General features: G+C 53.0%; 1 protein-coding gene across 1 annotated transcript; it reads left to right on the top strand.

Moving 5' to 3' along the window:
- Nucleotides 1–13327: 13327 nt before the first annotated feature.
- Nucleotides 13328–42043, top strand: THBS2 (thrombospondin 2). The gene is made up of 22 exons (XM_069599390.1): nucleotides 13328–13568; nucleotides 16103–16177; nucleotides 17924–18480; nucleotides 19891–19975; nucleotides 22679–22875; nucleotides 24453–24593; nucleotides 25161–25257; nucleotides 26219–26383; nucleotides 26548–26724; nucleotides 26895–27068; nucleotides 27365–27492; nucleotides 27571–27723; nucleotides 28029–28247; nucleotides 28830–28937; nucleotides 30172–30331; nucleotides 32856–32974; nucleotides 33606–33840; nucleotides 35305–35532; nucleotides 35942–36213; nucleotides 36908–37005; nucleotides 38131–38270; nucleotides 40019–42043. The coding sequence occupies exons 2-22, from the start codon at nucleotides 16126–16128 to the stop codon at nucleotides 40024–40026; spliced, it is 3513 nt and encodes a 1170-aa protein (XP_069455491.1). The 5' UTR covers nucleotides 13328–13568; nucleotides 16103–16125; the 3' UTR covers nucleotides 40027–42043.
- The last annotated feature ends 28579 nt before the right edge of the window (nucleotides 42044–70622 follow it).

Raw genomic sequence — 70622 nt, 5'->3', positions numbered from 1 at the left:
GATACTGACTGAGCTTGCTGTGGTAATCATTTCCCAAAACATGTAAGCCAAGTCATTATGCTGGATGCTTGGGACTTATTCAGAGATGTATATCAACTATATCTCAACAAAACGGAAAATAAGAAGCAACTTGAAGCTTGAAGTATGCATGAGTATCTAATGAGGGTTGATTGTAATAAAGAGAAATAATAACAAAAACTATAACATTTAAAACACACCTACAGAGGAGGAACTGCATTAAAAATGTGCAGAAACACTGGGGCACCTCATCTGACAAAATTTTAATATTGCACGTTTGTGTATACTTTCCCCTGTTGTTTCATAGAAAAGAATTCCTTTAAAACTGTGGAAAATGTGGTTCCTTTTACAAATGTTACTTGGCACTTTCAATCATTAACCTGCCATCAACTCAAAAAATCACTTATACTCAATGAATGTGCCACCAATGGTAACAAAACTAAATTTAAATACCAAAGTTAAAAGTACTCTATCAGAAATCCTGCACATAGAAGTAGTTTTTTTAAAAATGGATCTTCTTACTTATTTTGGTTATGTAAGACAATAACAGAAGCTGTGTTGTTATTGAGAATATTAACTTCTTATCATCACTTTCATAAGAAAGTAGTTTAGGTAGACAAATACTGAGATCCTTTTGAGGTCTTTCTATATAGAAAAATACATTTATATACTTAACATATTAGCAATTTCTATTATTTCTAAAAAAAATTAAAAAGAATTCTATTTCTTCCTAAAGAGCTTGATGGGCTTCCGTTGGTGGCTTAGATGGTAAAGAGTCCCAGAGCCTTTGCCTTATCTTGGATGAATATTTTTTAAAAATTTAGTTTATTGAAATATACTTGACGTACAACACTTTGTTATTTTCTGCAATACAGCACAGCGATTCACTAACATGTGTGTGCATCCTTCCTCACGCTCTTCTCTATTCTGTTTATCACAGGACGTTGAGCGTAGCTCCCTGTGCCATACGGTAAGGCCGTGTTGCTCGTCCATCGTATCCCTCACAGTTTCCAGCGCCAACCCCAGACTCCCAGCCCCGCCCTCCCCTCGCCCCGCCCTCCCCTCGCCCCGCCCTCCCCTCGCCCCGCCCTCCCCTCGCCCCGCCCTCCCCTCGCCCCGCCCTCCCCTCGCCCCGCCCTCCCCTCGCCCCGCCCTCCCCTCGCCCCGCCCTCCCCTCGCCCCGCCCTCCCCTCGCCCCGCCCTCCCCTCGCCCCGCCCTCCCCTCGCCCCGCCCTCCCCTCGCCCCGCCCTCCCCTCGCCCCGCCCTCCCCTCGCCCCGCCCTCGCCCCGCCCCCCCCTCGCCCCGCCCCCCCTCGCCCCGCCCTCCCCTCGCCCCGCCCTCCCCTCGCCCCGCCCTCCCCTCGCCCCGCCCTCCCCTCGCCCCGCCCTCCCCTCGCCCCGCCCTCCCCTCGCCCCGCCCTCCCCTCGCCCCGCCCTCCCCTCGCCCCGCCCTCCCCTCGCCCCGCCCCCCTGGGCGACCGCAGTCTAATCTCTAGCTCTGAGAGTCCGTTTCTGTTTCTGAAACAGAAAAGATCACTTACGTCATGGTTTACATTTCACATACAAGTGATATCATATGGTCTCTTCCATTAATATTTTACCAAATTCAATTTGGTAGAAGATGAGAAATTTAGTGAATTCAGTTCAGTCACTCAGTCGTGTCCGACTCTTTGCAACCCTATGGACTGCAGCACCCCAGGCCACCCTGTCCATCACCAACTCCTGGAGTTTATTCAAACTCATGTTCATCAGGTCGGTGATGCCATCCAACCATCTCATCCTCTGTCGTCCCATTCTCCTCCTGCCCTCAGTCTTTCCCAGCATCAGGGCCTTTTCCAGTGAGTCAGTTCTTCGCATCAGGTGACCAAAGTATTGGAGTTTCAGCTTCAACATCAGTCCAACATCAGAACACCCAGGACTGATCTCCTTAAGGATGGACTGGTTGGATCTCCTTGCAGTCCAAGGAACACTCAACAGTCTCCTCCAACACCACAGTTCAAATGCATTAATTCTTCAGTGCTCAGCTTTCTTTATAGTCCGACTCTCACATCCATACATGACCACTGGAAAAACCATAGCTTTGACTAGATGGACCTTTGTTGGCAAAGTAATGTCTCTGCTTTTGAATATGCTATCTAGGTTGGTCATAACTTTCCTTCCAAGGAGTAAGCGTCTTTTAATTTCATGGCTGCAGTCACCATCTGCAGTGATTTTGGAGCCCCCCGAAATAAAGTCTGACACTGTTTCCACTGTTTCCCCATCTATTTCCCCTGAAGTGATGGGACCAGATGCCATGATCTTCGTTTTCTGAATGTTGAGCGTTAAGCCAACTTTTTCGCTCTCCTCTTTCACTTTCATCAAGAGGCTTTTTAGTTCCTCTTCACTTTCTGCCATAAGGGTGGTGTCATCTGCATATCTGAGGTTATTGATATTTCTCCCAGCAATTTTGATTCCAGCTTGTGTTTCTTCCAGTCCAGCATTTCTCATGATGTACACTGCATAGAAGTTAAATAAGCAGGGTGACAATATACAGCCTTGACATACTCCTTTCCCTATTTGGAACCAGGCTGTTGTTCCATGTCCAGTTCTAACTGTTGCTTCCTGACCTGCATATAGGATTCTCAAGAGGCAGGTCAGGTGGTCTGGTATCCCCATCTCTTTCAGAATTTTCCACAGTTTATTGTGATGCACACAGTCAAAAGCTTTGGCATAGTCAATAAAGCAGAAATAGATGTTTTTCTGGAACTCTCTTGCTTTTTCCATGATCCAGCGGATGTTGGCAATTTGATCTCTGGTTCCTCTGGCTTTTCTAAAACCAGCTTGAACATCTGGAAGCTCACGGTTCATGTATCGCTGAAGCCTGGCTTGGAAAATTTTGAGCATTACTTTTCTAGCATGTGAGATGAGTGCAATTGTGCGGTAGTTTGAGCATTCTTTGGCATTGCCTTTCTTTGGGATTGGAATGAAAACTGACCTTTTCCAGTCCTGTGGCCACTGCTGAGTTTTCCAAATTTGCTGGCATATTGAGTGCAGCACTTTCACAGCATCATCTTTCAGGATTTGAAATAGTTCAACTGGAATTCCATCACCTCCACTAGCCTTGTTCGTAGTGATGCTTTCTAAGGCCCACTTGACTTCACATTCCAGGATGTCTGGCTCTAGTTGAGTGATCACACCATCATGATTACCTGGGTGGTGAAGATCTTTTTTGTATAGTTCTTCTGTGTATTCTTGTCACCTCTTCTTAATATCTTCTGCTTCTGTTAGGTCCATGCCATTTCTGTCCTTTATCAAGCCCATCTTTGCATGAAATGTTCCCTTGGTATCTCTAATTTTCTTGAAGAGTCTCTAGTCTTTCCCATTCTGTTGTTTTCCTCTATTTCTTTGCACTGATCGCCGAGGAAGGCTTTCTTCTCTCTCCCTGCTCTTCTCTGGACTCTGCATTCGGATGCTTATACCAGGCTTCCCTGTCCTTCACCATCTCCTGGAACTTGCTCAGACTCACGTCCATCGAGTCGGTGATGCCATCCAGCCATCTCATCCTCCGGCGTCCCCTTCTCCTCCTGCCTCCAACCTCTCCTAGCATCAGGGTCTTTTCTAATCAGTCGGCTCTTCACATCAGTGGCCAAAGTGTTGGTGAGGATGTGGATGCGCAACCCTTGTGCACTGTTGGTGGAAACGTACAACGGTACAGCTACTACACAACCAGAGTGACGGTCCCTGGAAGTTAAGAACATGAGTACCGTATGATCCAGGAATATGGCTCAGTGGTAAAGAACTTGCCTGCCAATGCAGGAGATAGAGGTTCAGTCCCTGGGTCAGGGAGACCCCCTGGAGAAGGAAATGGCAACCCACTCCAGTCTTCTTGCCGGGGAAATCCCATGGACAGAGAAGCTGGTGGGCTGCAGTCCATGGGGCTGAAGAGAGCTGGACACATGACTCAGTGACTGAGTGGGCATGCCGGTGTCCCACTCAGCATGGCTCCGTCCTAGACAGAGCGATTTAGGCAAAAAAGAGAAACACAAGTCATCCAAATCAGAGAGGGAGGAGCCAAAGTATCTCTGGAGATGGCACGATCCTCTACGTGAAGAACCCTAAAGACTCCACATGTACACACAAAACTGTCGGAATTAATATACAAATTTGGCATATTTCAGGATGTAAAATCAACACACGTCAATCAACACACAAGTTAGTTGTGCTTTTATACACTAAATAAATTATTTGAAAAAGAAATTAAGAAAACAGTCTTAGTTGTAATAGACTCAAAAATAAAAAGAATGAAAGTGAAACTGTATAGACAGGATTATGAGCGTGTTTTGAAGATTCTGAGAGCTATCTTTAGATAAAAGCAGTAAATATCAGGAGGAATGCAAAGAAAACACTGAACTCTGAGTTAAATTGTGTCATCTTCATATGATGCTCTTATGCCACAGAGCTGCTTTCCGTGTTGGAGAGCCCAAAATGTTGTTTTGTTTTCCTCATTTTTCCTTAGACTTCAGATCACCAACTTCACTTCGAGTCAACAATTCCGTTTAAAAGACGTGCATTTCTGACCTCAGGATCCTTCTCCCTATGCTAAGTGTTTTCTCAGATTTATAGAACCGTAAATTAATTAAGAACCTCTGCTGTGGACTTTGTTACTGCTCTTCTGAATGGAGAAAATGAGATACTTTATACAGATTTACAAGCAAAGAAAATTTCTATGTCTTTTTCTGTTTTCAATAGCTTCAAAAGTTGAACGTATGAAATTTACAAGATAAGACACAGTTTCAGGATGAAACATTTGAATGAAAAGGATTCCTTTTTATACTCCCTTAATAATATCAGGTCACTTGCTTCATTCTGCTCACTGAAGGGTCAAGATGGTCCCTGAAGAGTCCATTCCAGATGTGTGCGTTTGTACCCGGCTCGTTACTAACCTGGACCTGTTGTGAAATTCCAAGGACTCCTTTGGCTTTCTCTCCTTTTGGTTTTTAATTTTTGTTCGTATTAGTTGTGACAGCTATTTTTTTGTGCCATCTGTCCATGGGGGAGCCCAGTCATTTGGCCCAACGTTGTTCTGTGAAGATGCTTTTGGCTGAGAGTAACATTCGAATCTGGAGGCTGAGTAGAGCAGGTTGCCCTCTCTAATGTGGTGGGCCCCACCCAATCAGCTGAAGGCCTGAATAGACCAAAAATGCTGACCCTCCCCTGGATATGAGGGAACTGTTCTTGCCTGACTGTCTTTGAACTGGGACACTGGTGTCCTGACCCCCCTTTGGACTTGAGTGAAGCGTCAGTTCTTCCAGGGCCCCCAGATGGGAAACACACCCTCCCTTCTCCTGGCACCAGGCCTTTGGACAAGGACTGGACCTGAACGATCAGCTTTGTGGGGCCTCCAGTTGATGGCTGCAGAGCTTGCCAGCCTCCCTGATTGTGTGAGCCGGCTCCTTATAACCAATCTTTATACGTGTACAGCCTATTGGTTCTGTTTCTCCAGAGAGCTCTGACTAATACATGAGGTTTGCCAAAGACTTTTTGAAGTGACTCAAAGCTGAGTTGGAGATGAAGGCCCTGAGCCCTTCGTTCGAGGTCACACAGCTTAGGACGTCTTGTAAAATTTGTCCCTGTCATTCACTTGCAAGGGCATTGAAAAGAAAGAAGACGCTGCTGAACTCTTTTCTGTGACTGCGCTTTGCAAAAGGTTGCCCTTGCTCAATTCTGGGTGTCATGTTCACATCTGTCACGCCAGCTGGGATCTTTTAAAACCACTGGATTCTTCTGCCCTTCCTGTCTGAATTCCACAGCGACAATGCACACACACCGAGCGAGCGGCAGGCACAAGGCTGCGGGCCTGAAAATCTTCCTTTTTTGTCTCTTTGCTCCGATTCCTGCTCCTTAATTACAAAAACATTGTGCAGACGTCAGTCAGATGAATCTGTTTGCGAAAACCCACGGCCACGTGTACGCTCTCCCAGGACACCGCACAGAGTGACTCAGCACGAAGTCTTTTCACCCAGAAAACATCTTGAGCAAAACGCCCCAGAGGTGAAGCAAATTCAGGGAAAACCCCGCAGAAACACCATGCCGACAGAATGCTCTCCGCTCACCGTGGGTGTGGATGGCCCAGGGCGACTGCCGTGGTGGCGTCCATCTGGGGCCCTGCGGGCCGTGAGACCCTGGTTTCCTGTGTATCGTGGATCAGAGCTCCGATGTGTTTAGGGCTTAAGAGAAACAAAAGCCCTAGCTGTCTGTGTGGAGTTGCTCGACTTCAGTGCGCGTGTGAGATCCTTATTGGAAGAATCGAGGTGGATGCTTCCTCCTCGAGGCTCTACTGCGGGTGGAGGCTGGTCTTCGGCATTGAGAACCGGGGACCTGATGGGTGGGTTGGGCCCAGCTGGTGTTGGAGGTTCTGCGTGGAAAAGAGCCAGCTGCAGCCACCTTCCAGGGGCCCCTCAGTAGACACCTGGTGTCCCGTGTGGAACCGGAGATGATGCTCCCACGGGGCCCTGGAGTGGACCAGCTCCCACTGCCCTGGGGAAGAGGAGCCCCCTTACTGACGCCCAGTGTGCTTCCTGGCCCCGTTGTAGAGATGCCCCCAGAGTGCCTTCTGTTCCTTACCCCTCCCTCTCTGCCTTCTGTTCCTTACCCCTCCTTCCCTGCTTTATCACAGCCCAAATATGCACCCGCCTGTCAGGGCGGCCGGACATCCCCGGGATCTTGCTGGAACTTTGGTTCCTCATTGAACACCTTCTGGTCCTGACCACAGACTGATCTGGAGCCTGGGCTGGGAACATGTTGCTGATGGAGGGTTTCTGAGGCAAAAGCAGCCTTCACATCACTTTAGATTCTTCCCAATGCCCAGCAGCACAGGCTGAGACTTGGTTTTCAGGCTGCGGTGGAGTCTCCGCAGGGCTGAGCAAGGAATTCTGTGGGAAGAGGTCCTTTAAAGGCCGCTGTCCCTTCAGGTCTCAGCTTCACACCTAGAATACTCCCAGAGACTGGTCTGGTCCAGGCACATGGCATTTATTGACGTTAACTGTCGACTTGGCAAACGAGCAAGACGCTCATCAGTGAACTTCTGCGGGGTAATCGGAAGTCCCCTGAGGGATAAGGGGAGGGGCAGCGGAGTGTGGATGGAGCCCCCAGGGGAGCCCCCGGCCCTCCTGCAGCCACGGCCCCCTCGGCCAACCCCCTGGGGCCCTTCCCCCAGGCTGGGGTCACAGCCCTGCCGGCCGGAGGCCAACCCCCTGCTAACTCCCGGAGATCACAGGCCAGGGGGAGAGACACATGCTCCAGGAATCCGAAGATAAGCTTGAGTGAATGGGGTCCTGAGAGACATGGGACTTGGGTCAGGCCAGGCAGCCGGCGGAGGTCTCGGTCAGCCGGGCAGGAGGAGAACTGGGAGCTGAGGTCCGAGCTCCTCCAGTGGAAAGAACCAGCCATCGGGCAGCCAACAGGAAGGGGTTTTGCAGAAGGGGTAGCAAGTTCAAGGTCCCTAAAAAGAGCACTTGGGGCACAGGGGGAGGGGGGCCCAGAGGGTGTGGGAGGGGGAGGGGCAGCAAGGACGTGGCGGGGGGGGGGGGGGTGTCTGCCGTGCCCCTGTGGTCACTCTAGCGGCTGGCAACGGCGGGTGCGGCATGGAGGTCAGGGTGCAGCTGACCCTGCGGGCCGCTAACTAGGGCTTCCCGGGGGACGCTCGTGGCAAAGAACCTGCCTGCCAGTGCAAGAGATGGAAGAGATGTGGGTTCAATTCCTGGGTCAGGAAGATCCCCTGGAGGAGGGCATGGCAACCCACTCCAGGATTCTTGCCTGGAGAATGCCCTGGACAGAGGAGTCTGGTGGGCTGCAGTCCCTGGGGTCACAAAGAGTCAGACACGACTGAAGCGACTCAGCACACAGGCAGCTGACAGCTATCTCGCATTTGGGGGCGCCCAGCACTCCCTGAGCCGTCCTGGGCTCACAGGCTCCCTGGAGAAGGGGCTCCCGGTCTCTCTTCACTGTTAGGCAGGCCATGCGGAAGGCTGGCTCCCGGGGGCCAGCGAGGCCTCGGGGGCTAGAAGTCCGCATCCCAGGCTCCAGCAGAGGCCCGAGGAGGGGGCGGGACAGACCAGGAGAGCTGGGCCTCGGTGGGAGCAGAGGCTGGGCAGGAGTTCACACGGTCAGGGTGACTCACGGCCTCGGCCTGAAAGGCCGGGCTGTCCTGCACGGCGTGGGTGAGAAAGGTGGAGAGCCGGTGCCTCTGCCGTGGACGTGGGTTTACCTCCGATGTGAGCTTGACTGGAAGTCAGAGGGCGGGAGGCTGAAGCCAGATGGGGCGGGGCCTGGCTGGGGAGAGGCGGAACCCCGACGGGATGAGTGAGGCCAGGAGGCCAGCCTGGAGGAGGCCCCACACCAGGAGCTGATGTCAGCTGTGGGGGTGCAGGACACAGCGGAGGGGAGCGGCCGGCGCCCCCAGCCGAGGCGCTCCCACTGCTGGCGCCAGGTCCCTGCGACCCCGTGGTCTCCATGGGAACAGGAGTCTGCAGCCCGGGGGGCCTCGGCCGTTCCCAAGAGCAGGGAAAGCGCAGAGACGCGAGCTCCTAGGCACACCCCCGCCCAGCTGAGCGGGGCCTCTGGGGTCACTGGGGTCGCTGGGCCCTCCGGCCTGGACCCGCAGAGCCGTGTCCCGCTCCCAAGCACCCCCTGAGTGTGGGGGATCTAGAGAGGGCCCTCGTTTCACCCGCTGATGTCGGCAGGGCACAGGGCCCCTGGGCGTTCTGACCCAGCGGGCTCTGTGACTGCGTCTGTTTCACACGGGAGGGAGCTGGGGCCTGGGAGGGTCCCGGCTGGAGCCGGACTTTCCCTTCCGGACGCCCCCATCACTCCCCCTAGCATCTGCAGGCCTCGCTCCGGGCGCACGCCGCCCCCAGCCCGGCCCTCAGCGTTGCTGTGCGGCTACTCCGTCCCCGCCAGAACTGGAAATAACCCGCGACCTCATCCTGCCTGGCCTCCGTCCACAGGAGCTGTTTAAAGGAGTCTTCTCCTCCCGCGACCAGCCCGGGCGCCCTCGAGTCGGAATCGCATCTGCAGTTTCCCCTCTGCTGTCGGTCAGGGCGGAGCGAGTTCCCGGAACCCTCCGCCCACAGCGGCTGAGAAAGCCCGGCGGGCGGCGGGCAGAGGCTGAGAGCAAACAGATGTGGCCGCTTCCCATCCAGCGCTCCCAGCGCCTGCCCGGACGGCCCTGCGCCCCGACGGCGCAGCCGCCCTCACCTCCACTCCCCAAGGACACAGCGCTGGCGGGGCGGTGCTGAGCAGATGGGTGCGGTCCCGGGCGCCCTCACCTCCCTCTTGGGAGGTGGGGTGGGGGCTCTGTGAAGACAGGGAGGGTCCGTGGGCTGCCCTCACCTCCCCTTGGGATGGGGGGTGGCGCTGTGAAGACGGGGCGGGTCCCTGGACGCCCTCACTTCCCTCTGGAGGGGGGTGCTCTGTGAACACGGGGAGGGTCCCGGCGCCCTCACCTCCACCCCCCAGGGACACAGAGCGTGGTTGGGCGGGGAGGTGCTCTGTGAAGATGGGGCGGGTTCCCGGGCGCCCTCACTTCCTCCTGGGATGGGGGGGGGGGTGGGTTCTGTGAACAGGGGAGGGTCCCGGGCGTCCTCACCTCGCCCCACCAGGGACACAGAGCCCGGTGGAGGGGAGTGCGGGGTTGTGGGGTGGCGAGACTCCCCAGGGCCCGCACGGGGCTGACCCTCCTCAATCCCACCCAAACCTCGCTGGCTCAGGGTTTTCGTGTTGGCTCCTCGGAAGCCGTGGGTCCACCCTTTAGCTCAGAAGGTTCTCATGAGCGTCCAGAGCCCGGGCTCAGAGCAGACCCTGTTTCCAGGCCGCGGGCCGTGGGTGCCGGAAACTCCTCGCCTTTCTGGTGAATCCCCTGCCGTGTCTCCCTGCCTGCGTGCCCGGTCAACGCTCAGGTGTTTACTATGAATGGAAGTGACTGCGGAACAGGCAGCTGCCAGGAGTGATCTGGAATCTCAACCCCCGTTTCCCTGGCGCGGAAACCCCAAGTTAGCTCCAGAGACAGGAAGACACCCTTTCCCCAGGCTTCTCAGCACCTGGAGCCACTGGCCTTGGCCCCTCGACTGTTTGCTCCTTCCATTCTGCCTGCCCTTCCCCTCCTGCTCAGGGGCCAGATCTATCTACAGTCGCCGTCTGGAACTGGACACCTGCCTGAGGGGCGGGCTGGAGCCTGCACTGCCCCGGGCACTTCTGGGAGCCCAGCCCAGCCCAGCTGCGAGGATGCTCTAAACCAGCTGACTTTGACTCTGCTAAGGAACCTGCCTGGACCCCTCTGTCCTCTGTCCCAGAGCCCCCTGATTCCCAGCCAGGCACAGCCGCCTCCGGGCTGATGCTGTCCCCAGCCAGGCATGGTCACTGGCCAGTCACTGGCAGGTCCTGCCGCCGCCGCCACAGCTGGCCTCACTGTGCTCTCCCTGGGCTCCCGAACGGCTGTGAACACGGAAGTTTCTGGAGCCTGGTGGGCCATGCATTGGTCTCCTGGGGTTGCTGTAAGGAAGGGCCACACACAGGGCCTGAGACAGCCCAGGTGAATTCTCTTCTGGCACCGTCTTGCCCCTCTGGAGGCTCTAGGGGCGGCTCCTCCTGCGGCTGTGTGACCTTGGGGGCCCCTAGGCTGCTGGCTGCACCCCTCCCCTTGCCACCTCTAACCTCCCAGGGTGTCCTGTGCCCTGGTGGTCCTCTTACTAGGAGGACACGGGTCCCTGGACTTAGGTCGCCCTCCCCCAGTACAGCCTCACCTGCAGAAACCGGTCTCCGAACAGGGCCGAGCTCACCAGTTCCAGGTGGCCGGGCGCTGGGGATGTGACGCCCCCCCCCCCCCCCACCGCGGGCAGGCTCCGTGCTACGCTGGCCTTTGCTTCTTCCTTCCAGCAGGCTCACCCTATTCCTCATCCCTGAAGCTGACACCTGCTCCAGGCTCTGCCCTGTGTGACCTGGCCTTGCTTTGCAGTTCCGGGTCACATGTCCCTCTGTCCTGGGCTGGGTGGCCCCCTGGACATCCTGTGCCCACCCCTGCCTCTGGTCCCCTTTTCCCTGCAGGAGAGCTGCCCAGCCCAGCCCCAGCAGGGCCTCAAGCATTCCTGCCATCCGTCACCTCCCGTCACCTCCCTGCCCCAGAAGGTTGACCTCTTCTTCAATTCTGCTCACCTGGGCCTTTCCTGGGACACCGCCGACCTCAGATGCCCTCCCCAGAGGCCAAGATCCAGTCACGCATGTCCTGTCTCCTCAAGAAGCCTCCCCCGTGGAAGGAACATCTCCCTGGGGCCCCAGCAGGGCGGCCCTCTGACCTGCCCTGGGTGTGGTCTGTTCTCACCGGCCCGGTGCTCCTGAGACGCTCAGCACAGCAGCACTTTCTGTCCTAACGCTGGTGGGGTGGGTGGCTGCCAGTGGCTGAGCAGCAGAGTTGTTGTTAAGTTGCTCAGTTGTGTCCAACTCTGTGTGACCGCAGGGACTGGAGCCCACCCGGCTCCACTGTCCGTGGGATTCCCCAGGCAAGAATGCTGGCGTGGGCTGCCATTTCCTCCTCCAGGGCACCTTTCTCACCCAAGGATGGAAGCTGCGTCTCCTGAGTCTCCTGCATGGTGGGTGGATTCTTTACGGCTGAGCCACCAGGGAAGCCTGACTAGATGGTACCTTCTGCCGGCAAGTGGGGTGTGAGGGCCAGAGGCCAACTTCTGGCCAAGGAAAAGCCAAACTGTAAGCAAAGTCAGGTCAACTGGCAAATCAACTGCTAGTCACTAAGAAGTCTTTAAGGAAACTGGGTTAGACGTTCTTCTCTGGAGTCTGCAACAACGTCAGCTTAGTCACATCATGCTCGGAATTTTAAACCTAAAGCACGTGACCGTGCCACCTGTCAGCTGGCCCCGAGTAAGACATTGTGCCTTGAGCAGGATGGTCAAAACCTGCCTGCAGTGCAGGAGACCCGGGTTCGATCCCTGGGTTGGGAAGATCCTCTGGAGAATCCCATGGACAGAGGAGCCTGGTGGGCTACAGTCCACTCCCAAAGAGTCCACTTGCAAAGAGTCGGACATGCCTCTCACACACACACACACACACATACACACACACATGTTCTTTGAGTCAAGTTTCTTCTTTCTCTGCACATCAGAAATTGACATTGTCTACCTGGTAATAAGTGAACAGTTGCGGTAGACAAATGCTTTCAGAAACTACCAGCAGTGAGCAAGGTAACAAATGCTGCCTGCTCAGTCACAAGCTCCCCCGCCCCTCTCCACCCTCCATGCCCTGTGGATGCCTGAGCTGGACCTCGGCAGGGCTAGACTGCGTGTGCCTGTGGCCCCTCTGTGACCCCCACCCAGCAAGGATCCAAGTGGAGAAGCAGGTTCCTCGGCAACGTTACTGCTCAGATTCCAAGGTGGCTCACAGCAAACCCCTTCTAACGCCTTTCAGTTGAGACTTCACTTGTCCACGGCTCTGCCCACCATGGCCCGGCGCCTTGGGTGCCATCTGCCAGCCTGTGCAGGGGACCATTCCTCTGTGCAAGGCACAGCCTGGCATTTGGGGATGCCTCATCCTCCCCCACCGTCCACTCTCTCCTCTGCCTATGGTCCAGCCTGCCTGGGGGACGTGTGCACTCTGGTGAGGGGCAGGGGGCCCACTGCCGCCTGCTATTCTTACTTCCAGAGGCTTCCCCCTGTGTAATCCACCCCCGGGGCTGTCGCTAAGTGAGGCTGTGGAAGCTAATTACAGGTTGTTCCCGCTACCGGGAAAGTCTGCGGGAGGTTCTCGGTCCCACGCGGAGTGTCCCCAGGGAGCGGCCACCCTTTGGGGTCCAGGCTGGGCATGAAGCAAGATTTGGATGAAAATAAATTCACCGGATCCTGTTTCTCAGTCATCCAACTGATACACTGACGCCCCTTTAGATTAAATATCACACTTTCTGCACATGATACATGAATTCATCCGTACAGCTTCGTCAATGCATATACTGACCCTTTCCACCCACCGGTTCTTTTGCTTTCTGATGATGGCCTTTTCCTCGGTTGAGAGAGACCGTGCTCACTTTGGGTAATGCGAACCAGATTGGAAGCCTGGAACTTGCATTTTGTCTCTTCAGCAAGAAGGAGCGCTCCAGCCAATCTTGCTGGTTTTATTTATAGCATTGTATTTCCTGAGAGAAGGCAGGAAAAGTCCGTCTTCCCCGGCTCCTGCGGCCCCTCCCCCGTGATCCCCCAGCTGCGGCCAGAGCAGGGGCGGGCCGCACGGGTGGGGGCGGAGGGGGCCGGACCGGACCGGCGCCAGGTGCCCCAGCAAATGCGGGATCAGAGGAGGCATTATGTCATCCCGCCGCGGAACGAGTCCAGCGCTTCCGCGTGCATCTGACTGCCGGCCGCGCGGACTCCGCGCATATAAGGCGCGGCCGCGGGCCGCCGCGGATCCAAGCCCAGCTCCTCTGCAGAGCGGGGTTGGGTCTCCTCCTGCAGCCCTTCATCCCTCGCCGACCCCCTCCCGGCTCTGAGCCAGTCATTCCTGCAGGGTTTCCACGCCAGGTAAGAGCGGCTTCTCCATTGACCAAATCATTGCGCTGTAGTTTAACTTTTCAGAAAAGTCTTTTTTTTTTTTTTAATTTATTATCAGAGGGGAGAAGGAGAAAGTGCAAACTAGTTTTGAAGTAGGGAGGGAGCTTGCCTGTTGGTACCTAAGCAGAAACAGGTCTTCACCTCGGCCTCCTGCTGCTCAGTGGCAGAACGGGGGCAGGTGAGCTCCCTTTGGCATCTTTTCTGCACGAAGGATGCTGTGATCCTGCCCGGATTGCCCATCGCCTGAGGACCCCTGGGGCTTTCGTGAAGGTACCTGCCTGGAATCCTGGGCAGAGGCTTCCGTTTCAGCCACTGAATAGGATGCTTCCATAAAGTCTGTTACTGGGGGGCGGTCTTGAGGAAGAAACTAGAAGTTGTTCCTGAGGATGTGAAAAAATGAAGATGAGTTATAAAGACGCATGCTAAACAGTTTCCATAGCTGAAAAGTGTTTCTGAAAGTTTTTAATGAATGGTGTTTAATAAGTCAGTGAAGACTGCCCTGACTGCCCAGGGACTCCAGCTGCTCTGACAAGTTTGGGGGATAATTTGCAGATGAAAAGGCAGCGGGAATTGGCAAATTAGCCTAACTTCTGTGAAGGGGAGTGGGGGGGGGGGCGGTCAGGCTTCTTCGCAGGGGGAGGCTGAGGACAGTGAGGGGCTCTGTTGAATCACCTCGTTCTTGACCATTGGAAGGTCGTATTTCTCAGTAGTTTGCGCTGATTGCTGATATAAGAATTGTAAAGGTCTTTGCAGATCTTCGTGAAAGTTCTAATGTAATTAGGTGTAACGACATTCCGACTATAACCATAGCCCTGTGTGAAGCGAGGTGTGCAGCGTGGGCGCGTGTGTCCCTGCAGCGTGTCGTACGATAGCGTATGTGTAGCCTTTTAACAACACCGGGCGAGAGAGGCTGGAGCCCCCGCTGCGCCCCTGGTGGTTTCTTTTCTGCCGGGCGACCCCCGAGGCGGGATGGGCCCCCGGCCCGTGGGGCAGACGTCTGTCTCAGCGCCAGAGGGTTTGCTTTTGTTCCTGACAGAGCTCCGTGTGCGTCCTCGGGGCTGACGGAGAGCTGAGCCCTCGGGACGTGGGACGCTGTAGTTCCGACGGAGCTTGCTGCCGGAGCGGTGGTCCCGCGGTCTGCCTGTGCGGGACGGAGGGCCGCCCGCCCCCGCTTGCGCTGAGATCGCGTGCGCGGGACTCACGGAGTGGCAGTGCTGAGTCCCCGAGGAGGGCTCACCGCGGGACGCAGTCCTCGGAAGAGTCCTGCTAACGGCAGCCTTTCCGTCTCTCCTACTGGGCTGCTTCAGAAGTCTTTACAAACACTGACTTGCTCGGCGGCTCATTTCCCACACTCACCCTGTGAGTGGCTGGTTTAAACGCCCGGTCCTCATTCCACAGGAGGGGCGCCTGAGACCGGAGGACTCAGGGACGCTTCCCCAGCCAGCGCGGTGATGCCGGCCCCGCAGCTCTGCGGGAGCCTTGCCCGCGGGGCCCGCCCAACGCCTGAGGGGTGCAGGCGGAGCACAGCCAAGCCCTGCGCTTGCTGTGAAGGCAGGTGTCTGCAGCCTGCGGGACGGGAGAGTCCTGCTTGGAGCCCGCTCCGCAGGCGACGGTCCCCCTCTCGGGGAAAGCCGCTCCTTCTGGAGAGGCTCCTCCAGGGATTTCTTTCTCACTAAGAAGCTCAGGACCCTTGAAGCCCTAAACAAGGAGGGTAGGGGTCTCAGATGGGCTGCACCTCTGCGGAACGCAGAGTGTTGCTGGAAGGGCCCTGAAGCCCGTGCTCAGGGGAGGCGAGGAGGCTGAGGCCCAGACGAGGGGATGCTGAGCAGGGGTTAACCCTGGAGCGGGCTCCCGGCCAGGTTCTGACTTCTGGGCCAGTGTCTGCTGAGCCTGCCAACTGAGAATCCTGAAGAATGGAAAAACAGGCCTCAAGAAAATAGAAAAGCAAAGCAAAAATGATTACTAAGTAGAAGGCTATTTTCTTAGCAGTTATGATCCAGCAAACTAGGTTTACTTCTAACTCATACATAGTTACCATTTATTCTCTTTAATTAAATCAGGTGCAACTTTTTTTTGGCTATTTATGCAAAATATCTTTGTAGGCTATTTTCCCCAGGCTGATATTTTTCTAAATTCGAACTTCCTGGGTTTATGTTCTGGCCCTGGGCAAGCGCTTCACATGTTTGAGCCTCTACTTACCCATCTGCAAAATGGCCATGATAATGATCATATCTGTCTCCTAGGTCATTATGAGGATTAAATACTATGAATGCTTAGGACATCATTAGTACAGTGCTTGTCGACAAATGCTAGTCCAATGAACACCAACTTTAGTTAGAAAAACTCATTTGAAAAGCATATTTTCTATCTAGCTTTGCCCACAAATCCATTTTTTTATTTTTATACACAAACTGTTTTTAAATGATCATATGAGTAAAACTTCCAATCCAAATTAGAAGCTGTGGTTATGTTTTCTTAAGTAACAGGGTCTGATTTATCTGCAGGGGTTTGGCTGGGAAGACACAGAATGCTGCGGCCACTGCTGCTGCTGGCCCTGTGGGCCTGGTCCAGCGCTCAAGGTGAGTGTGGACCCCCGGGTGTTCTGGTCCAGCGCTCAGGGTGAGTGTGGACCCCCGGGTGTTCTGGTCCAGTGCTCAGGGTGAGTGTGGACGCCCCTAGGTGACCTGGTCCAGCGCTCAGGGTGAGTGAGGACGCCCCTAGGTGACCTGGTCCAGTGCTCAGGGTGAGTGTGGACGCCCCTGGGTGACCTGGTCCAGCGCTCAGGATGAGTGTGGACGCCCCTGGGTGACCTGGTCCAGCGCTCAGGGTGAGTGTGGACGCCCCTGGGTGACCTGGTCCAGTACTCAGGGTGAGTGTGGATGCCCCTGGGTGATCTGGGCCCCCAGGACGAGGTTCACCTGCTGCATAAGGGTGGATAAAGCGGAGGCCTGGCTGGAGCACCTCACCCCTTGGGACCTTAACTTAGTTTAAAATAAACCTTCACTCACTTTGAGTCCATACAATAGGAAATTTGTTTTTGGAAAACTGAGGTATTAGAGAGAAATACCCTCCCACCTACAGATGCAGCCTTTTGCTGGGCACGCTTTGTCTTCTTTCTTCTTAAAATTGGATTAAAAAACCAAACAGAACTGTTTATTTGGTTGTGCCACAAGGCATGTGGGATGTCAGTTCCCCAACCAGGGATCAAACCTGTGGCTCGTTTTAGAAGTGCAGACCCTGAAACACCGGCCCTCCAGGGAGTTGCTGCCGTTTTTCTGTGACATTTACAACATCCTGAAGTATTTGGTGTTTTACAGCTTCTATCCTTCCCACATTTTTGCACTTAAAAACATGTCTAAATATTTTTTCATGTGTTTATTTTCTTACAACACGATTTTTAATGACTGTAATATTCCATTAGAAGGTAGCCCTCTGTATTTTTAGGCCATTCCCGTCTACATTACACATTTTCATGACTATAAATGACACCACAGGGAATACTGTTGTGAATACATATATCCTTGCATTTGTGATTACATATTTAGGATAACTTACCAGAGTAAAATTGCAGAGTCAAAGTCTTTAATGATTTTAAGCATTTTTGACATATGGCCAAATAGCTGTATTGCAGGTAGTAAGATGAACACTTCTGTCAACAGCACCGTGTACTCTAATGGTTCAATTTGCCAAGTATTAGATAAAAGTTATGCTTTGTTTAGACTTTCTGTTCAGAAAATTATTTTGAATGATTTAAAGTGTTACGATGTTGGTGAAGGCAGACGACCTCTTTCCAGTATTTGGACGGTGCATTAAAACCACGCGTTTGTGGTCTTGAGGCTCATGTCTCTCAGACGCTCTCCTGCAGTGTGAGCCCTGAGAGGCAGGATGTATTTCTGAGAAATACAGGGTCCCCACTGGAGGAGTTCAGCTCATATTATGTCTCGAGGAAAGCGACATCGAAGGCAGCCGCTCTGCAGTGGCGCACCTGCCGGCGGCTTTCCTGGGCACTCGAGTGGGAGACGGAGGGTCTCCCCTGAGCCCAGCTCAGGTGGGGAGCAGAGACGGCAGCACGGACCTTGTCAGGGAGGTGGAGAGTGGGAACCGGCCCCCACTTCCTTTCTCCGTGAAGGCTCGTCCGCTGGTCTGCACAGAGAGCCGGGGCTGTGGCCGGCTGCGGCCGGGGGGCGGGTCAGGCAGCGACCAGGACAGGAAGGAGGGACGGGCTCTCCGGCCTCGCAGGGGCCGCGTGCCAGCCCGCGTGGCGCCCGAGAGGAGGGCCCTGTGCCCCCGCGCCCCTGACCTCCGTGCCCTGCTCCCCCGAGCAGCGGGAGACCAGGACGAGGACACGGCCTTCGACCTCTTCAGCCTCAGCAACATCAACCGCAAGACCATCGGGGCCAAGCAGTTCCGGGGCCCAGACCCCCACACGCCCGCCTACCGCTTCGTCCGCTTTGACTACATCCCGCCGGTGAGCGCGGAGCACCTGGGCCGGATCGCCGAGGCCATGCGGCGCAAGGAGGGCTTCTTCCTGACGGCCAGCCTGAAGCAGGACCGCCGGTCCCGGGGCACCCTGCTGGCGCTGGAGGGCCCGGGCGCCGCGCACAGGCAGTTCGAGATCGTGTCCAACGGCCCCGCAGACACCCTGGACCTCACCTACTGGGTGGACGGCACGCAGCATGTCATCTCCCTGGAGGACGTGGGCCTGGCTGACTCCCAGTGGAAGAATGTCACCGTGCAGGTGACGGGAGAGACCTACAGCCTGTACGTGGGCTGCGACCTGATGGACAGCTTCGCGCTGGACGAGCCCTTCTACGAGCATCTGCAGACCGAGAGGAGCCGGATGTACGTGGCCAAGGGCGCGGCGCGCGAGAGCCACTTCCGGGTAGGTCCGGCGAACACTCCCGCCCGACCTGGCCGGGGAGGGGCGGGATCCTGAGGGGTGCACACGGGCAGGCGTGCGCGCAAGGAGCACCCACGCACACCGGCTGGCACGTGCACACACTGTACACATGTGCACACACCACACACTGCACACTGCACACGCACGCACATGCTATACACACGCGCACGGGCACACTGCACACATGGACACACTGCACACATGGACACACTGCACACGTACGCACACACTGCACACGCACGCACATGCTATACACACGCGCACGGGCACACTGCACACATGGACACACTGCACAGACACGCACACACTGCACACACGCACACAGGCACTCTCCCGGGCACACACACACATGCACATACTATACACATGCGCACACACTGCACACACACGCACATGCTATACACATGCGCACATGCTATACACATGCGCACGTGCACACTGCACACATGGACACACTGCACACGTGCACACACACTGCACACACGCACACAGGCACTCTCCCGGGCACACACACACTCTGACCCAGGAACCAACAGAGCAGCGGACACAGGCACCTTTCTCAGCTGCACAAATAGTCACTGATCTCCTGACTGAACACTGATTTGATCATCAAGACATTGAATCCGTTCAGCTATCTCCCAGGGTCCCCAGATTCCAGTTCAGTCCTGACATGACAGGCTGGCAGGAGAGAAAATTAACCATGTTTCCTAAGGAAAGGGCTGTTGGTTTATGAGGGAGTGGTTTCATGTTCATCTCAGGTAAAATATGTTTGCAAGAGGGTTTTTTCTAAATGTGAGTGTTTAGAAACTGCAGCAGGGGGTTAGCGACTGTTCTCCTCCAGGTGTGTGTGCGTTTTGGAAATAAATGTATGTTCAGACTCAGCTATTTCAGTAAGAGGGCTAGACATGCCCCGTGTGGTCTCTGGCGGTCGTCAGGAAGCCCTCAGCCCAGTGGGATGAGACCCTCACTGTCTTGGGGTGGACCGCCTGCTCTCATAGATGAGGTCTGTTTCATGGACAGTCAGAGCAGTGCATGTTGCTGCGACCCACGGCCACGTGTGGGAGTGCTGGTCACCCTCAAGGTCCCCAGCCGAGAGTGTGGCCTCCATGGTCTGTTCCCTAAGCCTGTCTCCACCATCCCTCTCAAGCCCCTTCTCTCAAATGCTCTCCCTTCTTGAGTCAAACCCACATCTGCGTCCGGCCTCAGACGAAGCTTTGAAGTAACATACACAGATAATCCATTAACGAGATTTCAGACCTGCTGAGAATAAGAGCACAGAAGGAAACATTCTCGCTGCTTTAAATTGCATCTTGCATCTCTGAGATACCGCCTAGTGTGCCCTCAGATGTCTGCTGCTCACCCACTTGGGTTTCTCTCCTTGTCACACCTCAGGGTCTGCTGCAGAACGTCTACCTAGTCTTTGAAAACTCTGTGGAGGATCTTCTGAGCAAGAAAGGCTGTCAGCAGAGCCAGGGAGGTAGGTGCCTGGGTCCTGCTGTGGTGGGTCCTCCTCCTGTGGGGAGGGCCGTGGAAGGTAAGGGAATGTGTTGGAATATGGTGCCATCCTGGCCTTGCCCAGGTGGCTGGTCAACTCGGATGTGTCGACATCTGAAAACAGTACCTTGCTTGAAGGATTAACTGTGCATGCATTTCAATAATTCAGTATAATCCATTTTACATGCCAAAACGTCCCTGGCATTTTACCATACTGATGTATGAAGATCTTCTTCATAAGATGACTCCACAACTCTTTGTCAAGCTTGGTTTCTGGGAAGTGTTATACTAGTCACAGCTGGTGATACCACCTTATTATGAAAATGGGCCACTTGAACCTTTGACGCAATCCCACATTGTCTGTTAATTACGTTTTGAATTTATATCCAACCATAATTTGTCAACCTGTCTTGAGTATTTGATATTTGAGGGTCACTATGCTGGGCTTTTTGAATGCAATGTATCAATTCATCTTCAAAACCCCCTGAGTTGGGCTCATCCGCTTTCCTCATTTTACGAATAAAGAGGGTGGAGACCGACAGGGCCTGTTAACTGCCCCCCACCTGGGCTGAGCCCCACAGAGGAGGCTCTCATCTGCCCAAGACCCCATCTTCTGATTCACTTTGTTAAAAGGCTTCTTTACATTAACTGTACACAAATATAAATTGTCACTTTATGGATCCACGTGGAAGGATATGGCTTTGATGTCTGTAACATAGCTTTGCGACCCAGCCCTTGACCCCAGAGTGGGAACTCAGGGCTGAGGATTCAGAGCCCAAGACCTGATCACTGGCATCTCGGTGTGTGTGCAGCTCTGACGTATGAGTCTTTCTGTCCACGGCCGTCTGCCTTTCAATCGGGGCATCTTTCAGCTGCTGGTCAGTTGAGCGCAAGGACGGAAAGGGTTTCAGTCGTGATGCTTGGCAGCTTGTGCACCCGGTAGGGGTTCTTGCTCTCAGCCCCCAAACTCCCCGAGCGCTGTGGCTGCGACCTCCCACTGGTACTGCCCGCTCCGGCTGAAACGCGGATCGAGGTCCCTCTGGATTAGGTCACAGTCTTTCTGAGGGGTGGTCATAAAAAAGCAAAAGTTCTGAAAAAGCTAAGACAGAGTGAACTGACATCCTAGAGGACACGGGAAGAGATGGTGGTCCCAGGACGCAGACGGAGGGAGCCTTGCCTCTGATCTGAGCCGGGCATCCTTGGGGGCAGTCGCCTGGTGTGCCGGCCATGTCTGGGTGACGGAGGGAAGGAAAGGGAGCATTGACTTTCAGCAAGGGGGCAGGGGGTGGGGGTAGGCACGGCCCTCACCCCAGTCCCAGCCCCTCGTGCTGTCGGCCGCGGCGTCCTCTCCTGAGCAAGGACTCTGCTCGTCTTCCGTGAGCTAGTCCTGGGGCCTTTGGGCACGTTTGTTGGCCTATTTTTATTCTTCTATGTACAACTAGTGATTAATATGCTTATGGTTCTATGCGGCTTTCTGGAGAAGGAAATGGCACCCCACTCTGGTACTCTTGCCTGGAAAATCCCATGGATGGAGGAGCCTGGTAAGCTGGAGTCCATGGGGTCACAAAGATTCGGACACGACTGAGTGACTTCACTGTCACTTTTCACTCTCATGCATTGGACAAGGAAATGGCAACCCACTGCAGTGTTCTTGCCTGGAGAATCCCAGGGGCGGGGGAGCCTGGTGGGCTGCCGTCTATGGGGTCACACAGAGTTGGACACGACTGACGCAACTCAGCAGCAGCAGCAGCAGCAGGGCGACAGCACACACGCATGTGGCTTTAGGTCCGGTGAGTCTGAGAGAGGCTCTCAAGATCCGTGTGAGTGGCAATGAGGATTTACAGCCACGTAATAAACACCCAATCATAGAATGTCTGACAGAATTGTAACACTGACAAGTCGTGACTCAGTCATGGGATGTCTCAGACAAGACATGAGCACCACTGTGGAGACACGGCCTGGCCTTGGCAGCTATGTCCCAGGCGGCTGGCTCCACGGGGAGGCTGCGCCTGGTTCAGGACTTCCCCAAATCACTTTTGTCGTTAGCGGTGTAGCTGTGTGTCCCGTGTTTGGGGACTTCCGAGGCCTGTACCATCTCTGAGCAGTGGGTTCCGAGTCCCTAGTCCGGGTTCTGCGCTTCAGGGGGCTTCCGAGGCAAGCAGAGAATTGACAAAATCATTCATTTAGCAAGAAAAAAAAATTACCTTAATGCAGAACAAGTAGCCAAAAGAAGTGGTTCAGGATGAAAACAATGGATTAATTGAGGAGTTGAGAGGGGTTGTCAGAATGTATAGAAATTATAGGATCAGAAACAGATTTGGGGTTTGCGACAAAAATAAGGAATTTATTTTAGATAATAAGTTATATAAATATTTATATAAAAAGAAGAAAAACAGGAGGCTGGTGCCTCTAACCAGTCTGGACATGAGGCAGATGTGTTTCTCTGATGCTTTTGCATTTTCACCTGAGCTGAACTTCTGCTCTGTGGATGGCAGCATCTGAGGCCTGGTCCCCATGGTGCTGTGAGCGGCGGAGTCCTGTGGTGGGAGCAGGGCTGCGGTGGGAGCAGGGCTGAGGTGGGAGCAGCTGCCAGTTCTCTGGCTCCTGGGAGCCACATAGCACGAGCGCTCTGAGCAGCACCCCGTCGTGCCAGCCAGGCTGTGACTGTCCCACATCCTTCCTGCAGCTGAAGCCAACGCCATCAGTGAGAACACGGAGACGCTGCACCTGAGCCCCATGGTCACCATGGAGCACGTGGGCCCGAGTGCAGAGAAGGGCCCCGAGGTGTGCGAGCACTCCTGTGAGGAGCTGGGCAGCATGATCCGAGAGCTCTCGGGGCTGCATGTCATCGTGAACCAGCTCCACGAGAGCCTGCGCAAAGTGGTGGGTGCCTAGCCAGCGACGCCCCCTCTGACCAGGCCTAACCACCAGCAATCACGGGTAACTTCCACTAACCACAGCTAACCTCCACTAACCACAACTAGCCATGACTGATCTCTGGTAACCATGAGTGACCACCACTAACCATGTGTAACCATCGCTAACGTTTACTAACCACCACCAACCAAGACTAACCATGACTAATCTCTGCTAACCATGAGTGACCACCACTAATCATTAGTAACCACCACAAACCACAACTAACCACCACTAACCACGAGTAACTGCCACTATAACTAACCACCACTAACCAAGACTAACCATGAGTAACCACCATTAACCACAAATAACCTCCACTAACCATGACTAACCACACTAACCACTAGTAACCACCACAAACCACAACTAACCACCACTAACCATGAGTAACTGCCCCATGACCAACCACCACTAACCAAGACTAACGATGACAAATCTCTGCTAACCATGAGTAACCACCACTAATCACAAATAATCTCCACTAACCATGACAACCTCCACTAACAACTAACCACTACTGACCTAACCACAACTAGCCACCACTCACCATGAGTAACCACTAACCACAACTAACTCTGAGTAACCTCTGCTAACCACCACTAATCCAATAAACCTTTACAAACTTCCACTAACTACAACAAATCACTAACCATGAGTAACTACCACTAACCACAGCTAACCTTCACAAACCATGACTAACCACCTCTAACCATGTGTAACCATCACTAACGTTTACTAACCACCACCAACCAAGACTAACCATGACTAACCACAACTAGCCACCACTCACCATGAGTAACCACTAACCACAACTATGACTCAATGGGGGAGACCCGGGTTCAACCCCTGGGTCAGAAAGATCTGGAGAAGGAAATGGCAACCCACTCCAGTATTCTGCCTGGAAAATCTCATGGAAGAGCCTGGTAGGCTACAGTTGACGGGATCGCAAAGAGTTGGACATGACTGAGCAATTTCACAACCATGACAACCTCCCCTAACCACGAGTAACCACCACTAACCACAACTAGCCACCATTCACCATGAGTAACCACTAACCACAACTATGACTAGCCTCTACTAACCTTCACTGATCCAACTAACCTTTACTAACTTCCACTAACTATACTAACTTCCATTAACTACAACTAATCTCCACTAACAATGAGTAACCAGCACTAACCACAGCTAACCTCCACAAACCATGACTAACCACCACTAACCATGTGTAACCATGAGTAACCATCACTAACGTTTACTAACCACCACTAGCCTTGGCTAACCAGAAGTAACCAGCCAGCTCCCTGGACAGAGCCCCAGGTATCTGGTTAGTGAGTAGAGGACTCTGGTAGAAAACGTGCTCTCGGGCTGCACGGCCTCCTCTGCGAAGCCTTGAACTCAAGGAGGTTCATTTCCCAGGAAACAGGAAGCCCAGATTCAGAGGGCAATCTATTTGAAGATGGAGTTTGGTGTGGGCGGTGGCTGAGGGTGAAGGCTGCACAGCCCCGCCGGTCCGCACTGACGTCCTTTCCTCCACCTTCCAGTCAAACGACAACCAGTTTCTCTGGGAGCTCATCGGCGGGCCCCCCAAGACCAGGAACATGTCCGCCTGCTGGCAGGATGGCCGGTTCTTTGCCGAGAACGAGACCTGGGTGGTGGACAGCTGCACCAAGTGTACCTGCAAGGTGAGCCGGCCGCGCGGCCCCCTGGGGCAGCCCCGGCCTGGACGCTCTGAGCCCCGACTCCATGGGGCCCCTGCTAGCCCCGCTGCCTGCGGGGGCTGTGCGGATGGAGGCCCCCCTGGAGGAGGAGTCAGCCCGCGGTTCTGCACCAAGAGCCAGGGTCGCCCAGTGGTGGGGGCAGGGGGCGGGGCCGGCAGGTGCCCCTCCCGTGTCCGATGCCGCTCGGTCCTGCGAGGGCCTCGGGTTCGGCACAGACCCCCGGGGGGGAGTCAGTGCCCACAGCACGGCAGGCCGATGGGTTTCCTTGTCCACCCACTCGGTCTCCCCGGGCAGCCTGGACACTGGACGTCGCCCGTCCCACCTGTCCCGCTGCTGGCCGTGGAGGGCCCTGGGCTTGGTGCTCCGTGGGGGGAGCCCAGGGGGGCACGGTCCAGGGAGCTGCTTCTGCTGAGGGGCGAAATGTCCCCGCGTTTGTGTAACAAGCGGACCCTCCAGATCCTTCCGCTGCGGCCCTTGCTCAGCGTTTCTGTTTCTGAACTCATGTGACGCAAACACCGCTTTTCCTCGTAGAAATTTAAGACTGTTTGCCACCAAATCAGCTGCCCACCCGCGACGTGTGCAGACCCTTGGTTCGTGGAGGGCGAGTGCTGCCCGTCCTGCGTCCACGGTGAGTGCCCGGCGGGCGGGCGGGCGGCAGCCTCGGGGCTCCAGGCTCAGCCGTGTCCATGAGCGTCCTGTGCCTGCTGGTCCCGCGGGAAGCCTGGGGCTTGGGCTGCGGTCCTCGGGGCCAGGGCTCCCGGAGCCTCACGTCAGCGGGGCCTCCAGGTCCTCTGGAAGCCCCCAGATGCTCGCGGCTCCCCGACAGCCCGGGGCCCCACCATCAGCTGGCCCCCCTGCCTTTGGCCCCCAGCCCCGCCCCCAGCTCCTTCACAGCGGTTCCCTGCGCCCTCCCCTATCAACAGCGGTGCTGACCCGACTGGTTGCTTTCTCTGAGAGTGCTCTGCATGTCCTGGTCTGGGGGTCTGCGGGTTGCTGGCCTGGGCGGGGGCTGGGAGCCCGTGGTGACGGGCTGGGCTCTGCATCTCCATGAAAATGTAGTGTTTCTGGGCTTCAGGGTGATGATGCCCGTGGCCCAGGGTGAGTTTCACGATGAAAGTGCAGCCCAACGTGTACGAAGCACATGGCAGGCCCTGGGTGCTTCTTGGCAGGAAATTTCCTTTTTATCCGACTTGTTCCTTTTTAGAGTATTTGGAACTAATTTTAGCGTCCTGTCATTTCAACCCCAAATTGAACTTTCATTACTGTATGTAAGCCAGCAAACAGCGGTTAGAGTGGAAATAGCTCACGTCCTGGGGGCCCCAGTGACAGCTCTGCGGCAGGGTAGGTGTCTTCTTGGAGTAGCCGTCAGGGTCTCCCACGGACCCCTTCCTGCCAGGGGTCACTGGGCGTCCGGGCAAGCTCCTTGTGCACACCCTTCCTTTTCTTGGGGTCCGCTCCCACGCTCTGACCCCGGGGCAGACGTGTCTGCTCACCTCCTTCGTCCACCCAGGGAGTCTGCTCAGACTCCAGGGCTGGCCTCCCGTGAGGCGGGCCCCTGGGGTTTGACGGGCAGCGGTGTCCCCGTGCAGACGGCGAGGAAGGCTGGTCCCCGTGGGCGGAGTGGACGGAGTGCTCGGCCACCTGCGGGTCGGGCACCCAGCAGCGGGGACGCTCCTGTGACGTCACCAGCAACACCTGCCTGGGGCCGTCCATCCAGACGCGGGCCTGCAGCCTGGGCAAGTGCGACCACCGCAGTGAGTGTCAGGCCCGCCCGGGGGTCCCGGGGGCCCTCCCCCCGGTCCGGGCCTCCTGCCGCTGGGGCTCTTCCCTGCCTGGTCGGTGGGAAACTCCTGGGAGGGCTTGGCCTGCTCTCTGCTGAGCCCTCTGAGCCCCAATGTGCTTGCCCCCTCTGTGCTAGTCCGGCAGGACGGCGGCTGGAGCCACTGGTCACCGTGGTCCTCCTGCTCGGTGACCTGCGGCGTCGGCAACGTCACCCGCATCCGCCTCTGCAACTCGCCGGTGCCGCAGATGGGGGGCCGGAGCTGCAAGGGGAGCGGCCGTGAGACCAAGGCCTGCCAGGGCCCGCCCTGCCCGGGTGAGTGGACACGGCGTAGCCCGGCCCTGGGCCAGGTTTCCACAGGACGCGGGCCTGAGCTGGCCGGAAGCCGGGAGCCCCTTGTCTGGCTGGTGTCTCCCTTCAGAGACCCAGCTGCGTCCCAGCGCAGATCCCGTCCCCGCGTGACCTCGCTGTCCTCCCGCCCCCAGTGGACGGCCGGTGGAGCCCCTGGTCCCCGTGGTCGGCCTGCACCGTCACCTGTGCCGGAGGGATTCGTGAGCGGACGCGCGTCTGCAACAGCCCCGAGCCCCAGCACGGGGGCAAGGACTGCGTAGGGGACGTCAAGGAGCAGCAGATGTGCAACAGGAAGAGCTGCCCCGTAGGTGGGTGTGCGGGGTGGGGAGCCCCCTGGCACGTGGGTGTGCCCGGCAGGTGGGTGTGCAGGCACTCCACCCCAGCCAGGACGCCCAGCAGATGGGTGTGCCTGTCAGGTGGGCGTGCCCATCAAGTGGGTGTGTGGCGTGGCTCCTTGGCCCTCTGCCTCTTGGCCATCAGGCACCTGCTGTGGGCCTGGACGCTTCTGCCGCAGGCATCTCTGAGGCCGCCGCTGGGTGCTGCTCCTGGGCGAGGTGTCGCCTGTGGGCAGCCGCGAGCTTCGCTGTCTCCTCCCTCCCTGCAGACGGCTGCCTGTCCAACCCCTGCTTCCCTGGAGCCGAGTGCAGCAGCTTTCCCGATGGCTCCTGGTCCTGCGGCTCCTGCCCGGTGGGCTTCCTGGGCAACGGCACCCACTGCGAGGACCTGGACGAGGTGGGTGCCCCTCCCCAGGCTGCGGGGCAGCCTGCGGAGGCCGGGCCCGGGCTCACGTCCACCCTGTTGGTCCCGCAGTGTGCCGTGGTCACGGACGTGTGCTTCGCAACCAGCAGGGTGCACCGCTGTGTCAACACCAACCCCGGCTACCACTGCCTGCCCTGCCCGCCACGCTACAAGGGGAACCAACCCTTTGGCGTCGGCCTGGAGGCGGCCAGGACCGAGAAGCAGGTGAGCCGTTGTCTTATAGGCGCGAGGACCGCCGGGGCGTGCGGTGTGTGGAGGGACCGCTTGCTCTTCGGGGAGCAGGGCCCCGAGGGGCTGAGTGTCCGCACAGCGTCCGGAGGCCCGGGTGAAGAGCTGCGGCCTTGCCGTGGCCCCTGGCGTCGCCGAGGCTGGGCCGGGCTGTGCCCCTGCTCTGGCCCCACCGAGAGCTCAGGCCCTTCCGGGGAGCGCAGCCCTGGGGGTCTGGACGGACCTGGGCTCCCAGCTCCCCCCGTCAGGGTCGGGGTCAGCCTGTGCCCTCGCCTCCCCAGGTGTGTGAACCTGAGAACCCCTGCAAGGACAAGACGCACAGCTGCCACCGGCACGCGGAGTGCATCTACCTGGGCCACTTCAGCGACCCCATGTACAAGTGTGAGTGCCAGACGGGCTATGCGGGCGACGGGCTCATCTGCGGGGAGGACTCAGACCTGGACGGCTGGCCCAACAAGAACCTGGTGTGCGCCACCAACGCCACCTACCACTGCATCAAGGTGCGGGCGCCCCACAGCCGCGTGCCTGCCCGGGACGCCGGCGGGGATGGGGGAGGGAAACACCAGGCCACCCACCGCATCTGCCCCCGGGCTTTCTGCAAATTCCAGGGGTCGTTCTGGAGAAGTAGCTCATTGTTGGAATTGGTAGAGGACACGTTTATTGACCGAAATCAGAGAGGGCTGAAGTTAGTGAATAGGGGCGATGGGTGGTGCTGGCGCTCGGCTCCTGGCACAGCCCTGTAGCGGAATGACCCTGGGCAGCCCCTTGGCCGGTCAGAGGTCGTCACTGGTGCACGGAGCTTTGGGGGAGGAGCCGGGTGGGGCCCGGTCCCCTGTTTTCTTTCTTTCCGGTTCCCACGGTCGTGGGCTCTTCACGGGGATCCCGGGCTCCAGACACAGCGTTCCTTTCTCCCCTCACGGGCGGTGCCTCAGGCAGTCCCCGGGGGCACGCAGAGCCTGGCCTGGCCGTGAGGTCTCCGCGGTGGGGCTTCCTCGAGCTCCACCAGCTGCGCCCTCCCCGCTTCCTCCTGAGGACAGGGGGCTCGGGGACGTTTCCATAACGTCTGCTCCCTCCTCTCGCAGGACAACTGCCCCCTCCTGCCCAACTCGGGGCAGGAAGACTTCGACAAGGACGGCATCGGGGACGCCTGTGACGACGATGACGACAACGACGGCGTCACGGACGAGAAGGTGGGCGGCTCCCGTGCCCAGGGCCGTTCCTCGCACTCCGGAGCGGCCTGGGGCCGTTCCCCTCCCTGGAGCGCCCAGGGCCTTCCTCGCACCGGGAGTGCCCATGGCGGGGGGCGCAGCGCTCAGGAGCGCCCGGGCCCGTTCCCACCCCCTCCCCCCACCCCACCGCCCCCAAGGGCCCAAGGCCTTCCTTGCACCAGGAGCACCGGGGCGGGGCGCAGCACTCAGGAGCGCCCGGGGCTGTTCGCGCTCCGGAGCGCCTGGGGTGGGAGGCAGCGCTTCGCTCGGAAAGGTCACTGTGCAGCGCAGGGACTCCTCTCCCCAGCGAGGCTGAGAGTCACCGGGAGAACGCTGTGGCTTCCCCTGCACATTAGCCAGCCCGGCGTGCAGCCACGTGGGCTGCTCTACGTAGAATGTTTTCAATAGTTCGTCCTTCTTGGGGGGCGGGGTGCCAGTGATGCAGGGCTGTCTCTTCAAGGAGAGATGCTGCCACTCACTGCCTTGATAGCAGAATCTTGTTCAGTTGCTCAGCCATGTCCAACTCTGCGACCCCATGGACTGCAGCACACAGGCCTCCCTGTCCATCACCAACCCCTGGAGCTTGCTCAAACTCATGTCCCTTGAGTCGGTGATGCCATCTAACCATCTCATCCTCTGCCGTCCCCTTCTCCTCCTGCCTTCAATCTTTCCCAGCATCAGGGTCTTTTCCAGTGAGTCAGCTCTTCACATCAGGTGGCCAAAGGACTGGAGCTTCAGCTTTAACATCAGTCCTAGTGACTATTCAGGGCTGACTTCCTTTAGCATGGACTGGTTGGATCTCCGTGCAGACATGTGTGATCTAACGTATCCATACATGACTCAGCAGACACCGAGCAGCTAAGTTTTGTTTGCAGGCTCACTTCCACTGATGCATTAACTCTTTGGATCCTTCGTTCCCTCAGCATTGACGTGTCTATCGTCACCATCTGTGTGTCTGTCCTCACCGTGGTGTGTATACTATATCATCACCTTTACCACAGACAGTCTCAAAATTTTTCATAGGGATAGACTGTGTAAATAATTATGAAATGACTTGATGTCAAGAAATTGTAGGTAGAGCTTCCTGGCTGTATTTCTACCCTGGTTATCTTGATCTGCTTTAAATACACGACTTGTAAGTGCCGAGTCCTGTTATGAGTAACCCAGCAAGCGTCTCTACGCTGTTTCTGGAATTCTTCCCTCGATTTTTTTCTAGGACAACTGCCAGCTTCTCTTCAACCCCCGTCAGTTCGACTACGACAAAGACGAGGTCGGGGACCGATGTGACAACTGCCCCTACGTGCACAACCCGGCGCAGATCGACACGGACAACAACGGGGAGGGCGACGCCTGCTCCGTGGACATCGATGGGGATGGTGAGTGGGGCCCGCCCGCGGCTGCGGAAGCCGAGGGCTCTGTGCCGGCTGGGTGAGCTCCGCCCGTGTTTACTAACGCGGGAGACCATCCCCATCCAGCCCCTCTTCCCGGCCTCGGACCCGCTGTGGGAAAGAGCACGCCTGCTGCTTCCTTTCCCCACCGTGTCCTGCCAGCCCTGGTGTCTCCTCTCACGCCCGCCATTCGCAGCCCCAGGAGCCCAGCGCCCTGCCCTGAACAAGCCGAGCTTCTGAGAAGGGTCTCCCGGCCTCCCGCTTCCCCAGCGGCCTGCTTCTAGGCGCCACTGAGTTGTCCACTGCAAAGACCCTGCCAGGGCTTCACCCCAGACGCTGGAAACTTCTGATGGCAGCAGGCCTTTCAAGCGGTGCCCGCGGGCCTGACCCTGCGCCCGCCCCCAGCACAGCCTCGCCCTGGGCGTCTGCAGCCGGGCCAGCAGCCCGCCAGACTCACACCCACTTCCCCGCCTGCCCGCCCCCCGCCGTGCTGTCTCCAGGCTGCTTTCGTGGTGCCACTTGGCATCTCACTGACCAGCTTCTACCAGCGCAGGATGGCGTCTGCCCACACTGCTCTCAAGGGCTTTTCCTGGAGATGAGGCATCTCCTCCTGTCCTCCGTCTGTGACATCCGAACCCTGTATGGGTCGGCGTCCTTCTCCTCACTCTCCCCAACTCCTGGGAACCCCCAACCCCTAGGACCCCCACCTGCCAATACCCCTGGCTGCCAGGACCTCCTACCTCCCAGGACCCCTCATCTGCCAAGATCCTCTACCTCCTAGGGCACCCCCACCTGCCTGAACCCTCCACCTCCCAGAACCCCTCACCTGCCAGGACCCCCCACCTGCCAGGACCCCCACCTGCCAGGACCCCCCACCTCCCAGGAACCCCCACCTCCCAGGACCCTCCCCACTGACCAGGACCCTTCCCACCCCCTAGGACCACCACCTCCTAGGACCCCCACCTCCCAGGACCCCCACTTCACAGGACCCCTACCACCTCTCAGGACCCCCCCCCACCCACTGCATCCCTCCACCTGCCAGGACCCTCCACCTCCCAGGACCCCCCACCTCTCAGGACCTTCTAGGAACCCCCACTTCCCAGGACCCCTCATCACCTCTCAGGACCCCCCACCCACTGCATCCCCCAACCTGCCAGGACCCCCTCACCTCCTGGGATCCCCCACCTGTCAGGTTAACTCATAGTTTTCATAACTTTGATGCCATTCATGATCTATTTTCAGATTTCTGGGTATAAGGTACTGCACCTAAGCCCCCATCAGTGTCTGTCATGGTTGGTTTCCTAGTAACGTAGGAAATGGATGAGTTTGTGGAGCCCAGGTGGCTGGCCAGTCCCCAGCAGCTCGATGTAGATTTTCTGAGAAGGTGTTAGGGCCAACGGTCAGCATGAAGATGAAGATATTTACTCTGCAGTGACTTGCGTGCTGACCCTCAGTGTGCCTCACCATCCAGAGACCTCCAAGCATCAGTTCTGCTTTAAACTAAGGGTTCAGTTCAGTTCAGTTCTGTCGCTCAGTCATGTCCGACTCTTTGCGACCCCATAAATCGCAGCACGCCAGGCCTCCCTGTTCATCACCATCTCCCGGAGTTCACTCAGACTCACGTCCATTGAGTCCGTGATGCCATCCAGCCATCTCATCCTCTGTCGTCCCCTTCTCCTCCTGCCCCCAATCCCTCCCAGCATCAAAGTCTTTTCCAATGAGTCAACTCTTCGCATGAGGTGGCCAAAGTACTGGAGCTTCAGCTTTAGCATCATTCCTTCCAAAGAAATCCCAGGGCTGAGCTCCTTCAGAGTGGACTGGTTGGATCTCCTTGCAGTCCAAGGAACTCTCAAGAGTCTCCTCCAACACCACAGTTCAAAAGCATCAATTCTTCGGCGCTCAGCTTTCTTCACAGTCCAACTCTCACGTCCATACATGACCACAGGAAAAACCATAGCCTTGACTAGACGGGCCTTAGTCGGCAAAGTAATGTCTCTGCTTTTGAATATACTATCTAGGTTGGTCATAACTTTTCTTCCAAGGAGTAAGCGTCTTTTAATTTCATGGCTGCAATCACCATCTGCAGTGATTTTGCAGCCCCAAAAATAAAGTCTGACATTGTTTCCACTGTTTCCTCATCTATTTCCGATGAACTGTTGGGACCAGATGCCATGATCTTCGTTTTCTGAATGTTGAGCTTTAATCCAACTTCTTCACTCTCCTCTTTCACTTTCATCAAGAGGCTTTTTAGCTCCTCTTCACTTTCTGCCACAAGGGTGGTGTCATCTGCATATCTGAGGTTATTGATATTTCTCCCGGCAATCTTGATTCCAGCTTGTGTTTCTTTCCTTTTAATGGGGAATCTGCCGTGAATCTAATAATCTTCACATTTTCTGACTTCTTAGATTTCTCTTTTATTAAACGGAAGTTTGGCTGTGCGCTGTCTAATGCAGTAAGCAAAGCAGTGACCTTCTCTAAACCCCGTGTGCTCTGTTCTCCCTGCATCCCACAGATGTCTTCAACGAGCGAGACAACTGTCCCTACGTCTACAACACCGACCAGCGGGACACGGACGGGGACGGTGTGGGTGATCACTGTGACAACTGCCCCCTGGGGCACAACCCCGACCAGGTAAGGGGTGGGGGACCGGCCAGGCGTCGCGAGGAGCGGAGGCCGAGGGCTCATCACAGACTGTGTGGCCTGGCGGCGTTCCGCGCGCTCTGCCAGGACGCGACAGCGCAGGCTGCTCAGTCGTTTTAACTGAAAACGCTGACTGAACTCGAGCCTGGGCATGACCGTATCGCGGTGGCCCCCAGCCAGACAGTAGGTGCCTCTGCCCTGCTCTGTGTGGGAGCAAGTCTCCCGATCAGCTCGATGTTTCCCTGATGCAGACAGTGGAGTTGGCTGCTTTTCCAGGTTGGCCTCTGGAAGCCACAGTGGGAATAGGACGTGCTGATGTAGTTCACAGAACGTGCTGGAGAAAAGACGTTGTCAGAAAGGACTCGATTGCATGGCAGCTAATGCTTTCCAGTCCCCCTTAAGGAAAGCAAGCCCCTGTAGGGGGTGGGTTAGGTGCAGAGACGCCTGGACCCCAGTCCCCGTTCTGATGTTGGCGGGTCGTCTCAGGAGGCCATCTCCTCTCTGTGGTCACGGCTTGCATGGGGTGAGGTGGGCCAGGCTGCATGCGCTCGGCAACTTCAGCCCGGCATCTGTTTCGCTGGGCGGAGGCTCAGTGCCACTGTCCCCGAACTCTGCCTCCCAGACCGACGTGGACAATGACCTCGTGGGAGACCAGTGTGACGACAATGAGGACATCGATGAAGATGGCCACCAGAACAACCAGGACAACTGCCCCTACATCCCCAACGCCAACCAGGCCGACCATGACCGCGACGGCCGGGGTGACGCCTGTGACTCAGACGATGACAACGATGGGGTCCCTGATGACAGGGACAACTGCCGGCTGGTCGCCAACCCCGACCAGGAGGACTCGGACGGTAGGTGCCCTGCAGGAGCAGTGGGGCCGCAGGGAACTGAGGTGTTGGATAGAAAGAGCTCTTCGGCCCTAGTGGTCCCTGGGGAGAGGATCTGGAGGGCGTGGAGCCCAGGGTGGCTCAGGTGACGCAGCAGGGGCGCAGCAGAGGACCCTCTGGCGTCTGCTGGAGGCTGACCCGAGCGCTGGTGGAGGACGCGCAGCTGCCCTGGGCGAGACGGGAGGTGGGGGCAGGGGGTGGAGCCCACTGACCCAGAGGCGCACGGAGACTCGCTGGCTGAAGGGCAGCTCCAAGGACACCCAGCCGCCAGCAGCTCAGAGCTCGCTCTTGACAGGAGGACTGATGGCTTCTGTCCCCACAGCTGGGCCTGAGGGAGGGCTTGGCTGGTGCCGGGGGTGGCTGAGGTGGAGGCGAGACTGGTGCTCAGGGACATCTTCGGGGCTGTGGACACTCCTGCCAGCTAGAGCACGGGCCTGTCACCCAGAGAGCAGACTGTGTGCCTCTCGGGGGAGCTGAGGGACCCTCTGCCTCTGAGGGAGCTGAGGGACCCCGTGCCTCTGGGGGAGCTGAGGGGCTGTTTCCTCTGAGGGGAGCTGAGGGACCCTGTGCCTCTGAGGGAGCTGAGGGACCCCATGCCTCTGGGGGAGCTGAGGGGCTGTTTCCTCTGAGGGGAGCTGAGGGACCCTGTGCCTCTGCGGGGAGCTCAGGGATCCCATGCCTCTGGGGGGAGCTGAGGGGCTGTTTCCTCTGAGGGGAGCTGAGGGGCCGTGCGCCTCTGAGCAGAACTGAGGGGCCGTGTGAGGGACGTGCCGGAAACGCGGCTGAGCTCGGTGTCTTTTCTCCCTCTAAAGCGGCAGGCGCTCCGACAGGGTGATGTAGGGAGTGGTCGCCTGGCTTGTCACCGTTAGCATGGATGCATACCCATGAGGTCTCAGCGGGCATCTCTCCATTAGCCAGGCTGGTCCGCGGCCCCCAGCCCTACCCCCGGGAAAACTGACAGGATGCCCTCCAAAAGCGGAAGTCCATTTCTCCCCAGGGAGACCATTTTTCATCAGAGAGTTCTGCCCTCAATGCCAAGTAGATTGCAGGCAGGGGCAGCTGAGGTAGTAGCAAAGGTTCTGAAGACAATCAGAAGGAAAAGTTGAAAATTCAGCTTGATTTCCCCTGGCAAGGTTCAGGTTTTGTACCCCAATTTCAAGTTCAGGATGAGAAGAAATGGCTGTCACGGGAGCTCACATATGGCAAGCTTCACTGCAGTGTTATCAGAGTGACGTTTTGAGAAGAGAGTCCAGACCCCTCCTCAGAGTGTTGGGGCAAAATGTCAGCAATTACAGGCGCTGGTCCAGAACATGCTGCCGAGCCCTTGGCCTCAGAGTTTCAGAGACTCATGTACTAAGTCTTCTCAGACACAGAGAGGCAGACGGCGAGCCCTTACTTTCTTTTCTCTCTGCTTTTCCTTGGCGACAGGCGATGGGCGTGGGGACGCTTGTAAAGATGACTTCGACAACGACAGTGTCCCTGACATTGACGACGTGTGTCCTGAGAACAACGCCATCAGCGAGACAGACTTCCGGAACTTCCAGATGGTTCACCTGGACCCCAAGGGCACCACTCAGATTGACCCCAACTGGGTCATTCGCCATCAAGGCAAAGAGCTGGTGCAGACAGCCAACTCCGACCCTGGCATCGCTGTTGGTGAGCCTCAGCGTGGGTGCTGCAGAGCGCGCAAGCTTGCCCTTTGAGACCGAGGGGACGGAGCAGTGGGTCTCTCTGGTAGCTCCCACCCTCCCTTGGTTTGCAAACCGTCTTCCTAAGTATCTGTGATGGAAGAGCTTGGGTAAGGGCGTCTTTGCCTCTCCAGTCTCTGAGATCTCATATTCAGCAGGCCGTTTTATTTTACGGATTCTGTGTTTATTACCTAAGGCAGTGAAGCCATCCCGTAACTTTAGAAAGATTAAGTTCCCTCAGTGCCCTACTCGCCCAGGAACAGGGCTCCAGTTGGATGGAAGGGAAGAGCCCTCTCCGCCTGTGTCCATCGGTCCCCGGGCCTCCAGGACTGTCCTAGAAGGCTGTTTCTGACGACGATGTTCCCTGCGGCCTCCAGGTTTCGACGAGTTCGGGTCTGTCGACTTCAGCGGCACGTTCTACGTCAACACAGACCGCGACGATGACTATGCTGGCTTCGTCTTTGGCTACCAGTCCAGCAGCCGCTTCTACGTGGTGATGTGGAAACAGGTGACGCAGACCTACTGGGAAGACCAGCCCACCCGGGCCTATGGCTACTCGGGGGTGTCCCTCAAGGTGGTGAACTCCACCACGGGGACGGGCGAGCACCTGAGGAACGCCCTGTGGCACACGGGCAACACGGAGGGACAGGTGAGCACACGGCTCCTCCTGGCGGGCGGCTGCCATGGGCCGTCGGGAGAGCAGTCCCAGCCCTCACAAAACACCCCCAGCTCTGTTCACCTTCATCTTACCTCAGCCAGTCAGTGTGAGTTGCTCAGTCGTGTCCGACCCTTTGCAACCGCAGGGACTGCAGCCCACCAGGCTCCTCTGTCCATGGGATTCTCCAGGCAAAAACACTAGAGTGGGTGTCATTCGTTTCTGCAGAGGATCTTTCTGAGCCAAGGCTCGAACCAGAGTCTCCTGCATTGCAGGCAGACTCTACCATCTGAGCCCCCTGGGAAGCTCGGATAATTTCAGTCTCTTGCTGATTAAAGATGCCGTGCCTGGTGCTTTTACAAACACGGCTGGTGAACCTCTTGCATGTGAAGCATAGGTCTGTGCCCTATAGAAGTGGAGAGAAAAGGGCTCCAAAGGTCTTGGTCCTGCGTTGGGAAAGCAGAGACCCAGGGCTCAGCCCAGTGGCTCCTCACACTGAACAGCACGGCCCCCGTCAGTGGGCTTTGCTCACACTAAGGTTCATGCTGTGGGATTCGTCAGAGGGAGACCTGGCCACCCGTGCGCGGGGGCTTCTCATCACAGGGATGTTCTGTCTCCCTTTTGGTGCTGTAAAGCCACACTTAAGGCTCAGGGAGCCAGTTGTTCTCAGAGTGATGCTCTCCCTCAGGTTCGCACTCTATGGCACGACCCCAAAAATATCGGCTGGAAGGACTACACTGCCTACCGGTGGCATCTGACCCACAGGCCTAAGACGGGCTACATAAGGTAGGGGGAGGGAAGCTCGCTGCCCGCTGCATTTCTGCCCAGAAATTGTCCATTTCAGAAATGTCTTTCCACTGCACGGCGTCCCCAGATGAATCAGCTGAAGTGGACTCTGCCCTGTGTACTGCTCCCTGGATTTTCCCACTTTAAATGCTTCTCTTTTCTGTCCCGCATCTTCTTCTGCACATCACTTTAAAAAAAAAATAATAAAGAAAGAAAGAAAAAACAAAGCTATTGACGAGGAGATCACACTTGTTGTAGTAAGCCAGAAGGTGGTAATCGTCTCCCTTACAGGAGGGAAAGTTCAGCTGAAGTGCACGTCTTTGTGGATTAGCACGTGATTCCTTTGCACAGGTTCCTGCTTATTCCTGATTTGTGAACAGCTGAGTCCAAGACTCATCTCGAACAAAACTTTGACAAAGCAGTCCAACAGAAGTTCGTCTTCTCGACATGGCAGCATTTTTAATCAGTTTTGATTAAAGCACGATGACTTAAATTGAAACTTTTTGCAGAGTTTAGACTTAGCGCACGGGCCAGTCTGATGCTCCACCAGGAGAGTATGTGTGTCCTCTGTGACAACAGACAGATCTGAGAAGGGGCGGTGCAGGTTGGCTGCAGGGACTGCTTCCGGGGAGAGTCCCTGTTTCTCCACTCGTGAGCCCCTCCCCTATCAGGGAGCTTCAGAGCCTCTGTGCACGTGGGATGGAGCCTGTGCTTACATGTCAGGCAGCGCACGGTTCTTGAAGAAGCAGCTGAGCACAAGGCTTCAGTGCAGTGTGAAGGCCAGGAGCGAGGGTTAGGGTCAGGGTCAGGGTTAGTGTTAAGGTCAAGTTAGGGTCAGGGTCATGGTTAGGGTTAGAGCTAAGGTCAGGGTAGGGTCGGAGTTGAGGCCAGGGTTGGGCTGAGGGAAGGGCCTCCTGACTCCACTACAGTATTCCTGGCTCTTAAAGGCAGAGGCAGCTTGGGAGCTTGGCGGGTGACTGTCAGTGAGTCATGGGGAGGATGGTTGTTCTGGGTGTTGCTGTTGCTCTTGGCGAGCCTTGTGAGGAGAAAGCTGACCTCCTGCCCTCTGGTGAATGTGCCTCACAGCTTTGACCTTCTCTTTCCGTCTCCTTGTTTTGTTTTCAGAGTCTTAGTACATGAAGGAAAACAAGTCATGGCGGACTCAGGACCCATCTATGACCAAACCTACGCGGGTGGGCGGCTGGGTCTGTTTGTCTTCTCTCAAGAGATGGTCTACTTCTCGGACCTCAAATATGAATGCAGAGGTGAGTGTGAGAACAAGGGTCACTGGGGCCCTGTGTGTCACAGAGAACGGGGAGGGAATGCGCGTCTTGCTCTTCATTTGACGAAAGCTGCACATCAGGGAAATGACCTGGCGGCCGCCCGGCAGATGTTTGGTGTGGCCAGCTTGAGCGGACTTCGTCAGCCTGTTTGTTTTGAATTCCGTGTGCATGGCTTCAGTAGGACGAACGCTTTTGTTATTCACAGGCTTTACTTACCCCCTGTACTCTACCCCATAGCTTCCTGCATCGTCTACACCTTCTGGGCCCCTTTGGCACTTTAGATTGCAGCCGCTGATAGAGAGAAAGGAAGGAAGGAAGAGGCAGAGACGGAGAGAGGGAGGGAGGGACAACGGAAGGAAGGAAGGAGGGGGGAGGTGGAGGGAGGGGTCTCTCTGGCTGTCTCTCTAGGAGTCTATTCAAGTCAAAGTATGATAGAGCTGGAAGGGAACTTGATTCCAATGTGGTCTAAGCCTGTGCTTTCATGTAGATATGAATGGATCTTCTATAGTTGAGGTAAGGCTCAGAGATGCTTCTCAAAAGTCACACAGCAAGAGTGTTGATATGTCTTCTTGATTCTGGTGGAGTGTTCCCTTCCCTACGTTAGGTTTCATTTGAGACATTTCACATTTCCTTCCATATGTCCATCCATCCACCCATCCACCCATCATTGCATCTATGGTTCTATCCATCCATCCACCCATCCATCGCCATCCACCCATACACCCATCCATCCATCATCCATCTATCCATCTATCCATCATCCATCCATCCATCATCCACCCATCCACCCATCATTGCATCTATGGTTCTATCCATCCATCCATCCATCCATCCATTGCCATCCACCCATACACCCATCATCCATCCATCCACCCATTCATCCATCCATCCATCCATTCATTCATTCATCTACCCATCCATCCATCCATCCATTCATCACCATCCACCCATCCACCCATCCATCCATCTATCCATCATCCATCCATCTACCCATTCACCATCCATCCATCCATTCATTCATTCATCTATCCATCCATCCATCCATTCATCCACCCATCCATCCATCCATCATCCATCTATCCATCTATCTATCATCCATCCATCCATCTATCCATCATCCATCCATCATTCATCCATCCATCCATCCATCCACCCATCATTGCATCTATGGTTCTATCCATCCATCCATCCATCCATCCATCCATTGCCATCCACCCATCCACCCATACACCCATCCATCCATCCATCCATCCATCTATCCATCCATCCATTCATCCATCCATCCATCCACCCATTCATCCATCCACGCATTCATCCATCCATTTATCCATCCATCCATTCATCCATCCATGTCCATTCATCCATCCATCCATCCATCCATCCATTCATCACCATCCACCCATCCACCCATCCATCCATCTATCCATCATCCATCCATCCACCCATTCACCATCCATCCATCATCCATCCATCCATCCATCCATCCATCCACCCATCATTGCATCTATGCTTCTGTCCATCCATCCATCCACCCATCCACCCATCCCCATTCATCCCCATCCATCCATCTATCCATCATCCATCCATCCATCCATTCACCATGCATCCATGCATATTGTGGATGTCTTCTTTAAAAAATAGAAATAATGATATTTTAGGTTATAGTTAAACAAATAAAGCAAAACAAAACTCACGGTCCAGTCTCCAGATTCTGTCACTGTGTTTTGCAGATGTCTAAGCAAGACTTGCTGTGTTTCCAGCAAAGTACTGTGGATGCTGTTACCCAGACACCTCAGTCCATCCCAGTGCTTCCAGCTACTCTCTCTAGCAGACCTCCTGTCCTTGACCCTAACCTGAGTGGTTCTTCACCTGCTGTCCTCCACCCAAGCCCAAGTGCCTTCAGAGGATAAATAATAATGGAACAGAAAGATGAACATCCAACCCACTACAGGAAAAGCAGTTTGATGATCCATGAGACTTTATGTGGAGTGAAAATTGAGCATAATATTGCATTTTTTTTCTTTTCTTGTGTGTTTAAAAAGAATGACGTTTACATATGAAATGTAAGTACTTTTTGTATTTATGTGTATATGGAGTTGAAGGGAATATTGTGTATAAGCCATTATGATAAATTAAGCAGGAAAAATATTGCCACACTACTTTTAGCGCTTTAAGTTGGGTGTGAGAGCACCCAAATATTGTTAGGTAAATTATAAAGAAGGGTCGACTCAAGTTTGAAGTAATTCCATCATCAGGAAGCGGTCAAGAGACAGCAGTCACATATGTGGGATGTCAGGTAATGAACTGGAACATCAGAAATACCCATGGGAATAAGTGAATACCCCTCCCCGACTCTCTTGTCCCACAGTGGGAGCCCTCAGAGATGTAGTCTCATCAAAGAAGGACAATCCTTGTGCGACGGCTCTGCTGTGGGTCTGGATGTGGGCCTGGCAGAGCCCTGCTGGCCTGTGGTCTAGCAGAGGGGGCGCCATCGCTGCAGTGGCCCTTCCAGCCGTGGTGGACCTGGGGGGGGAATCATGACCGGGTATCCCCTGGTTCTGAGGTCTGGTCCCCAGAATCCTTGCTGGGGCTCCTTCCCATCTCTGCTGCTGTGGAAGAGACAGCGGAGAAGCGGTCGGCAAATGCGTTTCTACATCTAATCCCTCGTCGAGGCTTTGACACTGTGGGCAAGTTGCTTTTACCCAACTTGGTAACACATTCCGTTAAGGTTCCAGTTATAAATGCTGTGTTAATATTTATTGAGTGAGTATAGAATGCAGTTCTGTTCACCAGTAACTTATTTAAATATGCCAAGTAGTGCATATGCAGTATAATTTCTAGAAGTAAGCATATAACTAGCATATAATATAAAGATATAGTTATAGCAAAACATCTCTTGTCAAAATACAAGGCTTTATAATGTCACATGGCCGTGATCAAGCATGCTGCAAAATGCGGTAGGATAAACAATAATGAGGAGTTTATAATGGAACCTTAATATATACTGTTGCCAGTGACTTTAATTCCACATATATATATATTTTCACTATTTTCTATCTGCTGTACGTAGGACTTTAAAGACTTTGAATGCCAAGGATAAACTGATGCACCCCTTAGTCATACAGCAGTATTTCCAGGCTTGATTTGTTTTTCGCTTCAAGTTGCATGATGTTTCTGCAGGAAATATTAGTTAATCTCACTCCACGTAGGGGCTCGGGAAGAAGACTTGTCTTGGCGGCCTGATGTGGCAGACAGCCTTCCTTCTGGCTGACAGTGAGCTAACGCCTCCGTCTCGGAGAGAGAGGACCGGCGACCTGTCTCCCTCGCTCGTGCGGTCTGATAAACTTACATTTGTTGCTTCTTTGAGGCTAATTGCCTTCTCGCTGTGCTGCACTTTTTACATTTTTCAGTGGCGCTGTCTTCCCAAGACAACGGAGTGTTGGGAGATCCCATTAAATGTCCCCGTGGTGAAGAGCGTGCAGGTCTCTGTGTCGGTGTGTTCGGTGGTACGGGATGATGATGTGAATATTTAGAATGTACCATATTTTTTTTGTAAATTATTTATGTTTTTTTTTAAAACAAACTTTTGGTACAGATGGATGAAACTTCTTTTGTTTTGCCAAAGACTGTAAATATTAATTTATTTGTTCACATGGTCAGATTTTCACCACTGAACCCTGCATTTAGCTAGAGCCTCATTTTTATACTTCAAAGGTTCATAACAGGAAATAAATTGTAAAAAGGTTTTCTATAAATCAATCTCTCTCCCTTTTTTAAAGAGCTAGCAGGGCTCCTGCTGGGGTTCAGTGGATGGACCCCAGCAGGACGAGCAGAGCTCTGTGTCAGGCCTTCTGAGGCTGAGATGCAGTCGGGGGTCTTCGCAGAGCAGGAGGCTATTGAAGGCAGGTCTCACCGTGGTCGGTGGAGCCACCCGGGTCACGCAGGACGCAACCCTAGGGAGTCCATCCTGTGTTGCCTCTCGCTATCCCACTGGGGACCGAGCAGTGTGGTGAGTGTAGGCCCCACTGGGACGACTCAGGGGAGACGGGCAACCCAGGGGGCCCCTCATCGTTCGAACGGTGCTTCCCTGGACCAGTCTGGTTGCAAACCGGAGCGAGAAGCTGCAGGAGGCTCAGCGGGTCGTGTGCGATCATGGCGTTGTCTGGATAGGCTGGTTGCTCGGTGGTGGGAGGAGGCCTCGGGCGGCCTAGGTGTCTCTGGCTGCCCCACTGACCCCGGCACTTCTGAGCAGTACTGTGGCCTCAGTTATGGGGGAACCGTGAGGGCTGCAGGGGGAGACGGACAGACGGACAGCACGTTTGGAAGCCTCGGGTGCAGGAAAGGCCTCCCGAGGGGACGGGTGGAGGCGAAGATCTAGCTTGATTTGGGTGGCAAACAGGTGAGTGTGCGCACGTGGAGGAGGAGGACGAGGCCAGGCCCGGGGAGGGGCCTCGAGAGGCTCAGGGGAGCTGAGACACGAGGCGCTGAGGACGGCGGGACGCGGGTTCCGAGACGCCGACGCGGGGACGCCGACGCGGGGACGCCGACGCGGGGACGCCGACGCGGGGACGCCGACGCGGGGACGCCGACGCGGGGACGCCGATGCGGGGGGGGGGGACGCCGACGCGGGGGGGGGACGCCGACGCGGGGGGGGGGACGCCGACGCGGGGGGGGGGACGCCGACGGGGGGGGGGACGCCGACGGGGGGGGGGGACGCCGACGGGGGGGGGGGACGCCGACGCGGGGGGGACGCCGACGCGGGGGGGACGCCGGCGCGGGGGGGGGGGGACGCCGACGTTGGGGACGCCGACGTTCGCGCCGCCTGTGGAACGGAAAGCGGACGGGGGTCGTGCCGAGGGTGCTGAGAGGTCGGGTGATGAAGCGAGACGCAGTTCCTCACGTTCCGATTTGGGCGCGTGTTTATCGAAAGGCCAGTTTCTGACACCCGCCCCTGTCAGCGCGCGGTGGTCCCGGGACCGGTCGTGTCTCTGCTCTGTGGGGGAGGCGGTGGCGCCGTGGGGGACGGGTCTGTGGAGTCGCTCCCTTTTACGTGAGGCTCTAACACTCGGGGTGATGCCGTGCTCCATCACTGTCCCTGAAGAAAAGACCCTCCGCACCCCCAAAAGCGTGCCTTCGGGCAGTGCTCGGTGGGCGGCGGCGGAGGAACGGGAGGTGATTCTAACACGGGGGTGGGTCCAGCCTGAGGGGAGGGAGTGTGGGGTCCGAGGCCGGGCCCCCACGGCACCTCCATCAGGCCCCGAGGTGGCCGACGGGAAGGGGGTCTGAGGGGTCGCTCTTGGCTGAGGGTCCTTCCGGGGTCACAGCCCACCTGGTCCGGCGTGGAAGGCCCCGGGGTCCCTGTGGGTCTGAGCTGCTCGAGCGGCTCTTGCTCAGTTCGTCTGTTTCACAAAGTGGTGTTTTGGCCGCGGGAGCCGGCGATCGAGAGCTCAGGGACCCCTGGGCGGCTGCTGCCTGACAGCTCTGGTACCCTGGTCATAGCGTCAGGCTTCTGCTCCTCTGAAGATCCTCATCTGGACGCCAAGGACCACAGCCCTCGGGTCCTGGGGGAGGAAGGGGGGAAGGTGGGGACCGTCCATGCCTGGCCAAGCCTGGGCCTCTGGTCCCAGGGGAGCGACTTGGCAGAGGGCAAGGGTCCAGAGATGACAGTGGCTCCTGGCCCAGACGACGGTGACCTTGGCTTTGGGGAAACCCGTGGAACTCTTACCAAAACGTTTGGGCCCTGAGCCGCTGCCAAGTGTCAACCCATTGCCATGTCTGACCCTGGCTGAGCTCAGCCCATGCTGTCCCCGCCGTCCAGAGTCCCCTGGCACAGCCACCCAAGGATGGACATGGAGGCAGCTCTGAGCCCCGTGGGGGCCACACGGGTCCCAGCGGCCAGAGCAGGTGACCCGCGATTACAGGCCCCAGGATGACTTTCAGGTCACATCTCTCAGCTGTAACAAGGCCTGGAAACTTGGACAGTTTTCAGCTGTTGCTTTTCCATAGAGTGACTTTTTTTTTTTTTTTCCTGAGAAACCTTTATTTGGATCAAGAAGCAACATTTAGAACCAGACACGGAACAACTGACTAGTTCAAAAATGGGAAAGGAGTATAACAAGGTTGTACATTGTCACCCTGCTTATGTAACTTATATGTAGAGTCAAAGTCAAAGTGTTAGTCGCTCAATCATGTCCAACTCTGTGCCAACTACAGTCCATGGGGCTCCTCTGTTGATGGAATTTCCCAGGCAAGAATACTGGAGTGGTTTGCCATTCCCTTCTCCAGGGGATCTTTACCAACTGAGCTACCAGGGAGGCCCAAACTTAGTGAGGTCATCACAGAGCACCAAGCTGAGCCCCCTGTGTTATAAGGCATCTTCCCACTGTGTGCTTAGTCGTTCAGTCATGTCCAACTCTTTGTGATCCCATGGACTGTAGCCCACCAGGCTCCTCTGTCCATGTGGATTCTCCAGGCAAGAATACTGGAGTGGGTTGCCTTGTCCTCCTCCAGGGGATCTTCCCAACCGAGGGATCGAACCCAGGTCTCCCATATTGCAGGTGGATTCTTTACCAGCTGAGCTACCACGGAAGCCCATCTTGCAAAATGCCAGGCAGGATGAATCACAAGCTGCAGTCAAGATTGCCAGGAAAAATATTAATAGCCTCAGATGTGCAGACGATACTACTCTAATGGCAGAAAGTAAAGAGGAACTAAAGAGCCTATTGTTGAGGGTGAAAGAGGAGAGTGAAAAAGCTGGCTTGAAAGTCAACATCCCAAAAAAAAAAAAAAGAAAGAAACTAAGATCATGGCATACAGTCCCATTACTTCGTAGGAAATAGATAGGGAAACAATGGAAACAGTGACAGACTTTATTTTCTTGGGCTCCAATATCACTGCAGATGGTTACTGTAGCCACAAAATTAAAAGAGGCTTGCTTCTTGGAAAGAAAGCTATGACAAACCTAGACAGCATATTTAAAAGCAGAGACACCACTTTGCTGGCAAAGGTCCATATAGTCAAAGCTATGGTTTTACCAGTAGTCATCTAAGAATCTGAGAGTTGGACCGTAAAAAAGGCTGAGCACCAAAGAACTGATGCTTTCAAACTGCAGTGCTGGAAAAGACGCTTGAGTGTCCTTTGGACTGCAAAGAGATCAAACTAGTCAATCCTAAAGGAAATCAACCTGAATATTCATTTGAAGGACTGATGCTGAAGCTGAAGTTCCAGCTGAAGTTCCAATACTTTGGCAATCCAATATGAAGAGCTGACTCATTGAAAGAGACCCTGATGCTGAGAAAGATTGAAGGCAAATGGGAAAGGGGCAGCAGAGGATGAGTTGGCCAGATAGCATCACCCACTCAATGGACATGAATTTGAGCAAACTTCGGGAGAAAATGTAGGATACAGGAGCCTAGCATGCTACAGTCCATGGGGTCACAAAGAGTCAGACACGACTTAGTGACTGAACAATGAACTCCATGATATGCAACTCTTGAAGAAGTCTGACTCAGAAAGGTTGACAGGTTTCTACCTAAATCCATGTCCAGGTACTACATTACTGAAATTTGCTGTTGGGAAGATGTTACCTCTCTACTTATCACTCCTTGAAAGTCTCAGAACTGAATCTCAGGTTCTATAGGACATATGGATATATGAAGCTCCAGGACAAAGGTTGGAATGCATGAATTCTGGGGACTGTAATCATAGAGTGACTTTTTGACCCCAGACACACCAAGTACATTATCAGAAGTGAGATTTTGACATTTCCAGCAGACACACTCCCTGCATCGTCAACAACAGCTCAGTCAGAAGCCATCCCATCGAACAAGCTTAGATCAAGTGCCCAAGTGTGGACAGGACTGGGTGGTCAGCTTGAAGAACAGCCACCCACAGAGCCTCAGACCCCGGCCATTGGCTCAGGCCCCAGACTCCAGGCTCTCAGGAGGTCAGCCTTTTCTTGGCCAGATGGGGTCTCTAATGGATGAACCTCAGGCCAGATGGGGTCTCTAATGGATGAACCTCGGGTCTCTAATGGATGAACCTCTAAGAGGACAGCTTGACTGCAGGACGGCCATGCACCTCCAGAGGGTGGATTCTGAAACAAGCAGAGTAGGAGGAGAAAGTGTCCATAAAACCTGACCCTACCTCCTTTTATGTGCTGTGTATTTACTTTCACATAATTTATTATTTATATAAATGTGTTTTGCTGTTCGGTGGATTTAGTTTCAGCTTCAGCATCAGTCCTTCCAATGAATATTCAGGACTGATTTCCTTTAGGATGGACTGGTTGGATCTCCTTGCAGGCCAAGGGACTCCAAGAGTCTTTTCCAACACCACAGTTGGAGAAGCTAAGCTTTCTTTATAAATCAGTTGTAGTTTAGTGTAAAGAAAAAAATCGTTTTTCTCATCGTTTAAGAGATATATTACAATTGGTAAATAAGACATCTATGTATATACAAAATATATTCACCTAAACTTAGCATAGAGTATATGATATAATAAAATAATCATATATATTTAGCATCATATGCTCGTGCATACACACATACACATGCCTTATGAATATATGATATAATAAGATACATAATCAAATATTTTGTGAAAGGCAAAGTAGAAAAGAAAAGATATACCCATTTCAATGCAGAGTTCCAAAAAATAGCAAGGAGAGATAAGAAAGCCTTCTTCAGCGATCCATGCAAAAAAATAGAGGAAAACAACAGAATGGGAAAGACTAGAGATCTCTTCAAGAAAATTAGAGATACCAAGGGAATGTTTCATGCAAAGATGGGCACAAAAAAGGACAGAAATTGTATGGACCTAACAGAAGCAGAAGATATTCAGAAGAAGTGGCAAGAATACACAGAAGAACTGTACAAAAAAGATCTTCATGACCCAGATAATCATGATGGTGTGATCACCAACCTAGAGCCAGACATCCTGGAATGTGAAGTCAAGTGGGCCTTAGAAAGCATCACTATGAGCAAAGCTAGTGGGGGTGATGGAATTCCAGTTGAGCTGTTTCAAATCCTGAAAGATGATGCTGTAAAAGTGCTGCACTCAGTATACCAGCAAATCTGGAAAACAGCAGTGGCCACAGGACTGGAAAAGGTCAGTTTTCATTCCAATCCCTAAGAAAGGCAATGCCAAAGAATGCTCAAACTACCACACAATTGCACTCATCTCACGCTAGTAAAGTAATGCTCAAAATTCTCCAAGCCAGGCTTCAACAGTATGTGAACCATGAACTTTGAGATGTTCAAGTTGAATTTAGAAAAGGCAAAGGAACCAGAGATCAAATTGCAAACATCTGCTGGATCATCAAAAAAGCAAGAGAGTTCCAGAAAAAATATCTGTTTCTGCTTAATTGTTTATGCCAAAGCCTTTGACTGTGTGGATCACAATAAACTGTGGAAAATTCTTCAAGAAGTAGGAATACCACCTGACCTGGCCCTTGAGAATCCTATATGCAGGTCAGGAAGCAACAGTTAGAACTGGACATGGAAAAACAGACTGGTTCCAAATAGGGAAAGGAGTACATCAAGGCTGTATATTGTCACCCTGCTTATTTAACTTATATGCAGAGTAGATCATGAGAAATGCTGGGCTGGATGAAGCACAAACTGGAATCAAGATTGCCGGGAGAAATATCAGTAACCTCAGATATGCAGATGACACCACCCTTATGGCAGAAAGTGAGGAGGAACTAAAAAGCCTCTTGATGAAAGTGAAAGGGGAGAGTGAAAAAGTTGGGTTAAAACTCAGCATTTAGAAAACTAAGATCATGGCATCTGGTCCCATCACTTCAGGGGAAATAGATGGGGAAACAGTGGAAACAGTATCAGACTTTATTTTGGGGGGCTCCAAAATCACTGCAGATGGTGATTGCAGCCATGAAATTAAAAGACGCTTACTCCTTGGAAGAAAAGTTATGACCAACCTAGAGAGCATATTAAAAAGTAGAGACATTACTTTACCAACAAAGGTCTGTCTAGTCAAAGCTATGGTTTTTCCAGCAGTCATGTATGGATGTGAGAGTTGGACTCACATATAAAGAAACCTGAGAGCCGAAGAACTGTTGCTTTTGACCTGTGGTTTTGGAGAAGACTCTTGAGGGTCCCTTGGACTGCAGGAAGATCCAACCAGTCCATCCTAAAGGAGATCAGTCCTGAATATTCATTGGAAAGACAGATGCTGAAGCTGAAGCTCCAATACTTTGGCCACCTGATGCAAAGAACTGACTCACTGGAAAAGACCCTGATGCTGGGAAAGATTGAAGGCAGGAGGAGAAGGGGATGACAGAGGATGAGAATGTTGGATGGCATCTCTGACCCAATGGACATGAGTTTGAGTAAACTCTGGGAGTTGGTGATGGGGAGGAAGGCCTGGCGTGCTGTAGTCTGTGGGGTTGGGCATGACTGAGCAACTGAACTGAACTGAATCACATAGATTTAGCATTATATGCTGGTGTGTACACACACACACACACAGACACCTCATGAATATATGATATAAGAAACCTAATCGTGTATTTAGCATTATATGCTCCTGCGTACTAACATACACATACCTCATGAAGGCACAGTCTCTCCATCAGGACTCATTTCTTTAGAATCTTCTATCTTGTACACACGACTCAATGGCACTTCAGCTGAAGATTTCAGTTGCTGGGAAGCATGAATTAGATTAGCATCAGGAGGGCTCTAGTAGATTTTGGAGTTTCTTGCTATGTTTGGGGAGGAGTAGATTTCCCAGGTAGCTCAGTGGTAAAGAATCACCTGCCAAGCAGGAGATATGGGTTCAATCCCTGGGTTAGGAAGATCTCCTGGAGAAGGAAATGGCAACCCACTTCAGTATTCTTGCCTGGGAAATTCTATGGGAGAGAGGAACCTGGTAGGCTACAGTCCATGGGGTTGCAAAGAGTCAGACACAACTTAGTGACTAAACAACAACAATAAAGCTTCACCACGGGTCAGTTCCAGAATAGGCCTGGCCATCCCAGATCAATCAAAGCTCAGTCTTAAATAATTGGACAAAGAGACTGCCAACATGGCTCATCCTAGCAGTTTCTTAAAACAAAGTCATATAGCTGCTGATCCTCCTGGGCTGTTGCATGCTGTTTGATAGAGGATGTAATAGAAAACTCTAAAATCTGTTTCTGGAATACCATGATATTTTATTCATAATTTCTTTTTCTAATTTCCAAGCTCGCGCTTTTCTAATGACACATTTGGGGGAATTAAAGAAACACAGCTGCACACCTTCAGCTTAAACTGTGTTGTATGTCAGTTATACCTCAATAAAGGAAAAAGGCGAATTCAGAGAAGCTGAAGGGTACGTGATCAACACACAAAATCGCTTTGTGTTTCTATCCACCAGGAAGATATAATATGAAAATAAAATTAAGAAAACAATTTCATCTGCAATAGAATTTGAAACAAAATGCCTAGAAGTAAATTCAGCCAAAAGGTAAAACACTTACATAATAAAAGTGAAAAACATTATGAAAAAAATAAGAATAGCCTCAATAAATGGCAAGACAGCTTGTATTTATAGATTGGAGGGTTTAACATTGTTAGAACTATGATACTACACAATGCAAACTACAGATTCAGCTCAATCCCTATCAAAATTCCAATAACTTTTTGAAGAAATGGAAAAGATGATCCTCAACTTCATATGGGATTACAAGAGTTCTGAATAATTGCCAACACAAGACTGAAAGATAAGGACAAAATTGGAGGCCTCACACTTCCTGATTCCCAATTCTGCAACAAAGGTAGTGTGATGATGACTTAAGAATGAACACACAGACCAGCACACTGGAACTGAGCCCAGAAGCAGACCCAGACGCTCGTGGTCGACTGGTTTTCAACAAGGGTCCCAGGATTGTCTAGCAAGGAAGGAACGGTATCTTCAACAAGTGGATGTTCAGGTGCCAAAGAACAACATTGACTCCTGCTTCACTCCGTATAGAAAAATTAACTCAGGTCAGAAAAATTAACTTAGGTCAGTGACCTAAATATAAGAACTAAAACTGTAAAACTCAGACAAAACATGGATAAATCTTCCTGACCTTGAACTTGGGAATGGCCTCTTAAGCATGACACCAAAAGCATGAGCATTAAGGGGAAAAAAAGATAAATTGGATTCAATCAAATTAAAAAAGCATTTCTGTATCATAGAACATTACTGGGAAAGTAAAAAGACAAACTTGAATGGGAGAAAATATTTAGAAACTATAGATCTCATGAGGATCTGGTGTCCAGAATAGATAAGAACTCTTATAGCCCCAAAACAAAAGCCAAAAAAAAAACCCTACAAAAATGGGCAGTGGTTTTGAATAGGTATTTCTCTAAAGACATACAAATGGTCATCAAGTTTTTCTCATTAACCACTAGAGAAACCACGATGAGGTTCACTTCATACCCACTAAACTAGTAATTTAAGAAAAAGAGAAGTGTTGGTGAAAATGGGGCCAGTGATGGAACTGGAGCACTTTGCTGCAGGAGATAAAACATGGATCATCTGCTCTGGATGGCAGTTTGGCTGTTCCTCAAAAAGTGAGACAGAGAGACATCACATGAGCCAACAATTGCAGTCCTGGGTGTAAGCCGCAGAGGCCTGAAAATAGGGCCTCACACAAGCACGTGCCACACACGATCTCAGCAACGCTGCGCAGCCAGAGCCTGGAAACGCCCGGGCATGCATCACAGACACGGATTCCAGACCGTGGGATGCTGTTCAGCCTTAAAACTGGTGCTCTGATACCTGCTACAGCATGCATGTGTGTGGGCTGAGTCCCTTCAGTCTGACTCTGCGACGCCATGGACTGTAGCTCACCAGGCTCCTCTGTTCGGGAGATTCTCCAAGCAAGAATACTGGAGTGGGTGGCATGTCCTTCTCTGGGGGCTCGGATGAACCTGAGTCTCTTACATCTCCTGCATTGGCAGGTGACTTCTTTACCACCAGTGCCACCTGGGATGGACCCAAAGAATTTTATGCTGAATGAAATAAGCCAGACACAAAGGGTACATATGGTATGATTCCATATACTTGGAATATCCAGAATGGGTGAATCCATAGAGACATAAAGCAGATTGGTGATGACCGGAGTTTCTTTCATGGAGATAAAAATGTTCTGAAATGAAATATAGATGAGCAGGTCACATCATTGTGAATACACTAGGTGCTGGTGCGGTGTACGCCTGAATGTGGTTAACTTCACGTGGCATGAATCCGCCTTAATGTAGGAAACGGAACTATATGATCATGACCAGCACATGCTAAGTTAATGAACTGGTCAGACTAAGAACGCTAATGCTTTGTTTTGTGTGAGTAAAGGCTCAAAAGAAGCGTACAGAAGAGAATGTCGTGAAGCCACCCTTGCCCTCTGCCATCTGTCCTCTGCCCTCTCTGGGGTCTTGCTCTTTCTTTCTGGCCCCTTTTCCTCCAGGCCTGAGTCAAGTCACCAGCAGAGGGTGAGCCACCAGCTTTGCCTCCATCACCTATGGTTATTTGTCTTGGGGGGAAAATTATTGACTCAAATTTAAATTATCTCTGGATAAAACTCCTAAAAGAATTGGCAACAAGCTCGGAGTGTCTGGAGAAGACTCCCGAGTTCCGGGGTCCCTACAGCACGTAAAGACACGTGGACATGCTCAGGCGGGCCTTCCGGGAGCTGTGCTGAGCAGGGCCTTGGCATCAAGCTTTGCTAATGTGACCTCTTTACAACAGGAACAGCCCTTGAAACTTCAGCAGGAGTTAGGCCGGGCGAGGAAGCCTGGAGAAGGCGCAGCAAGGCTCCAGGTGCTTTCCCACGGCCAGCCGCGCTGTTCCTGCCTCTGAGTGGAAGGCGGGACCCTCGGAAAATTCAGTCCTGATGGGCTGGCCTGGGCGGGGCGAGGCTGTCCTCACAGAGGGGAGCCTTCCCGAGCCTTAACCTCGAAGGAGGTGCTGACAAGTTTAGGAAACACCCAAATCCTAATCGAAATGTCCTGGGTGTAACCTTCCAAAGGAATGCAGTTTTAAAGCCTAAGCATGTCCCCTGCAGGTGGATTTGCCAGAAGCTGACCATGCGATGGGAGAAGGGGCTATCAGCCTTGGGGCTGAGACAGGAGGGCAGCGGAGAGGGAGACCCCGGCTGCCTGTGCAGGACAGGCGTCGTGTGGCCTGTGTGGACAGCCGGACGGCTCTGTTCTTGGGGGCTGGATGGTCATGGTGCGATGCTGTCAGCGCCAGAAGGTTCAGCTTTTGTGGCCATGAGTTTAGTGTCTGTGTCGGTTTCCCAGTAACTATGGAGACTTTGTAATTGAACTTCATCTCAGCTTGGTTGCCCCCAAAGGGGAGCGCGGCCGTGGGCTTGGGGTCAGATCCCTTATCTTGGGACTCCAGGAGCTGGGAAGTGGCCGAGGGGATTAGTGTGCCCATCACTAAGAGGTCACGGCTCAGCGTGTGATTCAAGCTCAAGGGTCTTTGGGCCCATTTGAGGAAGCAGAAGGCCCCTCTGAAAGAAAGGAGTCCAGAGCCCCAAACCCCTGATTGCCCCACGACGGGGCTGCTCACCCGTGGGGTGAGAGAAGAGGATGTAAGGAGGGATTTGGGAGGGGGTTGGAGCTTGAGTGTGGAAGGTCGGAGGGGGCTGGCTGGCCCACAGGCTGCAGCTCGGGCTGGGGGGTTGGGGGGGTGGGCGGGGCTCAGGAACAAGGGGATCTAGCTTTGGGTTGAGTGCGTGAATGTGCAGATGCTCCTGCAACGGGAGGCGGCCCCAGCCACGAGGCTCCGCCCGCAGGACAACTCGAAGCTGTGTATTTACACCGTTCTTTCCAGAAGCAGCTGGTTCGCCACCAAAGAGCTCGGAGTGGACGCAGAAGCCCAGGGACGTGGCCGGGGACTGCCGGTGTCCTCTGGAGTCCAAGCTGCGTTTCCATCACTTTCCTCCAAAAGGCTGACTCTTAACCTCCCCAGCTGAGAAGAGTCTTCTGAAAGGCTCACTGACCATTTCGAGTTCAAAACAGTTATTTCATGTTACACACCAGGATTTCCTGGAGCACACAAAATCTGCTTCTGAAAAGTGTTCTCCGCTTCCTGGAAGAGACCTTGCATTACTGGTAGAGGAAGATTAACTGCCAGACGAAGGGAATAGGAATTGATTTCAGGCACAGAACAGATGCCACAAACGTCCATGTGTCCACATCAAAGTGAAAGCCTTAGTCACTCAGTCGTGGCAGCCTGCCAGGCTCCTCTGTCCGTGGAAATCCCCAGGCAATAACCCTGGAGTGGGTTGCCAAGCTCTCCTCCAGGGTCTTCCCAACTCAGGAACAGGTTCAATTCTGCCTCCAGAATTTGCAGGCAGATTCTTTACCATCTGAGCCACCAGGAAAGCATCCACATCAAAGGCCTGTTTTTTTCCTCTCTTCTTCCCTCAGGCCACATTCCAGCCTGAATCTCTGATGGGACTGACTGCCTTTGCAGCATAAGGATACCAGGGGTTTTGTTTAAGAGCTCAAGACCTTTGGCAAAGCAGAGTGAAAGTGGGAACAGCTGAAATCAGCTCGGTGGTTCCCGCCAGCCCTGGCAGCCAGCTCCCTGCTCGGCAGCATCTTCCCAGCATCTCCTCGAGGAGACCCGTCAGGCGGTCTCCCAGGGAGGAGGAGGTAGAAGCAGAGGTCAGCTGGCCCCAGACTCCCCCACAGTAAGGCTCTGAAACCGAGGTCAGCCCTCTCACTAGAGCTGGGCATGCGGGTTCCTCGAGAGAGGACCGGGACGGGGGCAGTCCACAATGGGATCTGGGGGAGGAGAGAAGCCGGGTGGTCGGTGTAGCCCACCTGCCCTCAAGGCGCGTCCGTGGATACGGAGGAAGATGGCCGTGTGGAGGAAGGGGTCTGCAGGGCGCTGCGGAGCTGGAGGCGCGAAGAGCGGAGGCACTGTGCGCCAGTCCCGGACGGGAGCCGGCCTAAGCGTGGCTGTGATGGGAGACAGAGCTGCTCTTCTGAGCGGGGCGAGGAGCGAGCCGGGGGCCATGGACGCTTGATAAACTACAGTGGGGGCGGGGAGGGGGGGACGCAAGGACCTTCTGAGACTTGCGCATCACCAAGCGGTTGTCGTCTCCCAGATGGCAGTGTTTTCCTGATTGAATCTCTGCTTTAAGTAAGAGCGCTGGAGGACAGAGTCCACAGGACCTTGAGTTCAGTCAGGGCAGAGGAGGTTCCCGTGTGTCTTCAAGTGTGTGGAGAGTCGCACACCAGGGCTCACGTGGGTCCTCGGGCAGTGCGGGGGGTTGCATCATAGCTCCTGAGACTCTTGCTTCCCCAGTCCCTCTTCACAGCATGCTCAGCATTAAAATGAAGAAAGAGAAATTGCCATCAAAATACATTCTAGCTGGAAAAACAACATGTGAAACACGATTCAATTGTAAAAAGAAAAACTAGACATTTTGATAACATATTTTCTCAGTTTATTTTGACAACCAATGAGCTGGTCCGGGAGGGAGGAGCTACCCTTTTCTGCAGATGAAAAGGTGGCGAGCAGCCACATACTATCAGAAAGCAAGTCTGTGCGGGTTCTGGGGTTCCTGACTTTGAGCCTGAGACTCTTGGGCTATTATTTTATAATCTTTTACTTCAAAAATGACTTGCATGCATGAACAAAAGTCACCTTTTGTAAAAGGCAGACACTGTTTATAATAGGAAGCAGAGGTTTGGGGCACAAGTTTTAGGTGCGGCATCTCCGAGCTCTGTGGCTTTGGTTAAAGGCACGTTTCTTTCCGTTTCTCAGCTGTGAAGGGGGAAGACTGCTCAAGCTCGCAGAGACCCTCTGAACATCATAGGAGCCCCAAGCAGTGCTGGGGGTAAACTGACTCCTGTCTCCCTTCCCCGAGACCCTCTTCACGTGCCCCGGACCCCACACGCGGGGAGCTTTGTCAGCAGGTATGAAGTGTTCATCTTCTCAGTGTTCTGTGAATTATCTTAGTTTTTAAATGGAAATAGTCTTCAACATTTTAAGCCTGGAGTTCTTCCTCAAGAAAAGCTAAAAACCTAGAAATAGCTACTACATTGCTTGCCAAAGCATGACTTAAAAAATACTTCTATGAAAAAAAAAATCTGTGGTTCTCTTAATGGCTAGTGAGATTGTATCCAGCTTTTACTTTATTGTGAAATGGCAAGTTTCAACATTTACCTTCAATAAATAGCATGCATTTTGTCAGACACCAGATTCCAAGCTTCCCAGAAAAGTGCAATTATGGTGATTCAAGTAAGAGGAACCCAGATTCCTGGGCCCAATGGCCTCCGGCTGCCACAGTGCCCACAGAAGCCCAGTCACCAGCTGCGGTGACACCAGTGATGCGGTGAGAGCCGGCCTGGCAGGATGGGCTGGGGAGACAGGCGGGACTGTGGTCAACCCAGGGCACGAGGAGACTGGGCATGGCCGAGTTGCCCCCAGAAGGCGCGTGCCTATACTCCAGGGCCTGCGGGCCTGCACACAAGCTGCTCACTGCGTGTGGGAGCGTGCGGGGCACCCAGCCTCAGGAAGGAGCGAGTCTGGGAGGAAGACCCGCCTCTCACGGAAAGTCTTCTGATTGCAAACAACACGCTGGAGCACACACTTGGGAGCAGGGGCGAGAGGAAGGTGCGGGAAGAGGGAAAGGAGGTGCGTCGGGGTTGGTGACTGACAGCTGCAAGGGGAGGGCAGGGGCTGTTGCCTGCGAGGACCGACCTGGAAGTGTGTGAGCTCACCATCCCAAGTCCACTGGGGACCGAGGCTCTGGCCTCCTGGCCCACCAAGTCATGGCCGAAGGTCAGGGCCAGGGGGCCCCAGCCTGTCCTCCTGTGCTTATGCTTGGGAAGCTTTTCTAAGAAGCTGCCACAGACTGGAGTGAGTCTGGGCATAGTGGATGCAAGGCCCAGGGTCTGCCCCTGCTCAGCCAGCTTGTGCCTTGGGCTCTTGAGCTGTAGAAAGAGTTGAGATTTTCTCCAGCAAATTCCTCGGTGAAATCTGGTTGAGTTCACTTCAGTCGCTCAGTTGTGTCTGACTCTTTGCGACCCCATGGACTGCAGCACGCCAGGCTTCCCTGTGTGCATCACCAGCTCCTGGAGCTTGCTGAAGCGCATGTCCATCAAATACGTGACGCCATCCAGCCATCTCATCCTCTGTCGTCCTCTTCTCCTCCTGCCTTCAATCTTTCCCAGCATCAGGGTCTTTTCTAATCAGTCAGTTCTTCTCATCAGGTGGCCAAACTATTGGAAGTTCAGCTTTAGCATCAGTCCTTCCAAAGAATATTCAGGACTGATTTCCTTTAGGATTGACCAGTTTGATCTCCTTGCAGTCCAAGGGACTCTCAGGAGTCTTCTCCAACACCACAGTTCAAAAGCATCAATTCTTTGGGGCTCAGCTTTCTTTATAGTCCCAACTCTCACATCCATACATGACTGCAAAAACCATAGCTTTGACTAGATAGACTTTTGATGGCAAAGTGATATCTCTGTTTTTTAATATACTGTCTAAGCCATGCCTGCTGGTAAACCCAAGATGGGTGGATCATGGTGGAGAGGTCTGACAGAATGTGGTCCACTGGAGAAGGGAATGGCAAACCACTTCAGTATTCTTGCCTTGAGAATCCCATGAACAGTATGAAAAGGCAAAATGATAGGATACTGAAAGAGGAACTCCCCAGGTCAGTAGGTGCCCAATATGCTACTGGAGATCAGCGGAGAAATAACTCCAGAAAGAATGAAGGGAAAAACAAAGCAAAAACAATACCCAGCTGTGGATGTGACTGGTGATAGAAGCAAGGTCCAATGCTGTAAAGAGCAATATTGCATAGGAACCTGGAATGTCAGGTCCATGAATCAAGGCAAATTGCAAGTGGTCAAACAGGAGATGGCAAGAGTGAATGTTGACATTCTAGGAATCAGCGAACTAAAATGGCCTGGAATGGGTGAATTTAACTCAGATGACCATTATATCTACTACTGCGGGCAGGAATCCCTCAGAAGAAATGGAGTAGCCATCATGGTCAACAAAAGAGTCCGAAATGCAGTATTTGGATGCAATCTCAAAAATGACAGAATGATCTCTGTTTGTCTCCAAGGCAAACCATTCAATATCATGGTAATCCAAGTCTATGCCCCAACCAATAATGCTGAAGAAGCTGAAGTTGAACGGTTCTATGAAGACCTACAAGACCTTTTAGAACTAACACCAAAAAAAGATGTCCTTTTCATTATAGAGGACTGGAATGCAAAAGTAGGAAGTCAAGAAACACCTGGCGTAACAGGCAAATTTGGCCTTGGAATGTGGAATGAAGCAGGGCAAAGACTAATAGAGTTTTGCCAAGAAAATGCACTGGTCATAGCAAACACCCTCTTCCAACAACACAAGAGAAGACTCTACACATGGACATCACCAGATGGTCAACACCGAAATCAGATTGATTATATTCTTTGCAGCCAAAGATGGGGAAGTGCCGGGGCCAGCGTGAGGAACTCCGCCCATGGCAAAGGTCATGAGGAAGGAGGCTTGGCATACGCAAAGGCATGATCAAGCCTCAGGAAATCCCCTGTTCCTGAGCATCTACCCCAAAACCAGAGTGTGTTTTATGCTTTCACCTACACCTCTGACTTTACGGGGCGGGGGGGTGGGGGGGGGGAGAGCTCTCCCCCATAACCATTTTTTCTCGAAGGAGTAAACTTGCAGCTCCAAGTCAATAAAAATTCCTGGGCGTGACAAGAGTGTTTCAGCTTACGGACTCCTCTGAAGGTTATCTAGCCCGCCTGTATAGGTTCGTCCGGCCACATGTGATTGTTTACAGCCTCCCAATCTGAGAGGCACGAGATGTTTTAGACTTACTAAAGGCAAATTCTTTTGGGGAGTTGGAAATTATTAGTATAGTGGGTTGGTTAGGAATTATATTGGTGAAGGGTTTTTCATTTGTTGTGCCAATAATTGCTGCTGATTCCCTGCCCTGGGTATGACAAGGGTGTCTTAGGTCAAACCTCTCTGCTGACAGACTAGCTTGTGTGACAGGATTATCCATATTCCTGCTACTACTCACATGATTGTTAACTACCTCTCAACCATAAACAGCACAGAGAGTTTTGGAGTATTTTGAAAGTCTTAATTAGCATAGGGCTTTTCTCATTGTTGAGTCAATGATTGCCGCCAGGCCTCCATATCCTTAGGCACCTGGGAATATATTAATCAATGTATTTGGAATATAGAAAAGGAAATATAGTAGTTTTTAAGGTCAGCAATACTAGACTTTTTGAGTTAATGAATTTTCTCTTTTGTAATAGATCACTGTACTTTGTTATAAATCACTGTGTCCTTGCTATGTAAAAATGTAACTTTATCACTATCTTAAGACTAAATAGATCTTAAAGGGAGCATTGGTGAAAGGATTTTCATTTGTTGGGCTGATGTTTGCTGCTAAATCTCCATGTTCCCTGCCCTTATGATGAATATAACTAGCATATAGGAGTAATAAGTATTAACCTTTAAGATTAATCATGTTAACCTTGGGTTAAATAAATTCCTTTCTTGATTGTAACTCACTACACCCTCATCCTATAGGAATGCAACTTTATTTGAAGGGTGGTGCCTGGTTTAAGAAAAACACCCTTGGAAAAAATAAGTTTTTTGGTTATCAGAAAGAAAGGATCATAAAATCCCTAAGACCTTTTTATGTGAAGCACCTGATTTTGATAAAGGTCAGGACTGCTGACCCCCGTGTGACTCTGTATTCATCCCTGTGTGTAACAAAAGGTATATAAGCAAACCCCAAAACAAAGAAATTGGATCAGTTTCTGGAAAGACTGATTTCCCCATGTCGTTTCTTTCTTGCTCCCTGTTTTTCTGGCTGAATATTCAGCCTCTTTTTCTCCACTAATTTTCCTACTACACTATCCGTTTCTAATCTCTCTATATATCTGTAATTAAATATGTATTTTTCCAAGGACGCTGACTCCGTCCCCACCTTCAAATGACCCTGGATCCACCGGGGCTCGACCCCAGCAGGGAAGCTCTATACAGTCAACAAAAGCAAGACCAGGAGCTGACTGTGGCTCAGATCATGAACTCCTTATTACCAAATTCAGACTTAAATTGAAGAAAGTAGGGAAAACCACTAGACCATTCAGGTATGACCTAAATCAAATCCCTTATGATTATACAGTGGAAGTGAGAAATAGATTTAAGGGCCTAGATCTGACAGACAGAGTGCCTGATGAACTATGGAATGAGGTTTGTGACATTGTACAGGACACAGGGATCAAGACCATCCCCATGGAAAAGAAATGCAAAAAAGCAAAATGGCTGTCTGGGGAGGACTTACAAATTGCTGCAAAAAGAAGAGAAGCAAAAAGCAAAGGAGAAAAGGAAAGATATAAGCATCTGAATGCAGAGTTCCAAAGAATAGCAAGAAGAGATAAGAAAGCCTTCTTCAGTGATCAGTGCAAAGAAATAGAGGAAAAGAACAGAATGGGAAAGACTAGAGATCTCTTCAAGAAAATTAGAGATACCAAGGGAACATTTCATGCAAAGATGGGCTCGATAAAGGACAGAAATGGTCTGGACCTAACAGAAGCAGAAGATGTTAAGAAGAGGTGGCAAGAATACACAGAAGAACTGTACAAAAAAGATCTTCATGACCTGGATAATCACGATGCTGTTATCACTCACCTAGAGCCAGACATCCTGGAATGTGAAGACAAGTGGGCCTTAGAAAGCATCACTACAAACAAAGCTAGTGGAGGTGATGGAATTCCAGTTGAGCTCTTTCAAATCCTGAAAGATGATGCTGTGAAAGTGCTGCGCTCAATATGCCAGCAAATTTGGAAAACTCAGCAGTGGCCACAGGACTGGAAAAGGTCAGTTTTCATTCCAATCCCAAAGAAAGGCAATGCCACAGAATGCTCAAACTACCGCACAGTTGCACTCATCTCACACGCTAGTAAAGTAATGCTCAAAATTCTCCAAGCCAGGCTTCAGCAGTACGTGAACCGTGAACCTCCAGATGTTCAAGCTGATTTTAGAAAAGCCAGAGGAACCAGAGATCAAATTGCCAACATCTGCTGGATCATGGAAAAAGCAAGAGAGTTCCAGAAAAACATCTATTTCTGCTTTATTGACTATGCCAAGGCCTTTGACTGTGTGGATCACAATAAAGTGTGGAAAATTCTGAAAGAGATGGGAATACCAGACCACCTGACCTGCCTCTTGAGAAATCTGTATGCAGGTCAGGAAGCAACAGTTAGAACTGGATATGGAACAACAGACTGGTTCCAAAGAGGAAAAGGAGTACGTCAAGCCTGTATATTGTCACCCTGCTTATTTAACTTCTATGCAGTGTACATCATGAGAAACGCTGGACTGGAAGAAACACAAGCTGGAATCAAGATTGCCAGGAGAAATATCAATAACCTCAGATATGCAGATGACACCACCCTTATGGCAGAAAGTGAAGAGGAACTAAAAAGCCTCTTGATGAAAGTGAAAGAGGAGAGTGAAAAAGTTGGCTTAAAGCTCAACATTCAGAAAACGAAGATCATGGCATCCAGTCCCATCACTTCATGGGAAATAGATGGGGAAACAGTGGAAACAGTGTCAGACTTTATTTTTGGGGGCTCCCAAATCACTGCAGATGGTGATTGCAGCCATGAAATTAAAAGATGCTTACTCCTTGGAAGAAAAGTTATGACTAACCTAGATAGCATATTCCAAAGCAGAGACATTACTTTGTTGACTAAGGTCCGTCTAGTCAAGGCTATGGTTTTTCCAGTAGTCATGTATGGATGTGAGTGTTGGACTGTGAAGAAGGCTGAGCACTGAAGAATTGATGATTTTGATCTGTGGTGTTGGAGAAGACTCCTGAGAGTCCCTTGCACTGCAAGGAGATCCAACCATTCCATCCTAAAGGAGATCAGCCCTGGTTGTTCATTGGAAGGAATGATGCTGAAGCTGAAACTCCAGTACTTTGGCCACCTCATGCCAAGAGTTGACTCATTGGAAAAGACTCTGATGCTGGGAGGGATTGAAGGCAGGAGGAGAAGAGGACGACAGAGGATGAGATGGCTGGATGGCATCACTGACTCCATGGACGTGAGTCTGATGAACTCCGGGAGTTGGTGATGGACGGAGGCCTGGCGTGCTGCGATTCATGGGGTCGCAAAGAGTCGGACATGACTGAGCGGCTGAACTGAACTGAACTTCATGGCTGCAGTCACCATCTGCAGTGATTTTGGAGCCCAGAAAAATAAAGCTTGCAACTGTTTCCATTGTTTCCCCATTTATTTGCTGTGAAGTGATGGGACTGGATACCCTGATCTTTGTTTTCTGAATGTTGAGTTTTAAGCCAACTTTTTCACTCTCCTCTTTCACTTTCATCAAGAGGCTCTCAATTCCTCTTCACTTTCTGCCATAGGGTGGTGTGATCTGCATATCTGAGGTTATTGATATTTCTTCTCTCAAGCTTAATTCCAGCTTGTGCTTCATCTAGCCCAGCATTTCACATGATGTACTCTGCATATAAGTTAAAAAAACATGGCAACAATATACAGCCTTGATGTACTCCTTTCCCAATTTGGAACCAGTTCGTTGTTCCATGTCCAGTTCTAACTGTTGCTTCTTGACCTGCAGATTTCTCAGCAGGCACGTTAAGGTGGTCTGGTATTCCTACCTCTCTATGAATTTCCCACAGTTTGTTGTGATCCACACAGTCAAAGGCTTTGGCATAATCAATAAATCAGAAGCAGATATTTTTCTGGAACTCTTTTCCTTTTTCTATAATCCAGTGGATGTTGGCAATTTGATCTCTGCTTCCTCTGTCTTTTCTAAATCCAGCTTGAACATTTGGAAGTTCTTGGTTCATGTACTGTTGAAGCCTTGCTTGGAGAATTTTAGCATTACTTTGCTAGCATGTGAGATGAGTGCAATTAGGCAGTTGTTTGAAAATTTTTTGGCATTGCCTTTTTTGGGATTGGAATGAAAGCTGACCTTTTACAGTCCTGTGGCTTCTGCTGAGTTTTCCAAATTTGCTGGCTTATTGAGTGTGGGACTTTAACAGCATCGTCATTTAGAACCTGAAATAGCTCTGTTGGAATTTCATTACCTCCACTAGCTTTGTTTGTAGTGATGCTTCCTAAGGCCTACTTGACTTCAGACTCCAGGATGTCTGGCTCTAGGTGAGTGATCACAGAAAACGTGGTCCACTGGAGAAGGGAATGGCAAACCACTTCAGTCTTCTTGCCTTGAGAAGCCCATGAAGAATGTGAAAAGGCAGAAAGGTGGGACCCTGAAAGATGACCTCCCCGGGTTGGTAGGTGCCCAATATACTACTGGAGATCAATGGAGAAATAACTCCAGAAAGCATGATGAGATGGAGCCAAAGCAAAGCAACACCCAGCTGTGGATGTGACTGGTGATGGAAGTAAAGTCTGATGCTGTAAAGAAGAATATTGCTTAGGAACCTGGAAAGTCAGGCCCGTGAATCAAGGCAAATTGGAAATGGTCAAACAGGAGATGGCAAGAGTGAGCATTGTCTTTCTAGGAATCACTGAACTAAAGTGGACTGGAATGGGTGATTTATTCAGATGACCATTATATCTACTACTGTGGGCAAGAATCCCTTAGAAGAAATGGAGTCCCCCTCACAGTCAACAAAAGACTCCAAAATGCAGTGCTTGGGTGCAATCTCAACAATTACAGAATGATCTCTGTTCATATCCAAGGCAAACCATTCAAGATCACAGTAATCCAAGTCTATGCCCCAACCAATACTGCGGAAGAAGCTAAAATTGAACAGTTCTATGATGACCTACAAGAGCTTCTGGAAATAACACTTTTCATTGTAGGGAGCTGGAATGCAAAAGTAGGAAGTCAACAGATACCTGTGGTAACAGACAAGTTTGGCCTTGGAGTACAGAATGAAGCAGGGCAAAGGCTAACAAAGTTTTGCCAAGAATGCACTGGTCATAGCAAACACCCTCTTCCAACAACACAAGAGAAGATTCTACACATGGACATCGGCAGATGGTCGACACCAAAATCAGACCGATTATATTCTTTGCAGCCAAGGATGGAGAAGCTCTATACAGATAGCAAAAACAAGACCAGGAGCTGACTGTGGCTCACATCATGAACTCCTTATTGACAAATTCAGACTTAAATTGAAGGAATCAGGGAAAACCACTAGACCATTCAGGTATGACCTAAATCAAATCCTTTATGACTATACAGTGGAAGTGACAAACAGATTCAAGAGATTAGAAGTGATTAGATTAGAGATTAGAATTCTTCAGAGTGCCTGAAGAATTAAGGATGGAGGTTTATAACATTGTATAGGAAGCTGTGATCAAGATCATCTCCAAGAAAAAGAAATGCAGAAAGGCAAAATGGTTGAGGAGGCCTTACAAATACCCGAGAAAAGAAGAGTAGGAAGAGGCAGAGGAGAAAAGGAAAGATATACCCATCTGAATGCAGAGTTCCAAAGAATATCTAGGAGAGATAAGAAAGCCTTCCTCAGCGATCGATGCAAAGAAATAGAGGAAAACAATAGAATGAGAAAGACTAGAGATCTCTTCGAGAAAATTAGAGATACCAAGGGAACATTTCATGCAAAGATGGGTGCAAAAAAGGACAGAAATGGTATGGACCTAACAGAAGCAGAAGATATTCAGAAGAGGTGGCAAGAATACACAGAAGAACTATACAAAAAAGATATTCGTGACCCAGATAACCATGATGGTGTGATCCCTCACCTCGAGCTGGACATCCTGGAGTCTGCAGTCTGGTTACAGAGAGTGAAGTCTTAAGACTCAACTTTGCTTAGAAGTTGAGCATGTCATCTACAACAGCATGATGTAGACATGTGCTGGACAAGGGAAGCCACAGATTGTCAAATTCTGTAGGCTTTGTGTCCAACAGCAAAGATGTCTGAGTTTAATACCAGGACTTGAGAGCTCAGGAGAGGTGGTCACCATATTCATGTCCCACGTTTGGGAGGCACAAAGGTGAGTGAACACAGAGCAGCCCTACTCATGGAAGGCCAGGCTCCATCTAATCTGCACAGATACCAGAGATACCACAGGGCCAGCACAGCCAGCCCCAGCGTGGAGGGTCATGTAAAGGGTACTTTGCCGCGTGTTGCTGTCCCTCAGTCTGTCTGACTCTCTGCAACCGCATGGGCTGCACGCGCCAGGCTTCCCTGTCCTTCACTGTCTCCAGGAGCTGGCTCAGACTCACGTGCATTGAGTTGGTGATGCCACGCAACCAGCTTGTCCTCTGTTGTCCCCTTCTCCTCCTGCCCTCAGTCTTTCCCAGCATCAAGACCTTTTCCAGTGAGTTGGCTTTCTCATCAGGTGGCCAAAGTACTGGAGCTTCAGCTTCAGCATCAGTCCCTCCAACGAGAGCCGTAAGCCCAGAGCAGCAGAGCAGGAGGAGCTGAGAAGCCACAGGACGGCGCTCGCCCAGCCCGAGCCACGACCCCCACTGGACCTTGGGAGTGGCCCTGCCATGCTGCTTGGGTAAGGGCTGGGCAGTAAGCGTGGGGCCGGCTTCTTCACTCCACACGCCGCCCACGACTGCGGGTGTCTCACTGCTCGTCCTCGGTGCCGGGCAGCGTCTACCTTTCTGTACGAACTGTGCAAAAGCAGAGGTGCGAGGCTTTATGGGAGGGTGAATGCAAAGCGCCATTTATGCCTGTTTCTGACCCCCTGGGTGGGAAGGACCATCATTCCTGGAGGTGACGGGGTTTTACATTCCCTTAGTGGTGGTGTGTGTTTTCACAAAATTTTCAAGGACCATAAAAAATGGGTCCCACTGGCCTTCCTTCAGCATAGCTGAATGACGTGGCGCATCCAGACCACGGCAGGAAAGCAAACATTGCCATAAAGGGACTCACGCAGACTGCTTGGTTCACCAGGGCGCACTGTCCTATGCTGTGGTCGTCGAGTGTGCAGGAGCATTATGTCTATCAATCAACGGACAGACCTTCACTACAAACGCAGTTCATTTCAGCTCAGTCGCTCAGCCGTGTCCGACTCTGCGACCCCATGGATGGCAGCACGCCAGGCCTCCCTGTCCATCACCAACTCCTGGAGCTTGCTCAAACTCATGTCCCTTGAGTCGGTGATACCATCCAACCATCTCATCCTCTGTGGTCCCTTTCTCCTCCAGCCTTCAATCTTTCCCAGCATCAGGGTCTTTTCAAATGAGTCAGTTCTTCACATCAGGTGGCCAAAGTATTGGAGCTTCAGCTTCAGCATCAGTCCTTCCAATGAATATTTAGAACTGATTTCCTTTAGGATGTACTGGTTGGATCTCCTTGCAGTCCAAGGGACTCTCAGGAGTCTTCTCCAACACCACAGTTCAAAAGTGTTAATTCTCTGGCCCTCAGCTTTCTTTACGGTTGCACACTCTCACAGTCATACACAACTACTGAAAAAGCCATAGCCTTGACTAGACGGACCTTTGTTGGCAAAGTAATGTCTCTGCTTTTTAATAAGCAGTCTAAGTTGGTCATAACTTCCCTTCCAAGGAGTAAGCATCATTACAAAATACTTCATTGCCAAAAACTGCTGCCTGTCCTGAGTCAACAGCGAGTTGTAATTTTTCTGCAATAGTAACATCAAAGACCAGAGACCATGGGTCATAAAGCAAATATCCTCGTGATGAACAAATGATGTGAGGATGAGCAGAGTGTGATGCAGAAATGAAGTGCTCACATGCTGTTGGGAAAATGGCTCTGAAAGCCTTGGTGCAGGATTGTCACACAACTCGAGTCTGTAAATACAGTGGCATCTATGACGTGCTGTTGAGGGGCTCTGCCTGTGCGTCTAGCGTCTGGAGCAGCATCTGGAACAAAGCGAGTGGTTAACAGATGCCTGTTGCCACTATGAGCAGGAGCTGTTCAGGCACAAGGACGAGGGCGAGCAGAGGGCCGTCCTCAGGCGCCAAGCATGCTTCTGACCCGAGGCCCTGCAGGCCTGGCATCGCAGCTGTCAGGGCTGTGACGGACTAATGCCTGTGTCCCCCACAAAGTCACACACTAGTGTCTGTCCCCCACAAAGCCACGTGCTGAAGCCCTAGCAGGCCGGTCCACAGGGGTCATGCCATCCTGGGTTGGAGCCCTGCAAAGGGAACCAGGGGCCTTGTAAAGGAGCCCCAGGGACCCCTCTGTCCCTTCCTCCACATGAAGACACGGTAAGCAGACGCCTGGAAGAGGGCCCTCAGGGGTCCCTGCACCTCGAGCGTCCAGCCTCCAGACCTGGGGACAGAGTGTCCGTCGTGTAGAATCCACCATGGGGGCCGTCCTGCGGTAGCAGCCTGAGCAGACACGGCCGACCCTTCATGGACCTTCGGAGGCGGCATCCTCCCCGTAGGCAGCTGGCAGGTAGGTGGTAGGTGCACGCGCAGGCGCACACGGATGTGCGGAGACGATTTGCACTCTGTGGGGCTATCGCCCCATGCCCACAGCTTCCCAGCCCCACGCCCACAGCACCTCCTATGCTGGGTCAGCCCGCACGTCACTCGGAGCCCCCACCTCGCCGTGGCCTCTGCATGCTGACGCAGATAACGGATTCCGAGCTCTCTGCAATTTCCACAGCCCCCAACCCAGCTCTTGACCCTGAGCCGGACAGCCAGTCATCCAACAAACAGAAGCAAACGCCGGAGCCCCTGTGTGGGCACGGAGCACGGAGCCCGCGGAGTTGGGGGAGGCAGGACTTGTGCTGCGATGGGTCAGGCAGCCTCCCCGAGGCTCCCGGGAGTCCTGCGGCCTCTGGTGCAGTCCTGAGCCCCACCCCACTCCGATCTGCACCTTGTCCCTTTCCTCCAGCCCTGGACAGCTGCCCCCGTGTCCCGCCCTGGGATCACCTTCCTCCTTGAGCTGCATATGAAGGAGTCTGTCTTCCTAACCATGGCCTTCTCCCTGAGAGGCTTTCTGGTATCAGCTATCAAATACCTTTTCTGATTATACAGTGATATATAAAAAGTGCCAGAAAACATGGTACAGAGAATTCATCACTGCACATGTAGCAAATGGAAGATGCTCATTTGATATCATCATTGGTTGGGTACCAAGCATAATTTAGACTTCCCTGGTGGCTCAGTTGGTAAAGCATCCGCCTGCAATGCTGGAGACAGCCTGCAAAGCAGGAGAACAGGGTTCGATCCCTGGGTCGGGAAGACCCCCCCACCCCCCACTCCAGAGAAGGGGCAACCCACTCCAGGATGACAGAGGACGAGATGGTTGGATGGCATCACTGACTCAATGAACATGAGTTTGAGCAAACGGGGAGGTGGGGAAGGACAGGGAGGGCAGCCAGGCATGCTGTAGTCCATGAGGTCACAAAGAGTTGGACACGACCGAGTGACTGAACAACAGCAACCGGTATTCTTGCCGGGAAATCCCACAGACAGCGGAGCCTGGCGGCTGCAGCCCACAGGATCACAGAGTCGGACACCACTGAGCAACTAAAGCACCGCCAAGCATGATTTTAGTTCCTGTCAGATTTCACTGGCTGCTGAGAAGAGAAGGCTAATCCTCGCTCTAATGAGCTTAGCGCCCAGCTGGACAGTCAGAGATAAACACAGGAAGCAATCCACCCCAGGCACGGCTCAGGGCTGTCGCGCGCCCTGGCCCTCCTGGACTCGGAGCTCAGAGGGTGGGAGGCGCAGGCCGCGGCCCCTGCGGACGCAGCACATCGGGTGACAGTGCTGGGGAGGCTTCCCAGCTCGGGCCAAAGGGCCCCTGACTCCCACGGGCTCCCACCGCGCTGGGGCGGCGTCATTCTAGTCCCGGGAGGAGGGGCTCTGCAGCTCTGTGTGTCCCGATCCGGCCCGAGTCTCCGCCAGGGCGTCAGGCCGGCGTCCCCTGGCTTTGGACCGACGGCGAGATGGCCACAGCCCTGAGGGGCCCCTTGCACACTCACGTCCAGAAAGAGCGTGAGGAGTCTGGAGCCCCAAGGAATCCCGAGGGCAGCTGCAAGGCAGTGAGGGTCCTGTTGGAGGGATGGACAGGCCAGCGGTCACTGGAGCCAGGGGACATCAGTGCCAAGGGGCCAGGCAGGAGGGGGTCAAGGAAGGGCGCCTGGGGGCATGCAGGGGCCCTGCGGCCCCCAGGAGGAGGGGGTGCCCCAGAGCTGGAGCTCGTCCTAGCCGCAGATGGACGGGCCCCTGGGCCCTCCTGCAGGCTGGGGTCTTGGCTTGTGGGAGACCCCCACCTCGAAGGTGTGACGAAAGCAGCTCTGTAGAAGGTACTACTGGGCTCAGGTGCAGAGTGTGGGGCCTGTGCAGGGGAGGGGGGAAGGGCACCCCCTTCTCCATCCAGCCCGTCTCTCCACAGACCCCCTTGGGCCACCTGGACGGACGGGGCTGACCTGGTACGTACACCCCAGGGCAAGGTCCCCATCCCGACCCCAGGGAAGAGCTGGCCTGACTGACGCAGGAACCAACAGGCCGAGGCCCCTCCTGATGGAAGCCGGTCTGAAAACTCTGCTCTGTGGGGGAGTAGCCAGCCTGCTGGCCCATCCACCTGACCTCCAGACGCCCCTTCCTTCCCAGCACGGGGACATCGCTGGGTCTACGGCGAGGCGAACAGGAGCTGCACCCACATGACCCATGGGGCCAGAGGCGGGCTCCTGTCTGCCTGGGTCTCCCCCACCCCCGGACTGGGCTCCCTAGGTGCGTCCTGGCAAAAACGGTCCCCTCACGGCATCATAGCAACCCTGGAGCAGGACACGGAGACGGTGGGGGAAGTGAACTGGGGCTGGTCCTCACGGGGACTTGCTGACTGTTGCTAACAGCTTTCCAGGTGAGCCGTCAACCCTGCGCCTGGCAAACAGGGAAGAGGAAAGCAGAGAAACCAGCCAGGTGGTGGAGAGAGGGCCTGTCAGAGCTGGGGCTCTGTCTCTCGTGTCCCCGAGGAACGACGGAGAGATCTGATTGACAGGCTGCCACCGTGGGCGTGTGCAGACTACCCTGACCCCTCATTGGAAGTTTGCTCTGTTGAATGATATCCCAGGACTGTTAATTCCGGGAGCTTGAAAACCACTTAAGGAGTGTCTTCAGAAAAAAATTAAGGGCTTGAACCCACAGGAAGATTCTGGGCCACACTGACACAAGATTCCACCCTGTTGCCAAGGAATGTTTGCATTTTCAGAGGTATCTTCCAAGGAGAAATCACATTTTACAGCAAGAGGGAAGAATGGAAGACAGAATCCACGAGACATTTCAACTTTCCTGTGATTCCCTGTTAACTTTCCTAGAAAGTAAAATCAATACAGGAAGCATATGCGTGAGAGCAGCTCATAGATGAACGCATAAGCTGGTGTCCAGGCTGGCCAGCAAGGAGCTGACTGCCCAGGCAATGCTCCAGAAGTGTGGGGAAGGCATCCCAGTGGGTGAGCCACAGACTCTGCCTTTAACAAAGCACCTCCACTCCAGCCATGGAACGCTTCCAGACTCTACAGGCATGCACCTGCAGGGGTGGGGCGAGTGAGGCGAGATCGCCTTCACTCCAACCACGGAAGCACTTCTGGTGTCTACGGGAGTGCAGAGGGTAAGGTGAGCGACACTGAAGGTAGGTGGTCATGAATTCTAGACTTCGCTCATCGTCAGGCGACAGGAGCCCCGCTTAAGAGGTTCAGCATCAGAAGAAATAACCAGCTTGGTTTAAGTGAAGCATGATGTCATCGATGGCGTCTCCTGAGATGGGTTCTCTCATGTCAGTGATGTGCTGCTTTTGTGGGATGTGTGTGGCTGTGGCTTTGCTTTACTCTATTTATGAATTTTATTTTCACGGGAAGACAGGCAAGGTCAAGCCTGCCACGTCTGTGAAGATGCTTCCTCCTCCTGCCTCCGCTCACTGCCTGCGGGAAGTGGCCATCACACTGCATTTCCTTGTGAAAGGGGAAGAAGGGTCAACTCTCACTAAGAGGTCATCTTCCTAGTTTGGGCTCAGAGTCGGCAGGTACCATAGGTGTCCTGTGGGTACCACAGACCAGCGTCAGGAGTGTGGACAAGACCCCCAGGCATGAGCCACATGGGAGGAATTATAACTTCCTTCAAGTATCTTACTTCACCCCAACACAACTGTGTGATCCAGCTTTGTTAATTTCATCAGTTCAGTTCAGTTCAGTTGCTCAGTCGTGTCTGGCTCTTTGCAACCCCATGAATCGCAGCACACCAGGCCTCCCTGTCCATCACCAACTCCCGGAGTTCACTCAGACTCACGTCCATCGAGTCAGTGATGCCATCCAGCCATCTCATCCTCTGTCGTCCCCTTCTTCTCCTGCCCCCCATCCCTCCCAGCATCAAAGTCCTTTCCAATGAGTCAACTCT

The sequence above is a fragment of the Ovis canadensis genome, chromosome 8, assembly GCF_042477335.2.
Source record: "Ovis canadensis isolate MfBH-ARS-UI-01 breed Bighorn chromosome 8, ARS-UI_OviCan_v2, whole genome shotgun sequence".
Taxonomy (NCBI): domain Eukaryota; kingdom Metazoa; phylum Chordata; class Mammalia; order Artiodactyla; family Bovidae; genus Ovis; species Ovis canadensis.
This window is presented reverse-complemented; position numbering and strand designations above follow the sequence as displayed.

What these genes read in the sequence shown, in the direction of transcription:
- THBS2 (XM_069599390.1), top strand. Translation starts at nt 16,126, where the DNA reads ATGCTGCGGCCACTGCTGCTGCTGGCCCTGTGGGCCTGGTCCAGCGCT. An exon ending in CTGTCAGCAGAGCCAGGGAG is followed by an intron (nt 19,976 to 22,678) that starts GTAGGTGCCTGG and finishes TCCTTCCTGCAG; the next exon opens with CTGAAGCCAACGCCATCAGT. An exon ending in CGACCCTGGCATCGCTGTTG is followed by an intron (nt 35,533 to 35,941) that starts GTGAGCCTCAGC and finishes TGCGGCCTCCAG; the next exon opens with GTTTCGACGAGTTCGGGTCT.